This window comes from Typopeltis vanoorti, chromosome 24 (genome assembly GCF_054136105.1).
Source record: "Typopeltis vanoorti isolate ZY-2024b chromosome 24, IOZ_Tvanoo_1.0, whole genome shotgun sequence".
NCBI lineage: Eukaryota > Metazoa > Arthropoda > Arachnida > Uropygi > Thelyphonidae > Typopeltis > Typopeltis vanoorti.
The window spans coordinates 29700726-29772814 of record NC_143572.1 but is presented as its reverse complement, the minus strand read 5'-3'; the positions used below and the strand labels follow the sequence as shown (position 1 = coordinate 29772814).

The window sequence follows — 72089 nt, the reverse complement described above, 5'->3', positions numbered from 1 at the left end:
GAAAATTAAGGGATCTGCACTATGAATTGTTGGAGCATTGATACAATTCCCCAGATTTGGCTCCCTCTGACTTCGATCTCTTCCCAAAACTAAACCTCTTCCTCACTGGTCAGTGTTTTTCTTCGAATCATAAGGTGATTGCAGCTTTAGAAGGTATTTTGCAAATCTCACTGAGAACCACTACAGGGACAGGATAACGGCATTGGAGCATAGCTGGAATAAATGACTTAAGGAAGATTATGTTGAAAAATAAAAATAAGTTTGAAATTATAAATTCGTTTTTTCATTGTTAGACACCCTCGTATACTATATATATGTGTGTGTGTGTGTGTGTATATATATATATATAGTTCTTCTGGATCAACGTGGAAAAAAATTCAAACATTGACTCCTCCAATTTCTCACTTGTTCAGTAGCAATTTTCATTTCTGAAAATAGAAATCATACCTATCTTCGAATCTGGCACCCAGTGTTGATTAGAAATCAATATTGACTATATAATTATTTTGAAGTTCTAGCGGTTAGCCTAGTGGCTGTGCGCTTCCTCACCCATATGACTCGGGAAGGAGTGTCCTAGGTTCGATTCCCATCGATGACGTCAGGAGCTGAAGGATCTTCCTCAGCCATAGCCAAATTAGCCGCTCTTGGGTTTGGACAGTATGGTTTTTTTTTCTTCAGTTTATTTCGGGGGTTTTCATCCCGTAAAGCAGGCAAACCGACCTTGAGAACGCAAGACTACAGGACATAGGATGCACCGGGGCGTAGGGCTGACCATCTTATAATGTGAACGGCTTGAGGTCCGATGATTAATAAACCCTCGACACCGCACGGTAAAAGAGGTAAAAAAGGAAGATGAGATTATTTTGAAAGTCTTGGGAAACAGGCTGAAACTAACCCTTGCTGAAGTTACTTACCATCATAACACTCTACTCTATGCCAAGGCTCACAGTCCACCACAATCTATACTGAATTCAGAATCTTATCTTCATTTGTGATATCCAATAAAAAAAAAAACACTAATTAGCGTTAACTAAGAAAAAAACGTAACAGAGAACTGTAGAGTTTTGAAATCATACGGCTATAATCTTGCACACAGACAGACACTGGCAAGCGCTTTTCTGTGTGTAAGTAAATAACTATCTCAGACTCACATTACCTTACTCGCGATGATAAAAACAAGGCTACCTCTCTTTCAGGAATATAATACACGTTGGTCAGAGACTTCTTGTTGGGAGAATTGCACAAACCCAAGAAAATTTTGATTCGTGTGGTCAGTAAGCGATGAAAATCACTGTAACAGGATATGCCAAAAGTATCACAAAAATAAGAAAGGATATGGAAACTATTCATGAAACACACAACCGTGTAAAAGAGTCTAAGAAGCAGAATGACACTCGTCCCTAAAAAAATCAATAGTTTACAAAGAGGAATATCGAATTCTAGAATTGCCTCTCCAAAGAAATGCAACTTGTCAAGTCAGATAATATAAACCTGGAGATCTATCTATGCAACACCCTAATCAATAACGTGAAAAAACTGGACAAGACTACACGCATCCTCAACAAAGTCCTAGGGAAATAGAATAATAGGAGAATTTCTTGACTCAGAGGTTGAGCGATAATCATAAACCGCATAATATCAGGTATTTTGATTAAAATATTCCCCTTTACACTAATTGAAGCTTCATCCCATATACTAAATCAGCAATTATATGTCCATATTTCTGATTAAAACAAAACAAAAGGAAATCCAACTGAGAGCTCTGCAAAGCTGCAAGGATGGATAGGGCTTATTAAACTCCCTTTAAACCAAAATTGCATTCTTCAGAAATATCTACTTTCTCATGACGTCAGAAGATGATTTATAGCTATTTACGTATTGTAGGAAAGCTAAAAAACAGAAGAAAGTGGTTTGGGTCTCCAGAAACCTCAGAATGGTCAACCCGAAAAAAATTTTATAACCTTGTTATCGATGGCTGTCCTGTGATAGACTTACGGAGAACTGCATTATACATGCTAAAAGTATCAAACTCGTCCAGCTGTGCTCAGAGTGCGTGTGTTCTCAAAGACACATCATAGACCAGATAACTGGACAAAATTGTCTCTTCCCTACATGGAAGGGGAAGAAATCAGAACCATTGCAGATATTCTGATTATGAACATAAAATGAAAATCCTCGAACATGTTTCAATAAAAAAAAATTCCAAACCTAAATCACAGTGAAAACAATTGAAATTAACAGGCAAAAAAATCTTTTCTTGATCTTTTAACTGTGTAAGGTATTCAAAACATCCCCACACCATAAATTCACAAGGACCTTCACATAAATTTACAAATATGTTCTATTAAATATAGTCTGTTTTGTTATACTTAATCAGAATGACTACTTTGAAAAGTTGGAATTAAAAAACCTCCCCTATATTTTTATTTTACCGTCTAATAAATATTGGTTCGTTCAAATGTAACGGAGAAAAGGTGCGTCTTATATATGTCCAGGACGCTGTTCGTTAATTCTTAGGTTAAGGCTTAAGTGCTTAAAAAAGTTAAACGTTAAGGGTTAAGTTCTTTCCTGGCACATGCAGAAACTACAACAACAACAACAACAACAACAAAAAAAAAAAACATGCTCAGTTCTCTTCACCCACCAGAATATACTGATTACGAAAAATATACAAAACCGAATTAGAAAGATTTATGTAGATGCATGTAACCGTTACTTACGAGCGGATAAGCAAAATAGTTGGTCACGTTGATCACAACGGAGAAAAAGGATCTTTCAGAGTTCGATATTATTTAGGTGACTGCTTCCACAATAAGTCCTTTATGTGAGATATGCCGGGTGTTTAATCAGTGTAAAAATAATTCAAATTGCTTGTCTAAAAGGTGTAACTGCAGTTCTTAGATAGTCTGTCAGGAATGAGATCGCCATCGTCTGAAAAGGTTTCTCCGGACAAAAAGAACTTTCTTTGACAGCAATTGAAATATGAAATGCTCCTGAACTCAGTTTTTCTAGAATCCAGTCTAACAGAACGACGAAAGGACCTAACGCCGAACAGCGAGGATACTCCTCCCTAGCTGCCTCACGCTTAAAACAGTCTTATAAACTTTATTTTTCCTATCTCTTAACAACCAATTTCTACCCATCTGACTTGGTAAATATCAATCCCTATTTGTCGCCTGAGGAACAATCAAAAGTTTTGATGAAATCTATATAGATCAAACTATCGACTACCTTGATTTATTTCCTTGTCATAACACGCAAACTATTAATTGTCACAGTTGACCTCCACTTAAGGCAATCATTATGTACGATACTTAACCCTCTATTGCTCAAATTATTATTGTGATTTTAAAAAATTACATATCCATACAGATAGTTTAATACTGAAACTGAACACATATATGGTGAAATTTTACATTTCTAAATTTCAGTTTTTCCAAAATAGGTCTGTGACTTGGAAGTTACACTGGGCAGTTCTGACCCGAATACCACACTTACTGCACGCAGTTGTAATTTTTGAGTTTCTCTTATACAGAACATTATTATATAAGGTATTATGTGAGGAATACAGGAAAAATTGCAGTGAGATACTAATAAATGAAATGCTTAATTTTATTTAATTTTTTTTACAGAACTAATGCACCATACAAAAATTATGTTCACTCCTTACTTAATCAACCCTTTTCACATGTTCTGCAACACCTAGTTGGTGTGAAAGTCTACAAAACAATATGAATTAGGTGTGAAGCAAGAGGTGTACTTTGCATTTTGTGCACACAACTTTGGGTACACCATTGCATCCAGGTTTCTTGCAGCGCCCCCTTTTATCACTACACTGAGGCCACTGGCTCGGCTCATCTTTTCTAACGCAGTTTTCGAGGACTGGTGTCATAAGACCCTTTTTCTTCATCTGAATTTGCATCTCATGAGAAGATGAGCGTCTCTTCTTAAGAACCTCCTTATGTTCCATGCAACAGATGCCTTGAAGTCTCAGCTGGTCTTTCTTGGTTACTTTATAGTCTGTGCAGTCCCTTCTATATAGTAGCCAGGCATTAACTACTGTCATGTCTAGATGAAACACAATTCTCAGGAACAACTTCTTGGATCAGACCTTGATATTTTATAACACTATCAGTGAGTCCATCAGATCTACAACCCCACATACTCGTATTTATTGTAGTACAGCACAATATCATTAGACATCCCACATCTATTTTTCTTTTCTCTTACGGTCCTATCTCTCTACAGTAGTAGTTGGATGAGCACCAACGAAGGTACTAAGCAAATATACAAGCTTGTTGTCGTACCACTTCACTGCATTCATGGTGTCACCTTCTTTTTTGGTCGAAAATTCCTCTAAACTTCCCCGTCCTCTTTCCTTCAGTTCCTTGTCAGAAGGGAACTTACAACCTTGCAGTCTATTACATATCTCTGTTCCCAATGCCGGGATACCAAGCTTTGCCAACTCAACCATTAGCTGAACTCCTGTAAACCAGTTGTCAAAATGCAGTTTTTGGAATACGTTTCTTGGGACTATTGTAGACAGGAAAAGAACAACGTTGTCACTTACTCCCACATCTGGTAAGGAGGCATCTTGGACTGTCTTCTCGGAGTATAGTTTAAAGTTGAATGCGAACCCTGAATAGTCGCACAAAAGAAATCTCTTGTAAACCCATTTTTGTTGTTTGTTATTATTATTATTATTATTATTATTATTATTCGTGACACTTCCAAGGAGTCCGAAGACTCATCACGGGAGGACACCTATTGTACAACTCTCCGTCTCCACTACTACACAAAACCTCTACTACCAATCACCTACATCAACGCCATCTACTGCCCACAACCACCACCACCACAGCTAGTATTTTTTGTCTGTAAATTGCGTGTGTTCTGAAGGGCCGATTTGTCTGTATGTGGGATGAAAAACCCGAGTTTCAGGGAATAAACCTTGCTACCTCCGTATAAGATCGGCTAATTCACCTTTAATTGAAAAAGTCTATATAAAGATTCCTCCAGTCATGATGAGAATCGAACTTAGGCCTTTTCTAATCGAAGGGCGCAACGTACCGTTATTCTTCCAATTGCGCTATGGAGGTAATTTCTACACTTCCTTTTCACCCCTCAACGAATATAATTCGCTAATTTTTGACTTCCTTTTAGACGAAAGCAATGAACTTTCGTGAATCCTGACAACTTCAGACCAACTAACTAATTATGTAGTTTTTAGGCTGTGCTTGCCTTTGATTTGAATAATTTGTTCTTCCACTGACAATTTCTCATTCATTGGAATCTATTTGTAGTTTTCCACCAGTTGCTGTAGAAATAGTCTGATTTTGTATACTTATCAGCAGGATCCAAATTAGTGTTCTCACTGAAATGGAGCCCTAATTTTATTTGCTCCCATCGATTACGGCTCATAGTTTCTGCACAACAGGAAGTCGAGTTGCAGCTTTCCAAAACATTCTGGACGTTGGAATTCCATAAACCGACATATACATACAGCATCCAAAAAATTGTTCGATTTCATTCTTATTAGTGTTGATTGGTTTGGATGCATCTTTTTGTATTTTGTTTGGTATGCTGAGTTTTCTAAAATGTCATTGTCCAATAACTGCCTAAAATAACTAACGGGTTCATGGGGAGTTCCCGGTCCAGGAGGGATGCTTCCTTTCCATTATTGAATGGGCCGAGTAGAGCAGCAAGTAACTTTCTTCCAGTCACAACTGTCATCATTCATTTCACTGTCCATAGAGTCACCTTCATTTTCACTTGGTTGTTTAACAACATCATCTTCATCACTATCATCATTGCTCTCAGGGATAATAATAGGCATAATATTGTTAACAATATTAATACTTATTTCATCATCCTCACTATCTGAAGCCAATACAGAATACGCAGATTCATAACCAGAAATTGGTCTTATTTGAACATGTTCTGCTCGATTTTCTTTTTTCCATAAATATTCTTACATCCATGACTCTGTAACATAAAGTATGGTTGTGGTTCTGTTAGTGCCCGATGATACTTGAAAGTCACAAACCTAATTTTATTCATAAAAACAGTAATAATAACTTTCCTAAGACAATATTCATGTCATATTGAAGAATTATACTTGCCGTTTAGTGTATATATTTTTGTTTGTTATAAACATGAATAGCAAAGCTGTAAAATGGCATACAAACAAGGACTAAACAACTGAAGCAACATGTGGCAGCAGTCCTATACATACAGACCTCTAGTGGTATAAGGATGTACTTTCTAGTAATTGCCAACACATGCAACCAACCAGCCATACTGCAACTTACAAGTCACATTGGTCAGAGAGAAATATAATTTAAAATAGTAATAAAATAATGACAAAACTAGTTTGTGACTTCAGAGATTGAGATTTGATCACCGGTATATAATAATGTGTTTAGTCCATAATTCTTCTAATTGTATGTCTGTGTTATTTAAACACTGCCATTCGTTTAATAACTGATTAATATATATATATCATTAAATATATCAGATTCAAGTTATTCCCTGCCTTATTCAGCTATTTATTTTTACTGTTCACAAATATGTCATTGTTTTATACCATTATTTTCGTACATACTGCCAGTTTATTTTATTAATTATCGAGATAATTTAATTTTAAATTATATTTCAAAGAGTTAGTTACTTTTTTACTAAATCAGAGACTTTTTGAATGGGATATGCGTATTTGGATTCAATTCTCTGTGCTATTCAATTAGATGTATGAAAGTGAATACTGAATCCCAGAGCCGGGAGAAGGGTGAGGCAAACGTGGCACTTACCTCAGGTGAATAATGGGAGAGAGCGGCAAATTGGTGAAAAATGAAAATTAATAACTTACAAAATAAAAAATAATAATAACAATTAATAACTTGCAAAATAAAATAAAAAAAAGCCAAATATATCTTGCAATGTTCGTCAAATTCTTTAAGCAAACTAACGATTTGCGTCGGATGCTCTCTCTCGATGCACACGTTTCCTCGTGTGATATGGGCCTAGTAAGCGGTATGGTACGCGAGTTTGGGCATGTTCGTTGTGTACATTAATGTGCATTATTTGTGCAGTGTGCTAGTATGAGTATGACAGTGAGCAGAAGGTATTATTTTTAAATACGTTAAACTAAAGGTAAGTTTTCTATTTTATAAATTTGTAAAAATGTTTCATTGTATGTTACATTATATTATTTTCGATTTTTATTTGTAATGTAATCAAAAGTGATTACCTTACAAATATATAATTTTTCTTTTTCAGATGAACTAATGGCGTCAAGAAAACCCATCGGTGCTGAATATAGGAAAAGAAGAAAATTGAGAAATGAAACAAATCAACATAGTGTAATACAGTTGCAAAATTGGCTAGAAAAACCGAGTACTTCAAATACAGCAGTTCACTCGAGAAAATACCGGTCAAGGCTCAAGAAAAGACGATTGAATTTGAAGAAAACACTACCATTGAAGATCAAGAAATAAGAAGGGTAGTTGAAGAAGAAGAAATTGAAATACGAGAAAATTCGACAGAACAAGAAAAGATGTATTTAATTCTATTAATTTCAATCATCCTCCTTCAAGCTGCCAATTACGGATAAAATCAGATGTGTTCTAATTGAACATGGACCAGAACAAGGAGAAGACGCAGATTTTAGGGAATCTGCTTCAGAGGATGGCAGGAGATATTCAAAGGAATGGTTTTTTTAAAAAAATGTTCCAATGGAGAGCGAGTCCATCGTAACTGGCTGATTTTTTCAAAAATATCTATGTCGATATTTTGTTTTCCATGTATCCTTTTTGGTAAAGGAGATAAAACGGATTCTGCCATCAGCATTCAAAGCCGAGAATTTAAAGATTGGAAAAATCTAAATCAAATTTCCGATCATCAAAATTCTTTATTTCATCGCGACGCGGATCTCCATTGGAAATGCTTTGAAAAGAAACTTAAAACTGGTGGTTTTATAGACGATTTGTTGCAAAAAGCAATACAGACAGAAAAGGAAAGATGGCGAAATATTTTACCTGTTGTGTTGGATGTAATTTTATTTTGTGCAAAGAATAATTTACCTCTTAGAGGTACGCAAGAAATTATTGGTAATCCGAATGCCGGAATTTTTCTAAACTTGATTGAATTAATAAGCAGATACAATATGACCACGCAGAACATGTTGCTAATCATAAGAAGGGGTCTGTTTCATACTTATGTAATAAGATTCAAGACGAATTTCTTTTACTCTTAGGGACCCATGTTAGAACTGAAAATCTTTCTAGAATTAAAGAATCGAAATACTTCTCCTTGATGTTTGACGGTACACCTGATGTAGCATCACGAACAAATGTGCCAAATTATTCGATATGTAGTTATTAGGAACGATTCTATTACGATTGACGAAAGCTTTATAGATTTTATAGCGATAAAATAAAAAACTGGTAGCGGATTAGCCTATGAAATTGTCAATAAATTAGAAAAAGATGGAATCGATATTCTAAACGTTAGAGGGCAGGGATATGACAATGGGGCGAACATGGCTGATGTTCATAATAGAGTACAAGCCATAATTTCTCAAAAAAATGAACATGCTATGTGCATTCCTTGTGCGACTCACAGCCTTAATTTGGTTTACATAAATGCTGCTTCTTCAAATGCTAACATGATCACATTTTTCGGAATCGTTCAGAGACTTTATACGTTTTCTGTGAATTCGACGACTAGATGGGATAAACTAATGTCTGTATTAAAACCAACTTTAAAAGAGGTCATACAGACACACGATGGGCCTTAAGAGCAAATGTCATCAAGGAATTGCACCAACAAATACCCCAAGTGTATAAGATATTAATTGATTTGAAAAATGAGCAATCATTTCAATGCGCTGAAATTAAAAGCACATTGAAACAAATAAATTCGAAATTCTTATGTACGTTATCTACATGGAATTTAATATTGCAAGAAGTTGATAAAATAAACAAAGCTTTGCAATCAAAAATTATAACTACAATTAAAGCTTCACGTTTAATAGAAGGATTATCTAATTCCTTGCAGCAAACGAGAGACACCATATGGGAAAATATTTTTTCTAAGAATGAAAATTTGCTTCAGAAATGGATTTTGAAAACAAACGAAGCCAAATTATTAAATTTGATTATCAATCTCAGCAATCAGTTCCGTATAATGATAAATATTTATTTACAGTAGAAATGAAAGGAGTAATAGATATTTTAATAACACAACTTAGATGTGATAAACTATATGGGATTTCGACTGACTTCGAATTTTTAACAGGTAAAAAATTAAAGTCTATGGATACAGAAAATTAAAAAAAAAAGCAGCTTATGATTTATCCCTTAAATATCCAAACGATATAAATTCTGTAGAATTATTATCAGAAATAATCAGTTTCAAAAATCAGGCAATGACGTTAATTCCAGACCTTAAAGCAGCTACAAGTTTACATCTTTTAAAAACGATTCATGAATATAGTTTAATTCAGTCCTATCCAAATTTAGAAGTTTCATTGAGAATAGTCCTAACACTACCTGTTACTGTAGCTTCTGGTGAAAGAGGCTTCAGTGTCAAAACATATTTAAGATCGTCACTTGTTCAGGAAAAATGTAAAATTTTTTCAATTTCACAATTTTACAAAACAAATTAATTTTGATAAAATATTTAATGAATTGGCTTCACTAAAAGCAAGAAAATTAAAACTTTAAAAAAAGATTTTATATTGGGCATTTATTTATATAAGTATTATTAATATTATTTCGTCTCTATTATTAAATTAATTACTGAAAAATTTGTAATATTCTAATTCATCTCATGTGTAATACTTATTTTGTTTTTCTTTTGTTAAAGTTGGTGTGATTTTATTTTTAATATGTGTAATTTTATGTTCCTACTACTTTTGTGCTGTACTGTGTTCTGTGATTTTTTTATTTAATAATTAATAAATTTATTTTGTTTCCAAAATCATTTATTTATTTTTATTTAATATTTATTAGAAAAAAAGCAATATACATAGGGGCGAAAATTTATCCTCCTTCCTCAGGCGAAAATACCTCTAGGCCCAGCTGAATGCATATAAATGCTATCATTTTTAACTTCATTTTGCTCTTCTAATAAATGCTAGTATTTATTAGAAGAGCAAATAAATGTTAGTAGTAGTAGTAGTGGTGGCGGCACTCTGAAACAGATCAAGATCAAGATAAGATAAGGAATCGTGACGTGATTGGTTGTTCATTTGATGACGTCATTATGTGTGATGTCATGTGTTTGGAATCTTTGGAATTTCCATCAGGGATATGTGTCAGTGACGTCAGCTTGTGTTTTGGTTCGTGTATGGAATTGTGGGTGATGGTAGAGATAATGATTCGTGTCGTGATTGGTGGGGCACTTCTGACCAGATCAAGATCAAGATAAGATAAGGAATCGTATCATGGGTGTGTGTTGTTTTCAGATGTAGATTAGTGACATCATTTGTTAGTTGTAAATAAGTGACATTAGTGTTTTGAATGGAAAAGGAATATAATAGTGGATAAGGCTTGGTGTCGTGATTGATGAGACATTTTTAACCACATCAAGATCAAGATAAGACAAGGAATCATGACCTGAATGTTTGTTATTATCAGATGTAGATAAGTGATGTCATTTGTTAGTTGTAAATAAGTGACATAATTTGTTAGTTGTAAATAAGTCAAGTTATTGTTTTGAATGGAAAAGGGAGATATATTAGTGGATAAGGAATCGTGTCGTGATTGGTGGGACACTTCTGACCAGATCAAGATCAAGATAAGATAAGGAATCGTGACATGAATTTGTTGTTATCAGATGAATATAAGTGACATAATTTGTTAGTTGTAAATAAGTGATGTTATTGTTTTGAATGGAAAATGGAGATATATTAGTGGATAAGCATTCGTGTCGTGATGGGTGGGACACTATTAACCAAATAGGGGCAGGGTGAAAGGGGAAGCAATGTCAGTGTCCTGGATGTGTGTTGTTATGAGTTGTATATAAGCAAATGGTTTGCGTATGGTATTATGGGTGATGGATAGTGATAAGATAAAGTTTGAAAGTGTTACGAATTTCGCTGGAGGCCCTCATCTGTCAGGGACATCATGTGGTGTGTGTGGTTCGCTTAAAGCATTGTGTGTAAAGTTTACAGATAAGGAATCGTGACGTTTTGTGTTTGGAAATTTCTGGGGAACATATGTCTCTCTGTGATATCACATGGAGTTTTGGTTTGGCTATGGAATTGTGGATGATGTTTTTGAGATAAGATATCTTGGAATTTTCCCAGGGTGACACACACATTCATCATTGTCATCATGTTTTGTCTTTGGTTGTCAATAGATGTCTGTGCTAATTTTCCAATACATTTTACGGCATTTCTTTCCTGTTAAAGGGTGGGAATTCTTAGAGTAGATTTGTGATGGCAGTAGTGTTTAGGCTTTTCTAAATAATTTAATTATATGATGATGTCCCTCAAACACACACACACACACATTACACATGAAAATTCGCTAATGTATCCATGTTGATACTCCAATATGTACCCTATGCTTATTCTTATGCAAAAAAAACTGTTCAGTATTAGAATTACGCTCAGCAAAACATATGAGCAGTGATTATTGAAATTACATTTATCAATTGTTATGTTTAAGTTAAAAAAAATTAACTTACATTTCTTTCCAGAATGGGAACATCTTGGTACATTCTAGGTTTTCTGAATATTCCAAATTGTCGATTATTAACATATATTCACAGAACACAAACACAAGTCTGAAAATGCAGTTGACTTTTTCATTATAGGTTACTGGGGCTTACATATATTCGCAGCACAAAAACACACAAAACATAGGAGTTGAAAGATATTTCTGTAAATCCAGTTGACTACTTAATTTAGATTACTATCTGAATGGTTCTCTGTATTAATTCTTCCCACAGTTGCTCATTCTATGTTTTCCCAAGTTTTGTGGGAAAGTCTCTGCACCATTTTGTTTACATATATTCGGGGCTTACATATATTCGCAGCACAAAAACACACAAAACATAGGAGTTGAAAGATATTTCTGTAAATCCAGTTGACTACTTAATTTAGATTACTATCTGAATGGTTCTCTGTATTAATTCTTCCCACAGTTGCTCATTCTATGTTTTCCCAAGTTTTGTGGGAAAGTCTCTGCGCCATTTTGTTTTGGGTAAATGTTATTTCCGGTTTTGAATTCCAAATGCTGTTAGAGTATGGAATTCTGACAAGTGAAATGATTTTTTTTTTCAAATTGATTGGTTATTTACTCTATTTTACTTTTAAAATTCAGTTTAACTACATATTCTAACAGAATAACTGAGCAAAATAAATAAATAAAATGTATTTGAATTTATTTTTTAACACTGTAGATTTCTAATTAACTCTTATCTTAAAGATGTCTGTCTTATCGGTCGCCAAATTGTTGTAGGTGAGAAATCATGTATTCAGCTTGGACCTCTTGGTTCCCATGGGAAATTATTGCTGTAGTAAATTAATGCTTACATTAATTTTTTAAACCAATATGACTATTAATTTTACCTTCAATTCCTTGTGCTCATAACTTATTTCTATAACTGGAATTTATTTTATTTATTTTTTAAAATTAGTAATTTTAAGTAACGGATATGAGACAAACAAGGTTTTGAACTCTCCACAGCGTTTTTGTTTAGAAACTTCTTTTGCCAGCAGAACAAATAAATACTTATTTCTTATTAATTCAAATGAATATTAGCTCAGTAATATACACTTTGTTAATTTCTATGTTACCTTTTATTTGCCTGTAATATTCTTAACAAATTGTATTTACTGAACCTAACATACAGAAATTAAATAAAGTGAAAAAGGCAGTTTTTTTCTTATTCTTCTGATTTAACATTTGCACTGATGTTCATATTGTATGATTTGCCACTGGTGCTTACATGTAATTCATGTGATTTTTCTCCATGTGACATTTCAACACAAGTTGAACTATGGTTTTACAAAGTTCAACTATTTAAAACTCATATCCGTTAATCCCAATGACAATTGTCCTCTCAGCCCGACATTTATTTCATAATAGGGATATTTATATATATATATATATTAACACAATTATTATATTAGATATTCTTTCCAATAGAAATAAATAATTATTTATTCTTATTTCAAATGAAAATTAGCTCAGAAAGACAGAAAGAAATAAAGAAAAATTGTAAAGACAAAAAAATGTTTACCCTCAAATATTTATGATCACAGCAAACCAGAAATTCATCAGCTTTTTCAAAGTTTTGAAATTCAAGCACATATTATTTTCATCATTTGGTATCATTTAAATGAAGAATGGGTCTGGCTATTAAGTTCGTTAATGTTTTTTATTTGATTTTTCTCTTCCAATGGCGAGTAATTTTTGATATATGCATGCTGATTCACTTGTTATCTGCATGCTACGATAACTTTTTATTTTTTTTGTAACTTTTCAGGTGAAATATTCTCCACTAAAATTCTGTCTATGAACTTAATACCATTTCCTTTTGCTTCCAAGAGTTGACACAGTTTTACTGAGTGGATTTTTGAAAAAAAAAAAGCTTCCAGTTAGTTGATGGCATGAAATTTCACAAGGGGAAAAAATGTTATGGTCTTACTTAAATTTGTATAACACATCAACGACACCCAATTTGTTCATTTAAATTTACACATTTTATTTGAATGAAATAATATTTGCAAATTGTATTTACTGAATCTAACATACAGAAAATAAATAAAGTGAAAAATACAATCTATTTTTTGTTCCTTAATGTTCTTATTGTTAAATTTGCACTGTTGTTCAAAGGTTCTTCGCATGCTTGTGGAATTGCCATCATGTGGTTTTTGACAAGGTGACTATCATCTGAAAGTTAATTTTCAATTGGTGATCTGTGGGAATTTATTACTATAGTAAAATTAATGGTTTCATATTGATTTTTTTGAACCAATACATATATTTCTGAGCATTATTAAAAGCGCAGAATCTTTCGTTATGTTTCCAAAAGCATTTAAAAGTACATGTTATGTTTTCACGTTTTTGGGCATTTAATTTTATTTAAATCAAGAACAGGCCTCACTATTGACCTCGTTAATGTTTTGAATTTTTCTCTTCCTTTGGCGAGTAATATTCAATATTTGCATGCTGATTCTCTCATCTAATTTCTTAGTTTGTCCAGAGATAGTGAACTAATTTCCCACTTCAGCTGAAGGTTATATTTTCTTAACCAAGAATTCTGTTTTTAAACTCTTTCAGGTAATTCTTTCCAACTACAAGGTGATTTTGTCAATGCATATCTTACAATAATTCCATCAGAAATACAAATTTCTTTAGAAAATAAATTGGAAGACTTATACAAAAGAAATTGACAATCAATTATTCCAATGATAACTGAAAATTAGTATTTATCACCCACTGTCGATTTTCCATATTAGTTTTCTACATTCTTCTTCTTCTTAGATTACTTCATATGGCACCACAAATAAATAGTTATTTATTATTATTATTATTATTATTATTTCACTGGTTATTAGCTCTGATCTTATATTTTATGTTAACTTTCTGTTACAAAATTCTAAACAATTAGAACTTTTCACAAAGAAACTTTCAAAGAATTTTGTGCCTCACCCATTATTTTTACATTACCAAACACAAAACAGCAGCTGCAGTGGATGAACGATTACCTCAAGTCCAAAGTCACTCGACCCTATGGTTTTTTCTTACAGTACTGTTTACCCTTACTATGCCCTACCCTACCCGTTCCTCCAAAAATGAACCTTTTGCACCGATGACTCAACTACATGTTTTTGCATGCTGTTGGATAAACTGTTGGTGTGTTTGATCTTACTTTGTGTTGGGAAAGGTAAAATTTGTATGTTATCTGAAGAGTACAAAAATTTTTTCTATATCAAATTTTAGGAGTTGAAGTCATGTTTTTGGGTTAATTATCTGCTGTCTCTCTGTAAAACAACCAAATTCTAACAGTTCGGATTTTCGATTATGTGAACGAATTGTTTTCAGATAACTCAATGTCAATAAGTAGCATTAGACAATTTCTAAAATAATCAATTACATGGATATCAGTTTTCAACACTTTTTCCCAGTTCCTGGCATTAATTTCACAGTGGTGATTTTTTAAAAATAATTAAACAGAATGGCATTAAGGTATAAAGGTGTGGATTTAAATATCAATTTCTAATCAGAATAACTGAGTAAAAAATTCATTGTGGAAAAACAACAACGAAAGCACACATCTTTGTTCATTTAAGTTTACGAATGAATATTTTATTTTGCAGAAATACTATTTACAAGCATTGTGTGTGTGATGTTTAGAGATAAGGAATCGTGACGTTTTGTGTTTGGAAATTTCTGGGCAACATGTCTCTCTGTGATATCACAAGGGGTTTTGGTTTGCCTGTGGAATTGTGGGCGATGTTTTTGAGATAAGATATCTTGGAATTTTCCCAAGGACATAGGCTGCATATATGTTGTATTAGGAATTCAATAGACTTATTCCTCTGTATTTCATTATTTTGATTTATCCCCTTCTCTGAAAACAAGCAATATAATTGATTTCTTCTAGTAGTAGTATTAATAAATGTAATAGTTTCTTACGCAATTTTTAGCTCGATATAGTGATATATTTATTCCTTAATAATGTTATTAGTTCAGAATTATCAAAGTCTAGCCCTCTGGCACGTTTCTATAACTTGAGTCTCAGTTCAGGAAAGATACCACAGGAGTGGAAGAAATGTATGATGAGAGTTCCGTTGTACAAGGGTGGTGCAATACAAAACCATCACATCAGTACTTCTGCTGTGATGGTTAAGATTTTAAAGAAAATGATAAGAACTCGCATGCACTTTTAGCATAGACAGACAAGCTATATGATTCAAGAAACAGCATGGGTTTGCTAAATTAAGGTTATGTTTTAGCAATTTGCTCATATTTTATAACAATGTTACAGCCGAGTTAAATAAAGAGAGTAGATTGATTATGATAATATTGGATTTTGCCAAGGCATTTGATAAAATATCACATGAAATTCTGTTGCGTAAACTGGAGAATCTGACAGATTTAAGTTAACCAGTGAGTTTCCTTGGGCCATTTTTGTTCAATCTATGTATTAATGACATTATGAAGGGGCTATCAAACGATGTGAATTGTTTGCTGATCATTCGAAAATAAGCAATGGTGTCCAGAACTTACAGAATCATTTGAACAGTTTAATGTCAGTAAGTGTAAAGTTATACGCTTTGATATGTTGAGATTTTAAAAGGATTATTATATTAGTGGGCTATGCTACAAGAAACTGATGAAAATAGGGATCTGGGCACAATAGTGGATAGGAATTTGAAGTTAAAATGTAATGTAGCAAAAAATTGCAAATACAATTCAGAGGATAATTGCGATGTTGAAGGGAACCTGAACATGTAGGAAGTCATTTTCCCCCCTTTTCAAGTCCTTAATAAGACCCCACCTGGACTACTGTGTGTAGATTTGGTCTCGTGGGTTCCAAGAGGAAAACGATGCTGTGGAAAGGATGAGCAGAAGAGTTACAAAGATTATATCTGGATTATGGAGTTTAGATTATGACGACAGACTGCGAGTATGTGAAATACAGACTCTGGTTAACAGGAGAAAGAGAAGTGATATAATAGAGGTTTAAAAATATCTCAATGGGTGTTATAGGATATCTGATGAAATATTTCGTTATTCGTGGAAGTTAGATTTTTGACTCAATTAAGAAAAGGTAAGAGCTAGGTTTTTTCTCTCACAGAGCAGTGAGAGGCATTTTTGATTCCAGTTAGGTCTCAGATAATAATACTAATTTTTTAATCAATCAATCAATTTTATTGTTCAGGTTCATATTCATGCATACTATCTACAATGTATACATGTGCACGTATCTCTACACAAGTAGAGATACGTGCATATGGACACAGATTATATGAATACTACGTAATAATAATTATGATCATTATTCTGCGTATGGAGTAATTAGATACATATATGCACACTATTAAAATATATTTTCTCTCACTAAGATATTTAGTATATCTTTTTTTTATAAATGGATGTAATAATATTCTTTAACTAACTAAAATATATTTATAATATTAACATATGCATGAGCACCATTATGCATACTATTACATATATATGCATATATATTTACATTCCATATACCTGTATATTTTACATACATATTTTGCTCCCATCTTTCGAAGCCGATGTCTGGCTTATATGAAGGTGCTTTAGGTGCTTTTCGAGTATATAATTAGAATAGTGATCATTTTTATATGTAGATAATGTGCTTAAAACTATTATTAATTATTGTTAACATGTGTGGAGAGTACTGATAGATGTACAATTAAGGAATTATAATTATTCTATTACTGATATATTTATTGCAAACAAAGCTGAGACACATGTTTTAAATGCACGTCATTATTATAATAATAGTAGTAGTAAATACAATATTTTTGCAGCATATTTATTATTTTGTCCATACCTTTCGAAATCGATATTTGCTTATATATTTTATGTAGCATTCGAGTACTGATAGTGTTTGCAATTGACTACTTTAATATCAGGTATTGGCATTGCTGGGTGTTGAGTATAAAGGACCCCAAAGTCATTTTTAGGGCAGCATATGAAGTTAGGTTCTTTATATTGTACGGAAGCTTATTTAATGGTATTGATTTGATGGGTTCCTTTTCTATATGCATTATTGCTAGAGTTCTATAATTATTTTATATAAATAAATAACTCTTCTAATGTCTTTTGATTTTCAAGAGGGACTAGGTAGGATATTATAAGCCTTAATATTATAGACAAGCAGCTCGCAGCCAGCATCTATTCCTTCGTCCTTGGTAACCATAAAGTGAACTATGGTTCACTTTATGGTTATTTTAAACTTGGTGTAAATAGTACAGCATCTGTGGTATTCCTAGCCCTGAGCTCCATAAAATTATAATGAAAAACTCTTTTAGATAAAAAAAAAAATTATGAAGAAGAATTTAAAAAGCGAAGTAACAATAATTATATTTCGATTATTGCACGTAGCAAGGGATTATGTGTTCGAAGATGGAGTCAAAAAGCTTTAAATTAGATTTGGGAGCACCGGTCAGTCTTATAAAACGGAAGCGGATTAATATTATGCAAAAATGATTTCAAATATAAATGGTAATCGTATAATAACCGACTGTAGACATGATTCAAAACTTGGTCGTCATAAGGACACGTTTTTTTAATCTTAAATTAAACTTAAGCTCTACTTTGTTAAAGGAATGGTGTTAAATGTAATTAAAGCTTAGTGTTAAGCAATTTAAATCTTCCTATGATTACAAAATCCCCATCTGAAAAAAAAATGTTGCATTGCGCTTATTACTAATTATGTACAAGATTAATATGCTGTATTCTTATTGTTGTCATGAAGACAATGAAATATGGTCTTTTTTATCTTTTGATAATTATTTTTCTATTCAAGGATATGTATTATGTTTTTCCGCTTTATAGGATTCCCCTCTTCTGTGCTATATTGAGAGATTACTAGATATAAATATATCTTCTCTACTATTAAATTCCAGGAAATGTTACTTGGTTTCCTGTTCTTATCTTATTCTCTAGTAATAATAGGTTGGTCAACAAGTGGATGCGTTCCTAATATATCCGCACATTGTATTTTCTCGGGAAAACATTTACTACCTCACTGAATAAGTTTACATGCAAAAATTAAGTTCAAATCTCTCTCTCTTTCTTCGAAGGTTAAGTCAATCAGTGAATCACATTATAACTGGTTTTACATAAAATTGCGAAATAATCATCCATGAAAGAAAGCGTGGCAAGTTCTACTGTGAGGTTTTGAATCGGCTAAGGAAGAGCATTCAGTGAAAACGTCCAGACAAAAATGGAAAAACAAAGACTGGTTTCTCCAAATATCACTTGTTTTTCGACATTTCCTGGATCCCTCAAATACGACAGCCTTGCCCCATCCCACCCCCGCCTGACCTCATTCCCACTACGACTTTTTCTAGCTCCACAAAATGAAATTCCGCCTGAAAAGGCATTTTTTTGACACGATTGAGGAAATCGAAACACAGAATCGGAAGGTGATTAACACAGTCATAGGCTCGCTGTATACATGCCCAAGGGAAACTACTTAGAAGTCGAATTTGGGAGTTCGGAAAAATAATTTTTTTTTTTTTTTTGGTCTAATCCCCATAAATCATAACATACGAGGCGCTATCCGTTTGGGTAGCGCCTCGTATGTTATGATTTATGTGAGAAAGGCGCAATGTTCAAAGAATTGTTATCGATATAATTGATCAGTATTTTACTTGTTTCAAATAAGAATGGCAATGCAGAATTAGACTATGTGAGTGAAATGCTATGAAAGCGCATAAATATGGATAATAATAATAAAGGATTAAGATGCACGTAAACTCGAAGTTTTGCGAAAACATTTTTTTTTCATTAAGTGAGAAATTATTTCAAGGCCAGGAAGTGCTCCTGAATTTTAACAAAGGAACAGAAAGAAAAACACAAAGTATTTTTAAAGAGGAGTTATTATAGAATGCCACGTTGCAGCCCTATCTGTTCGGTCAGATGTTGAAAAATTGGACCATCCCAGGTCCACAGTCAGTGATACCGTACTGAAATGAAGACGACTACCTACGGGTAGCACTTGCAATGGTACCCGTAGTAGACGACTCATCACATTCATCGAATATGACCGCAGGGCGTACGAAGGATAATATGTAAAAACCGCCAATCATCCCCCGATACGTTGAATGCGGAGCTCCGGGCATCGATTCGAAGTCGAATCTGCATAAAAACATTTTCAACCGAGGTTCACAAGACGGCTTTCCGGAATACAATATGCATCTTCGTGTTCAGTGGTTCAAAGAGCGTGTAAATTCCAAGCTTCCACCCCGCTATACACGCTCTTTGAACCACTGAACACGAAGATGCATATTGTTTCGGGTAATGAGGGGCTTATGAAGCGTTATGGAGGGACGAATCACGCTGCATCCTCTACCGAGCAGATAGACGGTGTGTGTGTGTGTGTGTGGCGGATGCCCAGTGAACGTCTCTTACTAGGTGTGTAAACTCAATTATGACGGAGGTGGCCGTGTGATAGTATGGTCCCGTTTTATTTTCTGGTTTGGGCTCGAACTTCTTCCACGAAGATTGAACTCCGAGAGATATCTGAAAATTCTGGACGATTGAATGCTTCCTACTCTATGGCGTTTGTACGGATTTGGCCATTGTCCCTTTCAGCAATACATTACACTTGCCATACGTCTGTCATAACTGCATGTTTTGTGGACATGATCGTCACTACACTTGACTGGCCTCCACAAATCCCTGATCTCATCGGGACATAATTTCAATAACCGTACGATAGCGATCACTGTGGATTTTGGACCATTATTCCTGTAATCATGTAATGAGGTCCTGGATTGCCTCACAACAGTCCAGGAACTCATTACATGCCTATAGGAATAATGGTCCCAAATCCCCACTGATCGCTATTATACAATTATGGAAACTATGTCCTGTAGGATTGCGACAGTTATCGCAGCGAAATGAGGTTTTACATCTTATTAAGTTGGGCATCATGGTTGTTTGTTTCTCACACTATGGTGTCCGTTGACTTCTTTCCAAGCAGACTATGCATGTTTAATAGCCTGAGTAAGTCTATCTTGGAGCAAAAAATGATAGTGTGGATAGCAAACCTGATAAGGTATTTCTGAAATCGTTGCCCTGCGATGTATTTTCTGGTATTCTGAGAATGATATAATAAGAAGAAACTATTTTCCCTTAATAAAGAGCTGTCATTTGGTAGTGGTTCACTAGCAGGAACTGTGACAGGCGTGTACGTGATAAACCAGGCTGCAGACAATAGTGCAAAAGCCCTTGATGGTTACACTCATATTTAGTAGTAACGAGTAGCTGATAGTGGTTTGCGAGGGAACATCAGCACCAAACATCCCACCCACTGTCATACGCCCACAACTCAAACTTTTAGTTGATGCTGGGAAATAAAGATTGGTATACTGGTCACACTAGAAAAGTGAGGTGAGAAAGTATGTTAGTTCGTCAAGTAGGCCATGTGGTGTATAATCATCTTATTGCTGTGAGGTCAAACAGTAGTACCAAGCAATTGGTTAAGCAAGCTAGCGTAGAAACTGCTGTGCATGACAGTACTTAATGATCGCATTATAAATACATCACGCTGTTTTCCTTCATTACCAAGAATGAAGAGTATGAGTTCCCCCTCCAACCCTTGATTGGAGGGGGAACTCAATAGATAGAATTAAAGGATAACTATTAAAAGAGGAATAAGAGAAAGAAAAAATCTAATAAAACGATTCGGAACTGGTTTAAAATGACATCACCCTCCAAAAAAGGGAGATTTAAAGAATATCATAAATGACGTAACATGGAAAGATAATACTGTAAAAAATATTATAATTTCCTGAAATAATTGGTATTATGCATTACATACAAGGATTAAAAGGACAGAAATCATTTAATAATTTTTGAAAGTGAAAATAATATAAAGAAAAGAAAATAAACATCAATCAGTATTTCAATATTGGCAATATAAAGCTTAAGTGTACGAACAGAAATAAATGAGAAAAAAATAATAAGTAGCACACACAATGAACTAAATTCGACAAAGTAAATCAAGAAACTACGAGGAATGGTAGCATGGTGAAAGAAATCAGAGATCGATTCAAATTACTATGCCAGAAAACAGAAAAATTGGAACTGGAGGAAGGAAAAAATTAGAGAAAGTCGCAAGGAAAAAGTAGGAATTTAATTACTGCAGGATAGAATGAAAGAGAGAGATATATAGAGAGATAAAAGGAAATATTAAAATGGCAAAAGAAGCTCAAAAAAAACTGAAAAGCCGGCAAGGAAAAAGTAGACTGGAAAATGTATTCTGATAATATCTGAAGATGAAGACAACTTACAAGATGAGCTAAAGGTCGGGGAAGATAATCAAAAGGGCTGGAAAGAAGTTGGGCAATGTAGTATTAATATAAGATAAAAATCACGACATCCTGATACGTAAAAAAAAGAAGACATTTAAAAGCTAAAGAACTGTTTGAAAGTTGGAAATGAAAGGGAAAATTAAATATCTCATGTAATGTAAACGGACAAAATGTAATATATATATATGAATGAAACAAAATGAAATCATGCATAAAAAATGGAAAAAAAATCCTCCTTAGCTCAGTCTATGTAGAAGAAGCCCTTTGGTGGGAACGACCTAGGTTCGATTCCCGTCCATAACGTGAGAAACCTTTATCTGGTCTCTTTCGACTCAAGGTGAGTGAGTTAGCCAGTCTCATACGGGAATAGATTTTTTCACCCGGAAAGTCGGGTTTTTCGTTTCTCAGAACAGGCAAACTACCCCCGTGAATACACACGAATCTAGAATCATGAATACTTGCCCTTAAGGTATGCAACAGAGGGGGTGACGAGTCCGCTGCATTAATACGTCGCAAATCCCCTCATTGGAGGAACTCATTGATAGAATTAAAAGGGAACTATGAAAAATTGAAACAAGCACGCATATGAATCGATTCTTATTCATATGATAAGATTACAGTTGAATTGCAATGGAAAGATAAAACCAAGATTGCTGCAGATTGACTCTAATCTGTAGCAATTATTTATAAAAAGTGGAGTCACAACTGATGTAATGTGTATATTGAAGCACGTACAGAGGTATAAGAAAGAAAAGAATAATAAAATAACGAAGCATATAGAAAATAATGAAAGACAGAAAAAAGTTATATCGTGTATTTGCAAAAATGAAAGATGTAGCGTATAACAAGTTATTAGAAGATATATTCTGAACACAAAGAAAGAAAATATAATTGAAAGTATACTGATACAATCAAGAGACTGAATCAAGATAACGATAAAGTCAACATGTGATTTGAAATTAAGGTAGAATTTCATAGGGATTAACCTGTTCGTCCCTTTTTGTTTATAATAGTAGTTGTAACACAGACCGAGAGAAAACAACAAAACAGATACATTTGGTTTGTAAAATGCGAAATATACCTTATTCTAATACAGATAAGCAAACCTTTATTCAGTTTATATCCCTCCAATAAAAGAAAATTGCAAAATTGAAAATGAGTCTGCCATCAAACTACACCTACATCATCCTTAATTCATTCCTCTCCAAATTGATGCAGGAGGCCATGACAGTCAACTTCTCCTTACCTGAAGGACCACTACTCGAACGAAGTATAAAGATTGAATGGAGTATGAAAACCATTAGAATTCTAGTAAAATGTGCAGAAATTTCAAACTTATGACTTGCGGAAGAAAGTATTGCAACTATAAAAATGATGTAAGAGAAACAACGGAAACGAGTTGTGCAGAATAAAACACATTGTCTGGAGTATGTATCAAGATATTTCCTATGAATCTGAAAGGAAAAAATACATGTATTTGAATATGAACAATTCTGTTTATGGAACAAAAGAATGGACACTTTCTACCCAGAGAAACGATTTCATGCATAGATACATAGACGAGTTACAAAGAGCAAGCATTTATCTATATGTTCACTGGGCATCACAGATTCCGTATGGTCGCTCCGATGCTCGGTGATGTGCCACACAAGGCCTTGCAAAATATAGTCCTGTTGTATGCTTTCTTGGTGGTTTAAACTCTCTGAAGATCAGTCACTCCACCCACACACACACACCATCCATCCATCTCACTGATGGTTTATCCCTTCCTTTTTTTCCAGTAACTTTGCCTTCTATTTCTATTACTGTTCTGAGAAGTCCTCCTTCCATCCTTTCTGTGTCCAAAATAGTTTAACTTTCTTCTATCAATATCACATCTCAAAAGCAGAATATACTTTTCTTATCTGACTTCTTTAGGTTCCAAGTCTCACATCCATAGGTCATTGTTGAAAAAACAACTGCATCCAAAATCCTCAACTCTGTTCCCATCTAACAGATCCATACTTCCAGATTTTAGACATGGTCTGATGTTGTTTTAGCCATTCCTTTTTCTGACGGCTTCTGAACAGCAAATATTCACATTAGTAATGGATCCCAGGTACTCAAACTTCCTGACTTCAATTCTTTCTCCATTGAGGTACACTTGTTTTTCAAGACTCCCCTGTTTGTATTTTCTTTGAGAACCATAATCTTTGTCTTGCTAGGATTGAGTTGAAGTTCTCTGTTATTACTGATGTTATCTTTTTCAAGAATTTGTCCTAGATCAATCTACCTCCTATCCCAATTCCTGTCTTGAGCTTATCTAATGCTTAACGCATGATGTCGTATATATATATATATATATACACACACACACACACACACACACACATATTAAACAAGTGAGAAGAAAGTAAATATCCAGAGCAAGCATAGTATGCTTTAATTAGATGGACCTGCATGGAATAGAAAGATTCAACTGGATATTATTTTGTATGCCGTTTACAGGGAAAACGCCAAATGATGTGTGGGGAGAGAACTGTCTTCCTCTTCTACGATAAGAGTAAAGTGAGAGCTAAGAAAAAGGAAGCCAAAAATTAGAATTAAATGAAGGAAGAAATTAATATTTCTTCCAGTTAAATTACTTTAACTGGAAGAAATAAGATGTGTTTGTTAAGCTTGTCGTCAAGTTACATTTCAAATCTCCATAACTTAACAAACCCCAAGACCTGGGCGCATCTTATTTCTTGACCTCAGGAAGCAAAATTTGAAGTACTGGTGTGAATTCTCTAGTCTTATAATATATGTTTTCTTTTGTACAAAAAATCTTGCTTGGTATTATTACCATAACTATAATTTCTGGAAATTCTGCTCAGGTGACATTGTCTTGCACAGGTGAAAACTGGGACAGTGCATCCACTAATATATTACATGGTTCTGAGATTGTGTTTATTTTACTGAAGGTACTGACCACAACAATCCATGTTAAACTTCGATTTTTAATCAAAGTCATTCGAATGTTAATGAAATAGTAGTATGTGAAAAAAAAAGTTTGCCATTTAATTATGTCATTAGTCATAATTGATTTGTTCATAAAATTAATAAGCAGTTTATATTGTCCTTATAAAATCCTGGAATTAAATCATTAGAAAAAAGTATTATTCGTTCTTTCGTTTTTGTTTGTCTCTATGTCTTTTAAATCTCTTGTGAAACTAAAAGAATCCAAATAAAAATTTAGATTTTTCTCATGTGATAAAGATCCACTTTTCCTAATTTCATATTCATTATAGCCTATGATATGATTTCTGACCATCTCGAATACCATCCCACTACAGAACGTACTGCATCTGCATATTTCGTATTTCTTCAAGTTTCTCTCTGGTCTTCAAGTTTATGAAGACCAGATAAATGCAACCTTTGATTCAAAAACAGTTATAAAGATTACTCTTCTAATGGGGGAAACATCCACCAGTCTTTCCCAAATTAGGATGGTTTTCAATTGTTCAGGGAAGATAAGTGAAAATTCCTCCATCTCGGATAACACTTTGGAATAAGGCATTGGGGCGGCGTCGAAATGGAATTCGTGTGATCGGCCCATAGATTTAACCTTTTAACTTGAGTCGAGAACGCTTTCCTAAACACAAAATTGAATTCGTGGTTTTGGCCTCATCACTTTCTAGGTCACTATTAGCAATTACATTACAAACGAGCGAGAAAAAAAAGATTGATAAATAACTTTAATCATGAGCCAGCAAGCGACTCAGGTAGTAAAGCATAAGTAGGAGTTAATAATATAATTTCATTGAAATAACTATATTTTGTAATTATAGATCTAATGAATGTATACACGGAATAAGGGTCCTCACTTTTCGATTACGTAAATAACATGCACATGTTATACCTGTATGCCATCCGTATCATCACACCATAAAGCAATTCGCATCTAGCTAGTTTTTCTCTTTTTATATAATCCAAATTGTTCTGAGTTAGAATATATCATTAGAAGTAAATTATCATAACAAATAATCTCAAGGAGCCTCACTTTTACCATTATAACGCCAATGTTAACTTCCTAAATCTTTAGCTTTAACATGTATACATAGTGTATACATATCAATGAATAAATGCGTAATATATATATATATATATATATAAACAATACAGGGATAATAATAATAATTTATTAATAAATTTATTATTCAATTTATCAATAAAATTATCAATAAAATAAACCAGTTTATTGATAAATGTATAATGACTAAATATATTCGTTAATTGAATGAATATTTCGTACACAAATAATTTTTTGTCAACAGTCCAGCAATCCGGAGGTCATTTATGTGAATTATACGCAAATGGAAGATGATGCGTTTAGAAACCAAAGGATCTTTGACGCAGTCTCTTCGCTCATTTTCTCACTTTATTTTAAATTTTAAGAGTGAATTATGAAAATAAACTAGTAATTCTTTTTTTTTTTTACCTTTACTATTAGAGACAGTTGTTGCGTTACTTCTAGATGAACAGAAAAAATGCAGTGGTCAGATAAAATCTAATAAAATAAATGATTTTCTTAGCACTTTCGCTACTCGCAGAACAACTTATGTTGTGCTGTACTTGACATTGAGGCTGGACACGAGAATTTGTTTTCTGCTTCCTGCTTGCGTATCCATTATACATGTAATAGAGAGGCAAACGACCCTGTATGGTGAAAAATATCCTTTCTACACAGACACCATACTGCACGATCGCTTCCTAATATGTACCCTCAGGAGGAAGTGTGCAGGAAATAACGATAGTACTAAATAAAAAGATTACGTCATCACTATCAACTTATCGACTAATTTTCCTCCAAATCAATGGGTTATTTTTCAAGATTCTAATATTATATGATCTGTCCTCTACGCACTTTTATTGTATCAGTCCGCTTGATCTTAGTCTTCTTTTGAGTATTTATCTTGCCATCATACATTTGCTTTCCTAAACTTTCCTCTCCAATTCTGTTTAACTCACCATTCTATTTGAGATTAGATGTGCAGATATATTCCTGAATTCTAACAATGCTCAGTTCCTGCTGAACATTGTTAATCCTCCTTTGTTGACACTGAATATCCTCTTTTAATATGATTCTACGCTGATGCCATCTGTTCGTTTACCTAATCTTTCTCAGAACTCTCATACCTGTCGTCTTCAGTCCTTGATCATATTTTTATTTCTAAAGCAGCTCTCAGATCCATAAGTTAAAAATTAGTTCGAACACTGACTTGTATAGCTAGTTTCATGTTGTAACTAATTTTTCTCTTATTCTATATAAATTTATCAGTCGATTGCATACCATATGACTTGATTATGTTGTCTATTTTCATATTTAATTTGCCATTTTTACTAAAATTGTGCCTAAATAGCTGAAACATTTTACATGATCTATAGGTTCTCCATTCAGGATGCAGTTGTTTTTCAATGTCGTGCTGTTGATTTTCATAGCAATTTATTAGCTGTTATTCAGTTTAGGAAATGCTGCACGAGTACTGATTGTATAGCATTATCTGCAAAGAGTTAAGATTAATATCTTCAATTTTCTTATCAGGTTTAATGAGACTTTTCTTCATAAATGAATTCATATAGATGATGAACTGCAGCGGAAATAATGTGCACTATTGTGTCACAACCGATTTAACATCAAAACATTTCCCTGTACCTTCGTCAATTCTTACTACTGATTTACAACTCCCATACGGAATATATATATATACAGGGTGTCCCACAAGTTCCCAGATATTTCAATGATTAATGAAAATTAGGAAAATTGGTATATTAGAGTGCGATTTGCGCGAAAGTGAATCGCAAGGAGTTTCTTTTTTTTTTTTTTTTTTGCGAGGAGAAAAAATTTACTTCAAACTTTCAGCGATAGAGGGCGCTATACCACATGTATTATTGTAAATACGTGCAAATGACAGTTCTATAAAATGCAGGGTGCACTGTTGACAGTTCGGAGCAGTCTTCCTAGACATCTCAAAGGCCTTCGACAAGATCTGGCTGCTTTACAAACTTATCATCTCAAACATTCCACTAAACATGATACGCCTCATCAAGGCATACCTCACAAGCAGGAAGATGCAAGTTTAAATAAGTGTTACAGTCTCAATCCAACGACAAATCCTGGCTGGAGTTCCCCAAGGATCACTACTGGCCCCTATTCTATTCAACATCTAGATGGCAGACATCCCTCAAAATCCTCTCACATCCACCATTGCTCTATGCAGACGACACATCAGCAGTATTAGCCAGATCCCACCAACCACATCTCGTAACCATAAAACTACAAGACACCATCCAAAATTTAGAAAAATGTTTGCAGACTGGCGACTACAAGTAAACCCCCAGAAACGCTCAAGTATACTCTTCACAAGAAGACGAGCATCCCCCAAAGGAGACGTCTCCCTGTTCAACACAAATATTCCCTGGAAAACGGAAACTAAATATCTTGGAATACTCCTCGACAAAAGATTATCTTTCAACAGCTACATCAAATGCACATGCACCAAAACATCGAAAGTAATCGCCCAGCTGTACTACTACTTGATTAATAGACATAGCAAACTAAACACAAGAAACAAAATTCTACTCTACAAGACAGTGATCTGCCCCACAATTACATACGCCTCACCAGCCTGGAGCCATTCCTCCATGACAAATATCCATAAGTTACAGAGACTACAAAACAAGTGCATACGGATGATCCTGGACGCCCCGTGGTTCGTCAGGAATGCCCAGATCCATAGGGACATAAATATCCCCCACATCTCCTCACCACTACGCTCCCTATGAGAAAAATACTTCACGATGGTGTCTACGCATCCAAACCAATTAATACAGCAAGCCGGGAACTACGACGGTAATGACCACTGGAAATACAAAAGACCAAAATCCGTCCTAACACCCATCGACGACACATAACCACCTCTGCCCATTCAGGGCGAGCTAAAATAGCTCACAAACCTCTCCCATCACTGCTTCCAAAACAGACAACAGGAAATATAAAAAGCGTCAAGCTTCACCCTCTGAGTCATAAATGTCCTGCAACAGTTCGTAATGAATGCGTGCAAATTCCCAGTTATTAGAAGTGAACAGAATTGTTTTTGTGAAAAGAAAAAAATGTTGCTGTGATGCTTACATTGGTGGATAGTGAAGTTGTCTTGCGTAAGTGGAAAGTTTCGAACGCAGAAAAGAATGAAGAAAGATCGTGGTCCTATCACTCCTGCCAGAATAGTCTCTAATACGACTTTTTGAGAAAAACTGGAAATTTGTCACATCGTTCTCGAACATGTAGACAGGTAATGTCGCCCTTCGTGATCCCGGCAGATATGGCATTTGTGATCTTCATGATTTCTCTCTCTGTGTTAATTAAATGTGAAGTAAATTCTTGGCGTGTTGTTTTCATTCCGGACGACTCCATTTATTTCTAAGAGAGAATAGAATGTGTTCTGTCATCTAAAATGTAATCATGATTATTAAACTGATCTAAATATGGTAATCATGCTTCGCCTTCATTATATATGTTTAACAATTTTATTTATCATTTTTTTTAACAATTTTAACATTTTTTTCCTTTAATTTTTCCATGCGCATGAATATCACAACACACACTACTTGACTTGTGGTTATCAATGTAACGTTCATTATTCGGTGCAAAATTATATTATAAATATTGAAAAAAAAAAGTATTAAAAGGGCTGACTATTTCACAGGAATACATAATACAGAGCTATGTTACCACTTCATTTATCATTTAGTATGAATATTTACTATCAAAACAGCTCTTCATTAATGAACAATGCGATATATTTAGTAATAAACAATGTAGTCCTCTACTTAATCATAATTTTAGTAAAGTACTATAATTACTGTAATTATAGTAACATAATAACCAGAATACAAATGCGTTTTCACCACAATTTCATATTTTACAAACTTGTCCGAATCCCATTTCACTTTTCACTTTCGGGATGACTTGCAATTTTCTGAAACTTTAATGCTGTTTCCTGTGCATTTCTTTTTCGGATGTGTTCTTGGGCGAATTTATTCCATTGGAGACAAATTCTCCATTGGCAATCTTCCCGCATATGTTTGCTCTTGAATCTTCTTTTAGATTTCCTATGCAAGCAAAGGAAAATGACTTAGACTTTTCAGCTAAAACATTCTTCCTCCTGATATAAGCTTGGATATAAAAGTTCATAAACAGTGTTAAGAATAATACACAAGGAAGAGCGTATATCAAACTGTATAGTTTTGGATATCCACAGTCTTCTTGGTATAGCACTATTTGAAGGTAGTAACTCGCAATCATACACAGCTGGATCTGAATTGAAAAGAAAATGAAATATTAAACCTTTCATGTAATTTCAGTTTTATGATATGCATTAATAATGTTACACGTTATGGTGATTGAAGTAGGGCACATAAGCATTTGCAAGATCCAAATTGTCTAATAATTCAGATTAATTGTAGAAGACTATTCACAGAAAGTTTCATGCTATCTGTTTCTATCGAAGTGCAGACTATGCTTAAGCGATCGCCAATCATAGAAATCAACAGAGGTGCTGCAAATTCAGCGTTCGTACTTTTAAGCCCAACATGTTGGGCCTAAAAGTACGAAACGTATAAACATGTTGGGCTCATACCTTGGAATATATGAAGGCGTATAATTTAACTCCATGTAGACTACAGATACTGCAACCAAAACCGCTGTATAACCCGGATGTTTGGTTGCAGTTTTCTGAAAAGATGAACGACGACCAATATGCAGGATCCCTGGATAAGGAAGTGGTTATTACATCGTGGTAGTTATCAGAAACAAATCCTCATCTACTTCACTATGAAAAGGCATTATATCAGAGTTTTTGCATTTATACATTTGAGACAAACAGTGCTACGATGCAGGAAAATCTTAAACGGTCTGCACAGACCTGAACTTAACTGACACCTGTCTGTTGCGAATCACACTAGTGTGTTCATCAATAGCACAAGGATTAATGGCTGTGTTAAAGGGAAAAAAAATTAAACACCTAACTCGTATCATCATAAACCAATGAAGAACATGTCTAGTAGGGGATCAAATATTAAATTTAGACGAAAGACAGTTTCGGGAAAGACAACTGAAGCGTGGAAATTTAAGATTTTTTGAAATATTGTACTGTCCTAACATTTATTTTATCACAATATACTTAAAATCTCTCTCTATATATATTCATGTCCTTCATTCTATGTTGGTTGTGTATTCCAGTTATGGGTTTACGGGCATTAAATGCAGCAGGCTTGTCTTTCCTGTGTTGTATCTTTAAGGACGCTAATACATTATAGAGATGTCTAGTCACAAGGTCGGTTGCATTACTTGGGGGGGGGATACCTTGCGGAATCTCAGAATATGAGCGAGTTATTAATTTTCAGGTAAAATGTCCTGTAATGATATTAGTAATCTTTCTACAGTAACGTATTAGTAACGGCTAACAACTTTACTGTTAGAATCAGCTGCATTTTTTTTAACCTAATGTGACGTACATCAAAAATGAAGGTATTTTGGTTCTGCTTATTTTGAAATAATAAAAAGATTATCAGGTACGGTTTATGAAAACGATAAACTTACTTACCATTTGTAACTTCGTTAGATGTCGTTTCCACCACAGGTACTTCTGCATGAAAGGGCCCAGCGCAGCAAGACCATAGTACGTGTACATTATTACATGGACGAAGCTGTTTAATGTCATGCCTATGGCAGTACTGCCCCCTAGAACAAAAAGAAACAACCAAACAACTCACATTAAATTAGAATTCAATCAAAATCACTAATTAGAGAAATTATTAATAATCTCACTGTTGTATACCATATTTTACACTTTTATTTAATAACTCCAAGTGACTTTCTACATCCATGAAAGATTTTCTTTGATCGGCTAGAGTCCTTCCATTAGAGATTATCATCTCCCTAACTGTTAAGAGGCTGATCTGTAAAGTTCTCGGCCTAACAATGAAATTTATTTTTCAACATAATCTCCCTCAAGACTAATACATTTATTCCAGCGAAAATCTAGCGCCATTATCCCGTCCCTGTAGTGGTTCTCAATATGATCTGCAAAATACCCCTCTACAGCTGCAATCACCTCTTGATTCGAAGAAAAACACTGACCAGCGAGGAAGAGGTAGAAGTCAGAGGGGGCCAAATCTGGGGAACAGGGTGGATGTTCCAACAATTAATAGTGCAGATCCCTTAATTTTCCCATTTCCAAATCACCTTTGTGGGCAAGTGCATTGTCCTGATGAAAGATGATTTTTTTCTTCTGCAACCGCGGTCTTTCCTCTCATGATGAATTGTTTCGTCTAGTCTGGTTAAAAGATCGAAATAATATTCCCCGGTTATTGTTTTACCCTTATCGAGATAATTAATAAACAAAATGCCTTTAGCATCCCAAAACACCGATGTCATGACCTTTCTTGCTGATGGAACCGACTTTGTCTTCTTTGGCGCTGAACAACCGGCTTCTGTTGGTTGATTTGACTGCTATTTGGATCCTGGTGTGTAATGGTGAATCCAAGTCTAATCGATAGTAATAAATCGACGCACAAGATTAGTTTTATTCTTGTTAAAACGTTCCAAGCACTGTTCAGAGATTTTCATGCAAGTGCGTTTTTGATCTGCTGTGAGCAAGCCCGGCACCCATCTTTCCCAAAGCTTTTTCATTTGCAATTCTTCATGCAAAATATATCCTATACATTCTTTTGAAATGCCTATAGTCTCAGCAATTTTACGCACTTTGATTAGCCAGTCATCCAATACCATATCGTGCACTTGATCAATGATTTCTGGTGTTGTTACACTTTTTGGACGTCCTTCACATGGATCATCTTCAAGGCTGGTACGGCCACGTTTAAACTCGGCACCCCATTTCTTAATTGTCGAAACCGGAGGGGAAGAGTGTCCATAAAATTTTATGAACTTCGAATTTCTTTTGACGTTAAACCTTCTTTTACAAAGAATTTCATAACCGCACGATACTCAATTTTATCCATTTCAAGGGATACAGACAACGCTTTGGCTTCAGACAGCTGTATGAAATAAACTACTTCATAGAATGACTTGCTATGAAACCTCCTTTGAAATAGCTAAAATATAATGTATATTCACTAATCTATGTATTATAGTGTTGGTGATAAAGGTTTAAGTAACGAAAGTGTTTCTTGTTGTTTTTAGTAACGAGAATATAATAAACACTTGAATGAAACAGTTCATTAAAGTCAGTTAAAAATTTCGCATGTTCGTAAAATAAAATAATCGTATGAAACTTGCACATAAAATAAAAAAAGTTAAATCCCAATGTACGAAGAATGCTACCACATTATATAAGTGATTTTATTTATTAAATCAGCATTAGTTAAAAGAAATGTTTGTGCAATACCCCATATAACAAAGACCATCCTTATACGCAGTGTTGTGTGTTTTCATGCTTCCAAGTGCAAATTCACATTTCTGCATTTTTGAAGGATCTCCTTATGAGACTGATAAGTCGAAGATCCTTTAGGACTTTTTAACTTTCCGTTAAATGCCCTAAAGGATCTTTGTGACTTAAAAGGGATTAGGAATTCGATACTAGGTCTTTCCAACCACTGAGAATCATTGGTACTAAGCGATAAAGACTTCCTTTACCAATAAATATAGTACTATTCATGAGTCTGTTGGCTGCAGGTAAATCGCTCAGATACATCTCAAAGATGAGGAAATTTAATTCGCGCAAAATCGTTTGTTATTATAGTGATGCCCAACTGTATAAACGCATTCCCTTCCCTTACAGAAACATGCTGTAATTAACAATTTAATTCCTTTTGAATGACTCACTTTTGTGACTATTGCGTCATAAAAATTGGTTCTTTTGAAGAAAAATGTATTTCATGTATACGAGTTTAGATACTTTATAAATAGTATAAAACTTTTATCTAATGTTGCGAAATTGTATGTGCTATTTGAGCATTTATATAAAGTAAAAGCGAACACAATTAGTCTGTTGAATCTCCAGGAAAAACATATCGAATCTGTTTTGAAAAAAATGCATAGTCGATGATTACGTGATGTCTTTTCGTGTGCTTAATGGAATGCACTCAGCTATTTAATTGCTTAAAAAGTATTCTCGAAACAAATAAGTCAAATAGTTATACGAAATCTGTATACGCTCATAGTTAGTAATTCCTAAATTATTCCTACTATAGAAAAATTATCAAGGAAAATTACATCTGCAGCAGATTGATTTCTAGAAGATTATTGTAATTATACGAACTTCAATGGCTTAACAATTAAGCTCACCGCCCCCTTCTCTCTTTTCCCCGAATGATAGGTTTGTGCTTTTTATTGTCGTAAGTGTTACGCACTATATTTCTGTGCTTTCATCACCATCGAAAGCGAAACATTTTCGCTTTCGATGGTGATAGTCTCACCAACCCACCATCGAAAGCGAAAATTCTAAAGAATTTTGTAAAGAAATTAAAAAATCACCTAAAGTCTTACTCAAATATATATAGCCGGATTTAAACTGAACAACCAGTAAGATAAAGACAAGGTAAGTTATTCGCTCAGACAACGAGGTTGGCATAAATTGAAATATGTCACACAAAAGATATAAATAAGTTGGTTCTCTCAACCGAGAGAATTATACGAACAAGCTAAAAGGTAGTCCAAGATAACACTTTCCTGTTTTACAAATCAACTAGAAAAAGAGCTATCTGATAAACGCGTTTTACTTTTATTTATTAAATATTATAGGGTTTCCGAAGAAAATGCGAAACTCGATGGAATGGGAGAAAATACTACATAACTAATTATACCCACAGAAGCAAGTAAAAATCTCCTCAAATCCTTGGAGATACATCCAGAAGGATATGCTATTTACCATTCCATATAACTACAAGTTTGTGTGACTTCAGGGTATTAATCGAAGGTAGCTAAGGAAACTGAGATCTGTCGGATTGATGTTGCCTATTAACTTCATCTTAAATGATAAAATTTATACTGTAAAGCTTGGATATCTGAAAAGATTTATAAGAATATTTGACAGCATTAATTCGGAGGCAACTAATGCTGATGATTTCCATGTATATAAATCAGTATATCACTGATATACTTATGAACAATCAGAAAAATAATTCATTTTTATTTTAAAGCATAGAAAAAAAAATAAAATGGAGTAATATATATTGCTATATCTATTTATATCCTGGATTGTTCATGTAATGAAAGTGTTTTCTAGCCATTCCAAATGACTTATTGTTCATAAAAATTCTGAACTGTATTTTCCACAGCAAAACATTAAGATAATGCTTTTTATAGATGTCAAGTGTAGTATGGGTTTATAATGATTCGTTTTTGTAAAAATATGTTAAGCAAAATCCTTCAATGCATGCAGAGAGATTTTAGTAGGTTCGCATCAGCGAGTCAAATAAATGCCTACGCACTTTCCTGTAATTTCTTTGTGACATTTGTATTGATGTGTAACTGGGAAGGTAAATTGGTTGAAAGAAGGAAATTTTGACCATAAAATAAACAGCAAGAGCAACATTCATTTTTATCAAATCATATTCATCGAAAAATAATCACATTGTGTACCAATACCGGAAGCACTTCTCCATCAAATAAATGCCTACGCACTTTTCTGTAATTTCTTTGTGACATTTGTATTGATGTGTAACTGAGAAGGTAAATTGGTTGAAAGAAGGAAATTTTGACCATAAAATAAACAGCAAGAGCAATGTTCATTTTTATCAAATTATATTCATCGAAAAATAATCACATTGTGTACCAATACCGGAAGCACTTCTCCATTATAATCGTGCAGCTACTGTAAGTGTTGTTGAATGAAAAATATACACGATATATTTGTTTCTTTTTAATCCTAAACCCTTGTATACAGACTTACACAGTTTAATTGTTTCATATCTATCAAATAATGGGATTTTAATATTAATCAAAATAATCAAGGGAGTAATTACATCCTTTGACTAATATTTCTCGTAGTACCAAAACAAAATCATTATTTAATAAAAAGGGTTAATTTAAAATCAAATTCTAAGGAAATACATGCTAAAATCGCACTTACCAGGAGCATATCTCACGAGTATCCAAGTCATGATATAGGTTGCAACATGGTGTACAACGTGCAGAACACTCACATGACTAAATTTCTTTCGTAAGATGAAAAACACCTAAAATAATTTTAAGAATTTCAAGGCATCAGCTTAAATGTATAGAAAAAAAAAGTTGTGGTTATCTGAAGCTAAATAATACACTAAGTGGCCACATTTTAGAGATATCCCAACGCTAAATGCGATTCCCCAATAAGAATGCATCGAGATATTACTTTCATGAGGGTGCTATGTGTATAACGGACAGGGGTTGCTACCTCAGCGACTTCTAGTGGTAAATGATAGTGGGAATTATAAAAGCTTACAGACTGTCTCGGAAATGGTTGCCGTGCTTCGATGGCGAAGTGCAATATATTTCTGCCATATCAGAATGGTAGTTTTACTCCACCAAAAACAGCAAATCAAGTAGGGAATGTAGCTGTCCCGAATGATGTATAGCGGTAGATACACACTCATGAATGGTCGTGCTGTTCATTAAACACACAGGCAATATTACGAACAACGTATGTGTAGAAACGTCACCACTGGACACTAGAAAAATGAAGAGAAAGTTACAAGGAGCGAATAATCTCTTTTGTATGGAATGTGAAAAACAGCAGAAACCTATGACCCCATCATTGTCACTCCTTACAACGCAAATTAGCAGCCTGGCTGATGACCTGAGATATGTGTTATCACAGGCAGTCACACTACTGGAAGTGATAAATAGCCAGTATGAATGAGTGGTCGGCAGCGATATTTCTGCATTCATTTGGTAGCAAGGCAAGAGATCATAAGCCTTGTCCATTGGTTCGTTTAATTTCAATCCCATTAAGTATCCTTAGAATGTAATACGGCGACATGGTTTGAGGGGAAGACACCACACCGCCAGGAAGTCTAACAGAGCTGTAGGAGTAATTATATTCGCGAGAGGTAGAGAAAGGGCGTTGTCGGAACTCAGAGTTGATGTCCAATATAGGATATCTCTAATCAACTGGCCACTCAGTGTATAACTCATAAAAAATTAATGTGACATTGAAGTATTGGTTTAGATGAGAGTATCAGAGATGTCTCATCTTTAGTTAGTTGGTTATTGCATCATAAAATAGCTATAGCTTGAATCCACTTAGCACAAAAGCTATCCCATCATATCATTTATTAGAATACTATTGATTCTAACTGAAGACTGCTCCTGATTATAGAGTGTCATTCCATCTTTCAAGCGATTAAACAAAAAGATAAACAGATAATTTTTCCTTAGAAATATCAGAAATGTGTTCTTTCTTTATTACGAAGTATCCAAGAACTCATTGGAGGTGTCACGAAATAATAAAAATAATTTATAACGTAGTATTTTTCGATCTTGAAATAAATGCGGATTATTTATTTGTCAACTATGAATATAATATTCCTTTATCTTAAAAAAATATCTGAAATAAAATGATTAAATATCTTATTTTTTACAGTGGAGTATCGAAACCTTCCTTAAATTTACTCGTATTATAATCCAGTGCCGTGTAACTCAGCATGCAGATCCAATTACTGATAATTAATGCTTGTCCAACAAAAAGTAAAAAAAGTTTAGTACTAACACGTAATACTAAACTCAAGTTCTATGTATGTTCTATAAAAATAAGTGTCAGAAAGTTCAATAAGTTGCAGCCCCATTTTCTAGTTGAAGACTAACATAGAATTAACCAGTCTTTTATAATTGAGAGATACTGCTGTAGTCAAAAATATACCTCCCCCCCTCCTCACTTGACTGAATCAGTTTATATTTAGTCTTGTTCTTAATTTTTTTTTTTTTATTTCACTAGCGATAGACAAATTGTTAAATATCAGTTTTACTAGGGGTCATTCCAAGTTAAATGCTGTACTTTTAATATCGGATCTATTCTGAAATCTTTTATTTACATTCGCATATCACTTTTTGTACTTCGTTATAGTTTTATCAGTACCCATATTATCAAGCATGCTCCGGTTCCAGGATATTAACTTCCTTGTCTCATTTCTAGAGAAAATCCAGAATTACATGAATTAACTACGTCATTCATGCTTTGCATTCATGTCGCATCTACAAAGTTCTAGTAGGTTATTCTGTATTGCCTCGGCAAAGCTGTCTTTACCTAGTGACACGGTTTTATTTCAGCGAAGTAAAACTACTTCAAGGTTACGCATACGATACCCATCAAGGAATTTCTCAGCCTTAAGCTTTATTCAAGGTTCACAGAACGTTTCCACTTTCAGGTTTCTCAACATTCGTGTTTCCTATGAACTTCCGGTAACAAAGCTGTCGAAAGGAACAGTAAAGGTTGAATGGAGTAAAATATGTAAGCATTTAGCTCTGAGAGGATTTTCATTGATAACCACTACACGTTTAATGGAGGACTGTAGTGGCTTCACTGTATATTATTCGATCTCTAGAAAAATGGTTCAAATTTATCTAATGTAAGCACAGTACTACAGCTAATAGGGGGATCCCCCACGAGATTAAAAAATTATTCTCAATATGTAAATATATTCATACTCCCCGAAAGTCAACCCGACATTCTAAACATTCTTCGCAATGGATATCTAAATGGGAAAATTACATTTAACGCCTAAACGTTTGGAAAACTTAGAAAAATAAGGTTATCTAAATAGATAAATGTTTTGCAATCAATTAATTTATGACAGTAACACTAAACAACCCTATCTTTAAAGAGCAGTTACAAGGTCTTTAAGAAAATGATAAAAGATTTTTGATGTTATTTGCGCAATTTAGCGCCAAGCATTGCATAAACCTATTTTTCTATCTGAGCCTCAATTTCAGTTCCATTGAATATATTTCGAGAATACATTCGAAGCGGTGTTGAATATTTTTGATATGAGAAGTTTCGCACTCCCCACTGATGTTCAATCTTTGCAGTTAGCGCAAGTAAAATAATAATGGAATCTTTGAATTGTTTTAAATTGCTTTTTGGTTATGACAAATGTTCTACTATTCCGATCTTAACACTACCCCTTTCCATGATTATGGGAAGATAAATTTTACTCAATGCTGAAGGTAGGAAAGTGGCAGAAACAGAAGGAATAGTTGAGTTACAAAGTGACTTTACAAGGCATCATCCAGATGGTGACTTCGCACTTACTGAGGTAACAGACTGATGTAAGTAGTGAGGGAGATGAAGTGGAAGTACTCAGTATATTGAAAAACATCAATGTAGATCAATGTAAAACAGCGGTGGGCCTGGACGGTATGTCAACAGAATGCACAAGTGAACTGACAGTGCTTCTAATGAAGTTGTTTAATCGAAGTCTCAGCTCTGGCAAGGTTCCAAGGGAGTGGAAAGAGAGTAAGATGGTTGCATTACATAAAGGTGACTCCAAGACAGAAGTAGCAAATTACAGACTAATTATTATCTCTGGAGTGGTTGTTAAAGTATTGGAAAACTTGGTTAAACGTAACACTCAGGATTGAGTGGATAATAATATGATATTCTATAAGGGACAGTTTGGCTTTGTGAAACGTAGGCCCTACCTCTGTAATTTACTCGCATTTTATTATAAGGTGACAGCAGAATTGGATAAAGTAAATAGCTACACCATGATTCAGCTGGACGTTGCAAAGATATTTGACAGAATACGGCATAGAAAATTATTGCATAAGTTGGAACAAACAGGAATGGATATGAGGCTGGTAGCATTGATGGGGGGTCTGATAGACAGACATCAGAGGGTGGTGTATGGATTGGAATCTAGGGCGAATGAAATAACTAATGGAGTTCTCTAAGTCTCTGCACTAGGACCACTACTCTTTAATTTGTACATTAATGATACAGCAGAAGATTAAGTCACCATGGGTGTAGTAGACCCCAAACCTCCCTCAATGGGAGAAGCCTTCACCCTGCAGTGGGTAGAAAAATAGGCCGTTCATCATCGTAATTCAATTGTTCGCTGATGATGCAAAACTATGGAGGACAATAGTTGATAAAGGTGATGTAGATATCTTACAGGATGATTTAAATAAATTGGCAGTGTGGGGCACAGGACAATGGCTGTCAGGTCAATGTTGTAAAACGTAATGTAATGCACTTTAGAATGAAACGATTACACATTTCATATCATATTGATGGTACAGTTTGCAAATTGATGAGGCTAGAAATCTGGGGGATTATGGCAGATACAGATTTGAAATTCACAGCAGATACTGCAATATTTGGCAAAATAGCCGGGAGGATTACTTGGATGTTTAAGAATACATTGACAAGTAAAGATAGGGAACTTATTATTCCTCTTTATAAGGCTCTGATTCGGTCAGATGTTGAAGTACTGTGCACACATTTGGTCACCTGCCTTTCTTGGGGATCGGGGTGTGGAGGGTAGCGAAGAGGATTCAGAGACGAATAACGAAGCTCATGACAAGTCTGCGGAATGTTCTCTATGAGGATGTGTGGATTGCAGAGTTTAGCTGAGAGGCGGAGGAGAGAGGGAATATGATAGAGACTTAAGTTACTAGAGGGATTCTATAAGTTTGACACAGAAGAAAATTTTTCATACATGAAGAGTAGGGGAAGGGGAAATAAGTAATCAGACTTGTGATTACTTATTTCGTGAGCGTCCCAACAGTGAATAGCTTTAAGGAAATATATGAAAGGTATTATGTTAATAGATAGAGGGTTTTCCCGCTGAGTCTTTTTACTCCATGGAGTGTCCATATAAATATTAATAATAACATATTGAATCGGTGGCACTGCCATTCAATCTTTCATAAACAATAGGAATTCGTCAAGGAAATATAACCGAATATATGTGATTCAATAAAAATTTCATTAATTTCTTTATTAATATGCGAATCTCGCCCACAAGTAGTAGCGAACTTATCGCAATGTGTTGGCGAGACTTTGAATTGAGAAGCCCTATTAAGGAGGATGATTTGTGCCAAACAACGCAAGCCATTCCTCACTTAAATACATTAACAATCATTCATGCTTCAAGTGGAATTCGAACCACTCGGCCAAAACGGTCCTAAAATTTACGACAATTTAGTATTCGGTTATCCCAACAGTAAGCAAAAGAAGAGAAGGACCAGAAGTTTTTAAATCAAATTATTACTTTATTGGCGTACTTAAAGTTCAAACCATTTCTGAATTAAACTGGTAGTTATTTACCATTTTATTGATAATTTAAAAACTATAAAATCCTGTTTAAGAATAATAAAAATTTGTAAAATATGCCATTACTTCAGCACAATTAGAGGAGTCAACAGAAAAAGGAAATAACGACTCTCATAATAATTAACTATAAGTGAAAATTAGCATTTATTACACTCATTACTTCGAAGTAATATCTTCTTCATAGCTTCATTGATTTGGAAGGCAAATACGTCAACCCAGAGTCAGGTTGACTCTCGGTTGACATATACCTCAACTGCAGTGCATTTGACTATATAAATAACCATTAATATATCCACTAATGATGTTCTTTTATCAAATAACCCGCGATACTTAATTATAAAGGTAAGTGCGTAAATGGATTGCTTCTAAAAGTAAATTATAAATCATGTATTCACTTTTAATAATTTAAGCTTCCGGTCAAATACACTATTTCCGTGTCGGAGTTTGTGATTACACCTACCTAAAATAATCTTACACTCTAATAATGATGGCCTCACAAGTAATTTAAAGCTCATCAGTGGTTGTAAGAATATTTTTACTGCATAGTAGTTATGTAAACAAGTGCTACACACAAGCTATGATTATTGCACCTTTAATGTTAAAGGTGGAACGTTCCTGTCCTCCAAAGGCAATAGTTTGTATTGCCTTTAAAGAATACGGTCATCTCACGTTATGTCATAATAAAATAAACATTTTTATATTATACTCTATTACCGAAAGGTTTTTCAGTTAGATACAAAGTAAATTATACTTGCTAACAAATTATATTCTTGTTAAATTCTTTACCCAAGAGTAAGCTAACAAAGTTTGCACGTGAAGTATTCACAATGAGGCTACTTGTATATACAGACTGACATCGCATCAAATCAAATCCTTCAGTATTCCAAAATGTACAGTATATTCCTTTCGGACATGCATATTGCTATGCATTTTGGGAAGGGTCCTTTATCCAGACACAAAATTTAAAAGAATATCGACATAAGAAAACTTTCTTACTAGTTCTAAAAAAAAAAAAAAACAAGAACAGCACTTGTAGATGACAGGTAGAAGCAGAATATCAATGTGTAGATGACACGTACTAGAGCACAGGATTAACGGAAAACATCAGATGAATACTAGCATCAAGTACCTGACTAAACAGCACTTGTAGATGACAGGTGTTAAGGCGGAATATCAACGTGTAGATGACGCGTGTTAGACAGGATTAACGTAAAACATCAGATGAATATTCATCTGATGTTTTCCAAGTACCTGACTAAACAGGCGATTAATGTGTACGTTTCTTTATTGAACATTATCTTTTAGCTTTTTATAGCATATTTTTGCTTAATGTTCAACTCAGGAGAGTTGTTTAATCTACTTCATCTAAACACCTCTTAATACGTTTAGCTTACTTTCTAACTTTTATCAACTGAATAATGCGTTTTTAGCTTGCTCTAACTAACATTTCTTAATCATTTTAGCTTTCTGCAAATGAACATCACGTAATACATTTTATCTTATTTTTTACTTTTAGTTCAGCTTAGCCTCATAACTCTTAACACTTTTAGCTTATTTACTTTTAGAATTTAACATCTCTTAATGAATTTTAACTGAAGATTTTTAGTTAAGTATTTTATCAAGTAGGTTAACTGGTAGTCAGAATATCAAACGTATAATCAGACTGCCATCCTTGGTAATTTTTTATTCGTATCCTTGCAAGATAACAACTTGAAATCGTTCGCTAAATCCCTTATTGTTATATCCGGTGTAGCTACATGCATTGTTTCCATTGTGTAAATCGTCATTTGCTTTAATCCTGAGTGCTAAGATTAAATGTTCTTCATGAGCAGATCAGTAAAAAGCTCTCCAGAATGGCCTCATTTAAATAAATAAAGTAATAAGAAATATAAAACACTGAACATGCTAAGAGACATTGATAAGAGTACTGATTAATCTAAACTTGTTTGGCATTAATAGATAACCTTTATTTATCAGTTATGATAATCCATTTATATGTGATGTGAATCGCTGAAAATCGAAACTTTCGTTAGCACGTGCAAATTAGTCAACTATTTCTGAGCTGAAGGTAAAGTTTCAACTTATTACGTGTCATTTGGCATTTACATAACGTTTTGCATAGAAGTAAAGCGAATGGAGCTCAGAGAGCCAAGAGATCTTACTAATTATTTAAATATTCTAGCATTGGCATTTCAATTGAGTGAGCCTTCAGCTTAAAATTAAAACCTTGCTGTATTTTATATTATATATCATTACGTTATACGAGAGGTCTCAAAACCTACAACACAATAGCTCCGTGGGTATAAGCAACTATCTAAGGTGAAAAAAAGAATGAGGCTCAGGAGGCTACGAGTATGCATTTAATATGCTTGTGCTAGAAAGGGCCAACTCACCCTTTCTAGCACGTCTTATACGCATCAGCCTTGTAAGCCGGCATATACAATAATGTGAGAAATTATGAGAATGTATTTATAGCACTGATATTTTTCAAATGTACTTCTTGTCGCTTTAATTAATAACAAGAAACGCTATTAGTCTTCCTTAACACTTATATTTGGACTGGTCCCGATATTCTGCCTGTGAAAAACCCTCTTTTAACCTACACCCCACTGCACCTGATCTAAAATGCATTATGTTGACCAAAAAACTCAGCTCTAAAACGATATTTCCGCTCCATCCCTATTTAAATATATACAAAATTAATAGGACTTTAATTGGAAACCGGTTTTATCGACATGAAAGAAATGTTATAAATTGAAAATATTAATCAAACATTGTCAGATATGTTTTTTTTCAGTAACGTTTTTCATACCAGGAAAACGATTTATATAATTATATACATTAACTACTGCTTCTACTGTGATACTTATTTTTCACCGTTGTTGTACCCCCCCCCCCAATTCATTTTATTATCTATCATTATCTCTAGTTAATTTAATGATGAAACAAATCTGTAGAATGAAACTCAGAAAGGACTTTGTACTTACTGTGTCCAGCAATTCTATCTTCTTTGCTGTCAGTGTTAGCATAGCGAGCATTGAACCCTATAAAATAATCAAGTAATTAGTATTAAATGAAGTTAAAAATTGGCCAGATTCATTCTATAAAGCACTGGTTTTATATTTGTTTCTGAATTATTGTATATTCGTACATTATTGGTATATTTTAAAACTTCCCTTTGTGTGTGCAAATCATAACTGTAGCGACATTACTTTGATCAGTGACGAATTTATCCACTTTGTGGATTATATTCCATGTCTTAATAGCAGCTTTCTAAATTAATAAATTGTTGTTTTAAAGCTCAAGAAATTCTGCTATGTAGAGTAATAACTGGTTTCCTTTCATAGAAGCAAAGTGATGTTCGTTGAATTGGATAACGGAAGACATCTGTTAATAAAGGAAATTTTATGTAATACAGTTGGACAAATTGTAATTGTCTTAGTCGTCAATTTCGTGCAATATTACAATTATATTTTATGTACTCCTGATGTTAGATGTTGCGAAACATACCTTTAATTTTATAAGATTTTTTAGTTTAAAAAAATCTGAAAATTAAACTTTTTTTTTTCCCATAAACGAGGTAGTAGAATTTCCGGAATACAGTAACATATTATATAAAACCTTTCGGAGTGAATTTCAAACGAAACTACTGCAATAAGTGCAAAACGCTGTTCTAAGGTAGAGTCGAATCTGCTAGGATGGTCATTAATTCCAAATTTAATTCTGCCATTAGTGAGAGGCGAGATGTTGTAATGTGACATGTGTTTTATGGCTTTTGCGACTTCGACCAAATATACAATTAAGAAACTTAAAAGTACAATGCCTGTATTTTTCCCCCATCAATTTTCGGATGAAAATTGTGTGTGTGTGGGGGGGGGGGGGTGAATAGCCGCATCATCCTTCGAATGTTTCGTTCTTTCGTAAAACAGGATATAATGTGGGTATCTCAAACTTTCGATTTTATTTTTGTCTTAGATCAAAATGTTGTAATGTCTGATGATGATGACACTCAACAGTAATGCGCTGTCCATCGGGAACAAAACAAATGAACGCACGCGCGGTGTATCAGAAATATTTTCCATTCGCCCTATTTATACTTTAAATAAATTATATACAAAATTCTCTATCAAAAGTAGAAATATTGTTAATAATAATAATTGCAAGTGACAAAGTTGGCAAATTACAATTCTTCTGTTAATATCCTTAATAATAGTGTGAACATTGGCACAACTCTGCCAAAGCTACATTTAAAACACCGAAAGTACACCAAATAGCATGCAATATTTCATGCCAGTCGCACTCACAGAAGGTTGCTAACATATATAATATTAACCGTTATATTATATAATATTAAGATATATAATACTAATACCATTGTTTTCTTAAAAAGTAAGGTATTGCGACCTGTTCTTTGGTAAAACGTTTAGAGAAAGGCAATTCTGGTGTGCTTGTAAGAATCATCGTTTAAAAATATTGCAAATTTTTAAAGTACAATTATATTATTTGGACAAATAATTTTAATGGCATTATTTTGATAGTTATATAATCTTTGAAGAAATAAAGTTTTTATTGTATTACTGAGTTATCTTTCTTTAAATTATTTTTAATATTGAATTAATTAATGTTTAATACTGAATTATTTTTGAAATTTTAGTTCTTTTTTTCTTATATATAAAACCTATAAATAATGATTACCTGAATTTGAATACACAGGGTAATTCAGGTAATTACCTGAATACCAAATTCAGGTAATTTGGTATTCAAATTACCTGAATTTGAATACCATAATTCTTAGGGCAGTTTTGATCTTTAAAATTATCACAGTTACAGAGTTACAATAAATATCATTTGAAAATATAACTATTAGAATTGTTCATTACATTTTTCTTATTTTTTTTTTAGACTGGTGTGATTGAAGATGGCAAATATTGAAGAAAAAGTCAATTGCGTCCTGTGGTTTGCTGAACAAGTCCATATCAGCAGTAAGAAGAAAATTCTCTGCCGGTTATAGCATTAAGACTCCCTACAGAAATTTAATAACTGGATGAAAAAATTCAAAGAGACTGGATCAATCCTTGACAAACCCAGTTCAGGGAGGGATTCATCAAGGGAACTGAATGTGGTCGAAATCGAAAGGGCATTTTAAAAGAATCCCGTGAAATCAATGCTGCTACTGAGTTAAATGTACCAAAAACCACAGTGCACAGAATTCTAACCAGACAACTTACTGAACATGCTTAAAAAATTTCGACTGTTCAAATGCTACAAGAAGAGGATTGTCATGCCAGGTTGGATTTCTCTCAATTGACGAAGACACAAATGGAAAATGACAATTGTTATTGGGATGTCGACTTGTTCAGAAGAAGCAACATCCGCATAAGTGGGAAAGTTAACTGTCACAACTGCTGCATTTGGGGTACAGAGAAGCCTCCGGAAATGCGACAACACGAAAGACACTCACCAAAGTCGTTGTGGTGACCGGTTAGGAGATATTGCATTATCGGGCCATTATTTTTCGATAAGCCCACTGTCAGAGGTGAATCTTATTTAAAAATGCTTCAGAATTTTTTATTCCTGAATTAAAGAGATTAAGTCTTATGAATAAAACCATTTTCCAACAGGATGGGACACCCTGTCACTATGCGACACAGGTACGAAAGTTTCTGGCTGTCACTTTCGCAGACAGGTGGATCGGTTGAGGAGGTGCTCTTGTGTGGCCACCTAGGTCACCTGACCTCGTTAGAATTTTTCTTATGGAGTCACATCAAAACAGTCGTGCATGCTTCAAACACTGCTTCTTTCGATGACTTTAACCCGGCGTTAGTAAGGTGGTAAAATGTAACAACAGTGGTAAGGTGGGGTCCAACACTAAAACTTGCTTGCGCGCAACAGCCTGCCGTCTATGGCGTCGAGTAGTGGGTTACGGGAGCGGAAGCTATACTGAGGCATGACTCACTGCCACTCGTTGTTAAAAAGTTAGTCAATTTAAAATATTTGGGATCTGTGACACCCCACCTTACTAACGCCGGGTGAAGACTAAAATTACAAACGCAATCAATGCAGTCATTGCTCAGCAACTATTAAACGTTTTCCGTAACTTCGAAAATCGCCTAATTACATGAATCGCACAAGATGGAGGTCATGTTGAGCACTAATAAGAAGCAAATCATTGTAAATAAAACATAATATCATACTCTTTAAGCGATTGTATACTATAAATCCGCAACGTTTATAATGTTGGACCTATTAAAGTTTACAAATGCGCTAAGAATTATGGGACACCGTGTTTATGGACATATAAATCACCAATATTTTGTTTCCGGTAGGTTATAACAGAAAACGTCTTCATTCTTAGTAGCACTGAAAATATTTTAGAAGCAACTAAAACTTAGAAAATTAGTATTGGTTGAAATTATGTTAGAGAGAGCTAAGGCAATGAGGGAAGATCTGCTGTCTCGTATCAGAGGACATCGCTGTTACCTATCGATTGGAAACAGCAACAGTGTCAAGAATACGATTAACTTTCTAAAAGTAATAACTTTGTAAATTACAGAATACTTCACAGCAGATTTGATATAAATTATCAATAAATAAATAATTTTCCAGCGAAATTTTAATGTAAATCTTTTCTCCACACGAAACCTCGTATATCTCGTACAGTTATTAGAGTCTAATTTCAATTTCTACATTTAAAAATTGGGATTAAACATTCTTGCAATCAATGGCCGAAACTGATCTAAATAAAACAATACGTTCAATGACCCTTCCCATAAAGCATAACATTGTACAAGCCTGTAAGGAAGTGTGCTTTGCATTATGATATACTGAGGCCAAGGATGTGATAATAATAATTTTTTAAGAAATAAATATAAATCGATAGAATACATATAAAAGTGAACATTTTTGCGATTTCTGAAAACTTGAACAATTCTTATTAGTAAAAGTAAATATTAGTGATGAAATATAAGTTTAATTGGTGCATGGTTTATAATGTTAGCGTGCACCCACAAAAAAACTGAGGATGGCGTATGTGACGAAGCAAAAATAAAACTAATGAACTCAATAAAAGCTTATGTATTGAAACAAAACTTTGTACCTATGAACACGGAAAGAGGTTAATGCCAATTTAATGTGTCATGGGAAATTACGAAATATGTTATCAGTAGTAAGGTTAATTTATAGTGTTAATCGCAATGAACGCAAAGAACACTTGTAAGAATGCTAATCCAAGGAAGGATATTTTATTGCTCTTTGAAAAGTAATTGCTTCGGTGATTAATAGAAGGGCGTGAGAAACACGTAGATATGTCAGCGAAAATTGTTGAGATTACGAGGACCATAATCAGAAAAAAAGATCAAAGTTGTACATTCGAATTTAAAGCAAGCACTCCTTGGTTAGGTTTAGTGATTTTGAGAAAATGAACTGCTATCAAACGAGCTATCGCCATGGGAGAGAATTATCAGTAGATGAAAGTGTCCAAGGCTATTCACCTCCTTAAGTGTTCAACGTCAACAAAAGTGCCTGGAAAATAATGCCCAAAAGAATGTACATCATAAAGGATGAATAGAAGATGCGAAGACCCGGTGCTTCGAGATTGTGTTATACTGACACTGGATCGCATGCCTTGCGAAATTTCAAAATACAACCACTGTATGACATCATTCTAAGACCCGTGGAGCATTGAAGCATGTGATTAATTTTCGGCAAAGACCGATTTTTAATCTAAATGCGTGGTTGACCCTTAACATTTCTCAAATTTTTTTGAGAAATTTTAAGTTTGCGAATTATTTTACTACAGAAGTGGAACGCTACCTTAATAATAAGAACTTGAGAAAGAAGGCTGCCGGATTTCTAGATCAAGGTCTGCAACAACTCGTAACAACACCTCTTGCATAAAAAATTTGCATAAAGTTGTGGAGCGCCAGTACAAAATGATTTAGTTAGTGGATCAGCATAACATTTTGAACTTCAAGAAGCTCTTGATGCAATTATATTTTGTATTAACTGGCGAAAAAAATTCCGACATAAAACAATTTCTGGATCACATCCTCTCCCGGAAAGCACGAGAAAATAAAGATCCAGGAACTGTTTTAAGCAGGGAGGAAAATATTTGGGCTGCACTTTGTGATTCAGTCACAAAACATGTAGTTGTTTAAAGAACATGCTATAAAAGTAGATCAGCGTAATATAAACAGTGTTACTTCGCAATTCGTGGCTAAACCGCTTTCATTAACTTGCTGCTTCTCTTTCATACGCAATCATCTTATTTCATGCATACTATAAACAATTACTTCAATGTGATGTTATTCTAATATGATGTCTATACGTTATTTGCTTTCTTCTGGCTCTGTTACAATATTTTCATTATCAACTTAACTGGGGATGTGTGTGTGGGGGGGGGGTATTGAAATAAAAAGAACGGCAATAAATTCTTACCTTTTCTTGGCCTAGACTGTAGAATAACTGTGAGTTAGCACACCAAAAAACCGCCCTATCCGTCCAGACTGCCTGGATTAACTAAAACAAAAGAAAGATATATATATTACATTATGGAAAATACTAAGAATAGTGATCAGAACTTTCCCCACCTTTACTATGAGTTGCACCACCTTTAGACTTGAACTACGTTCAGGCGCAAACTTAACTGTTTGCTTACTTGGGATTAGGAGTAAAATAACTAAGTTTATAAAATTACTTAGTAACCCTTATATATATATATATATATATATATATATATATATATATATATATATATATATATATATATATATATATAAGGGTTACTAAAGAATACGTGCATATTATTATATAAAACTATCTCATTTTAATACACCGTTTGTAGCGTAATGTTTTTCCATAATATTATTAGGTTTCGCTTTTAGCAACGATGAGCTCCCCCCCTGCCAAACGTTCGGTGTTACAATACAAATTACATCAAAATATTTTGATGAACTCTAGAAAAGTAGCAGTGATATCTGTGGACAGCGAACGAGCTTCAAGAGCTGAGTGGCTATGTTCATGAGGATATGGCAACTGTTCCAAGGAGTCAGTTTCTTCAGTGAGTTTTATAAATAAGACAACTGCTTATCAAGACAAGTAATTATTTAAAGGGGCACATAACTGAAAGTTGCGAGGTATCCGAACATTCAGGATAATTCAGCGCTTTCTACTTTATGGCGTGTCTACAGAATTGATCATCGTCTTTTTCAGAAAGAGAATGCATTGGGTAATAAGGCTGTTGTTCTTGTAACTCGATGGTTTGTGGAAGTGGACGCCACCATACTCGACTGTTCTCCACAGAGTCCTAGGTTCAACCTATTGAACATCTTTCAGATGAAGTTGAGCGTGTCAGTTCAAGGAACGTCCGTCCCACTCCAGGACCTCAATATATGTGTGCAGGAAGAATAGCCCAAAATTTCCGTCGATTGCTATCGTACACTTGTGGAACGTACGTCCCTTAGGATTGCTGCAGTCATCGCAAAGAAAGAAGGTCCTACATCTTATTTAGTTGGGCTTCATGGCTGGTTGTTCCTCACACTAAGGTGTCCGTTGACTTCTTTCCAACCTCGTATTTGCATTTGTTGTCAGTAATAAATTTTCACTTCCCTCCACTATTTTAATCATTAAAAATCATCTTTTAAATTACTGATTCATCCAAAAAACTGACTGTTTTACTTGCTTTCACGTCGTCAGTACACAGAGATTTTCTCTTAATGTTTGAACTTAAGTGATTCTTGACCAAATTAAACCACAATGACGAAATATAGTGCCTTGATTTAAAGCCCTCTCCTGTCTAATATTTAAAAGTCAAAACGCTATTTATCTCTTCACTAAATTCCTATTCATCTGATTTTCGAGTAATCATCAATACCCAATTAGCGCTGTTTAATTAATGGGGGTTCTTGTGTCAAAGAACCTTTACTATCAACATCCAATAAATGTAAAAGTTGAGCCGCTTCCTCAGCCTATTTCGACCGCGACTCCTTCATGAAAAAGTAAGTTGGTATGTAATAACGACTCTGCCCTATATATGAATAAATCAAACCACAAAATGAAATCTTCTTTACTTTTCTCAATATTCGATTCATATCAAGAATATCCACTATCTGATTCTGTATTATCTTTTCCATTAAATTTTCTTTAATGCTAATAAGACAAACCTGTTCTATAATTCTCCTCATACGATACAAATTAATGATAGTAATCATTGGCATAATCCTTGCAAATTTCAAATGACACATTACTATACTTTATCTATTCGTTGAATATCTTTGTAGTGGGTTGATAAACGCTAACATGTGGTTCCCGCTAATGCCTATGTATCAGGTCTAGTGCCAATCTTATGAATTGCAAAATCATTTAAGACTTAACTGTCTTCCGCCTTCATGAATTTAAAGGGTAAATCTTGCGTCTCAAGCACTAACTCTTAGTGACATAAAATCTAACATAGAATTAAAAAAATAAAAAGAATTAAGGGGATATTAAATCCCACATTGTTTTAAAACCGAATAAGAAACTCAAAGATCGGAATGAAAGAGTTTCATGCGGTTTCTTATTCGGTTTTGAAACAATGTGGGATTTAATATCCCCTTAATTTAAATAATGTTTACATCGCCGAAATGAAGCCTATTGGCTCTTTATTTTAAATAATTATAAGAACTCTCTCTGTTTTTTTGTTTTTTTCTAAGAGAGTGGTCACTTATCCTAGTAAAATCCTTTCTTTAATAAATAGTTTCAAGACTAATAAACACGGTATGCTCATGTTCACCACAAGAATGCAATTGCGAAACGCCCCTTTTCGTGAACGTCAGGCATTTCCTGACGTATTTGTAAAAAGAAAAGAATGAGTGAACAAGTTCTGCTTTTCAAAAATATAATTATCGTTCGTACAATGTATAAAGGGGAGCGAATGAAATATTGGAAGCTTAATAATAATGTTTAAAATCCCTAATGAAGTCATTCAAGGACAATAAACATCCGCCCATATACAATCATCTAACAATGAACTTGGCAGTAAAGAAACTGCACTGGATCTCGAGCATACTCGAATGTTGGCAAGCTGAGATACGTGGCTAAACAATGGTCGTCTTCTAGGATAAAAGATTTTAATCTTTACCGACAACAATAAAAATAGCTGCATTTTTTTTTTTTTTGAAATAATAGCTGAGGAGTGGGGAGAAGATAATCCAGTCTAAAGTTTCTTTTGTCTGTATAGAGTAGAACACTTTTCTCGTAACCTGTTTTGAAGTACCTACTTACTTCGAAAAAGTAAAAAAAAAAAAAAAAAAGAATTATAAACAAATCTATAAAGGCGCATGTCATTCTTATTGCCATCATTTTCGACATATTTGATATTATTCCAGATGCATAAAAATAATATCGTTCATTAGTAAGAAAATGGTATTTTTTATTATTTATGTTATTTTTATTTCGATTATTATTTTCAATGTTTTATATAGAAAATCAAGTAGCTGTTGCTTTACTTTACAGATGGCTTTGTAACCGGTTTCCTTAATTTGAATATTTCAAGGAATTTTACTTCGTAGAAATACTATTAAGGAATTAATCTCTTTGAATGCATATAAAGTACAACTCGTGGTTGTTTACGAAAGGGAAGTCTTTATATGACAATAATTTTTATTTTAATCCCTAATTTATCCTAGTGCCAACATTCGAGTATGCTCGAAATCCAGTGCAGTTTCATTAGTGCCAAGTTCATTGTTAGATGATTGTCCATGGGCGGATGTTTGTTGTCCTTTGAACAACAAACAAATTAAGTATGCAAAGCAGAACTTGTTTACTCGTTTTTTTATTTTATTTAATTTATTTATTATTATTTTTTTTTTACAAGTATGTCAGGAAATGCCTGTTGATGTTCACGAAAAGGGATGTTTCCCAATTGCATTTTTGTAGCTTTAATTCAACTTAATAAAAAATTAAAATTGCAATGGAAAGATTTTTTTTGATTGATTAGTCTTGAAACTATTTATTTAAGAAAGGAGATTACTAGGAGAAGTGACCACCTTCTTATTAAAAAAACCTGAGAGAGAGAGAGAGTTCTTATAATTGTTTATATATTGTGTATTTCTTCTTCGAATGAAATCATCCTATTTAAATTCAAAATGCTAAATTCTATCAATTTTTGCATTTATTTGCGCAAATCTCAAATTTATTACCTTAAGCCTGGCAAGAGTATTTTGCCTAAATATATAATTTCAGCACGTTCTGTTTGTTTGCAAAGGGCCCGATTTAAAAACAAAATGCAGCTAACCTGCACATTTTCCTAAGGATCGATTTAATTAAGTAGCTGAATTAAAATTGTAGCTAATAAAAAAACAGATCTAGAACAGTGCAACGTAATTGGTGAAGTTATTAATGGGTGGGGAAAAAACTTGAGTTTAATTTTGAATGATCTACATGTGGTGAAGAAAAACATTTTTTAAAATGTGTTTTTTTTTTTTTTATTGAATTCTATGTGGTATTTTAGACTAAGAGTTCGTGCTTGAGAGCAAAATTTTCTCTTTCAATTCATGAAGACAGAAGACAGTTAATCTAATGTAATGGCAAGGGTTATGCCAGTGATCATTAACATTATAGAAATATATAATAAGTTTGTCTTATTAACATTACAGAAAAGTTAATGGAAAAGTTACCTTTTCCATTAACTTTTCTGGATTCTGTATCAGATCGAGGATATTCTTGATGGGGATCGAATATTGTGAAAAACTCGCATCGTACTGATCTGAGACCTGGTTTAACCATGCAGATATAGTAATATGATCAGTGTAATTTTAAACAATATTCTATGAAATTATCAAAATGAATCGTTTAACGTTGATCATCTGATTACTACTGTAGGCGTTGTCTCCTCTCCAGTACAACCAACAATTGTTCAATCATTAAGTTAATTACCGTGATTCTTTTTTTATGATGTGATGTAGTGATAATATAATGAAAACCCGCTACAATATGATTGTAATTGGTTATTTTTAAAACACTGAAGAATGATTTTAAATCAATAAACTCAGCAAAATGATAAAATAAATTTAAACTGAAATGTACGATGTAAATAGATGTTTATGAAATTGCGCTACAAATAAATAATTTTGGCTCACTTACCTCAACAAATAAATACAAATTTATTGCAGCCATTAAAATGTTGTATAAAACGAGAATTGTTTTCAAGTTGAACGGTTGAGTGTTCTTCATCATTGCTGGTCCCCAAACTTTGGAAAAGGCAACATATGAAAAGGCAATGACGATGGGATATTGGATCTGCATGAAGGTCCTTTCTTTTAAAGTTTCTTCTGTTATGAGTAAAAAGTAATGAAAATATAACCTTTATTTTTATAATGTATAAATTCGAGATATATCTCTCTTCACAACAACAGAAGACTAATTTTTCTCTTTTCTTCGTACTTTCTCTCATCAATATCTTTAAATATTTTAACAATCTTCATGCTAATAAGTATATTGAATATTATACTTAAATTTATAAATTTAAATATATATATAAATACACACACACACACACACACACACACACACACACACACACACACACACACACACACACACACACTCTTTATTCAAGGCAGCTAAACTGTATGTAAAATAGTTAAATACAAGTCACGGGAAGATTTGATTTAAAAAAAAACGATACAAATATCATGAAGTTGACAGAATGTCCTTTAACCATAAATGATAGAAAGATAAGAAATAGCTGTCCAGTAACCAGAGATGATGAAGCGATATAGAAACTAAAGATGATAAAATTAGATGATAAAAAAATGATAAAAATAAAACCAAAAAGGTATTCTGGACTACAGGAGTAATTATTTGAAAATTAAATGTACCAAACAGCGACAGTGTACTTCGTGAAAATATATACGATTGAGGTCGGGTTTACATATGAATACTTGAAGTGAATGATATTCAACCAGAAGGAGGTATAAAGTAACGCATTATGGATATTACATAATTCAAAGGGCCCGATGTTGTCATCAGATCCTCTGAGTTATGCACCAATTGGAATTTTCGGTGATTGAAGTCGAGTTATCATTGTACTAACTTTACTTATCTTCTTCGTACAGCATTGCATGTAAGACCGAGATCTGTTTCCTCAAGTTGTCCCTATCCCCATCACCAATTATGCTTCTCTCCACCTCTCCCAAACAGCCATTTTTTCCCCTTTTCTTCATCCTCTGCAAAGATAGTCTAGTTCTTTCCCTTTATCTTTTCGGGATCCATGTGAAAGCTACTCTGGGAATCGCATGTGCAACTTTCGAGTCGGTGACGCAGCAACTTTCGTGACGTGGCAACCTTTGAAATAAGAGAGTGTGAGTGGAACGTGTCAGAAATTGCGTCGCGGAGCAAACAGCTGTGATAAAGGTTTACTGTAAATTGGAAAAACTACTATAGAAGTGTAGCAAAACCTAAAAACAAGGTTTACGCAGATGACTCTCTGAGCCGTACACAGGTGTTCCACTGCTTTTCAATGTTTAAAGAAGGGCAGAAGTCATTAGAGAGAGAACCACGCTGTGGATGGCCAGTTTCTGCACGGATAAGTGAAAATGTGTTGAAAGCTAGGGAAACTGTTGCCTATGATATGCGAATAACCATTGGGCTAATCGCTGTTTGAAAAGAACTGTTCCACACCAACAATCGGTTTCTGTTACCCGACAACATGCCTGCGCACTGCCTGTTTAAGACGTTTCTTGCTTCGAAGTCGATCTGTGTGATCAAATCCCCTCCCTCCCCCTATTCGCCAGATTTGGCTTCCACATGCGTTTTCCTCTTCCAACGATGACGTATGTGTTGAAAGGAAATGCGCTTCAGCGACATTGTTGGCATCCAACGCGGTGTGACACAGACACTGAAGAAGATTCCCATTCAGTTTGCCACCGTGTCTTCGAACACCTGTACGACAGATGTGGCAATCGCTTCGTGAATGTATCATCAACTGACTAATTAGGAGAAATGAAAGACGGCACTGCGTACTTTTATCGGTAGGATAATTGGCTAATCTGTTCCCATAACTGAAATAATTAAGGGCACACCGAACAGTCCCATAACCGTGCCCATCAATTTCACGTGTGCCATGAAATTTATCCTTTTTTTTTACGGGAAAGGAGGAAGGAAAACCTTGTGTCACTAGCATGAGAACTGTTAACTCCCATTCAGCTGAACAAAATCTTATAATGTTCCTAGCATTCGATGCATTATTTGAACCCATGTCGTTCTTTTTTAACTTAGAGAAGTTAGTTTGCGAAACAATAGGTTTAAGTGAATCAATATGTAAAAAGAAATAAATTAGACGGAAGATGGGAAGAATATCCAAATGCCTACCGCCATTCTTTGATTCAACATGAATTAAAATAAGTTTTTTGTTGTCAAAAGCTCACTTAGAAAGTAAGCTTACATGTCACATGACACGGAATTTTCTTAGTATCATAAAATTATTACATCTGACATCGTTTTACTTCCTTATATCAGCTGTAAGAGACCAAGTATACTCAAATGAACAAGATTCTTTACATAAAATTTTATTCATGAAAACGCGTTCACAGTAAGAGCGATGACTTCGGCATTCTATCGTTATGCATCTAATTTCATGCAGCCATGATGGTATGCTTTATACCTCCCGCCGTTCAAGAATGCGAATGGCAACAAGTGAGGCTTGGTAAGCCAACTCTTCTCTGACATTGATCCCCTTCTCGAAAATCAGGAAAAAAAAAAAAAAACTATCTATGCCAGGTGCTTTTAGATCAATAGGACATCATACGCACCCCAGACCAGTTCCATTCTAAAATTCAAAAACATTCCTTTGTATATGGAATTGCCAGTGAAAGCATAAGTTCAAAAAGTTAACCAAATGGCTGGGGTTGTATTCAAGTAAGTGAATAAATAAACTTGTTGCTACTAGGTTTTTTTTCTTCAATCCCGTTTCGTAAATATAGTAGATTATATAGTGTACCGCACACTAAATATTTCAGAACTTATTTCATATTTCGGCTTGGAATATACCTCTACAGTTAAAAATATCAAGATATAAATTATGTGTTTTATTTAGTGCCATTATGTATATGGATCATATACCATAAAATATACTAACACACTGAATTTCAAGCAAAGAATAAATACGGTTTCACATTAAAATATTACTGCTAATAAGAAACATAAAATAAAGCTCAAACATATAACAATATATACAAAATGGATGTATTTACCTGGTCTGCCAAATATTCGCTCCTCAACATCTGTAAAGTTACCATAAAACGCCATCATCGCCATCACCTGCAAAAAAACATGCACATATATATACAAAGCAAATTTCAACACTCATCTACATTAGTTTTACATACATTCAAATAAATACTTCGTTAGGAGACACTCATTAAAAATAGTTTTCAAAAATCACTTATTAATAAATACATCTTTTGCGAGAAAAATCTTTACATTTTCTTAAAACTTGTACTATTAATAACATTTGTCGATTAAGTTTATACTAGTTATTGTTTAAAAAAAAATAAATGAATGTACTGTGTGTATATCCTGACGATAATCGAAATTGTCTACAGTTTCTTACAAACAGTAAAATTCACTCACCATTAATAAAAGGATACTGCACAAATAATTTATCCTATTAAAAATTGAAAATACCAATATTCGTGCACAGAAGATAACAATGATTTTAAGTTTAAATTATTATCACAGAAAATACTCAATATAAAATCGTGAAAGTAATGAAACAATCTTACTTCAACTATTTAACTATCCGTAGCTTTTGACGAACTCGAATTACAGCGTTCTCTGTTATTAGCTCTCTCTTCTGAGCGCAGCAGTATATATGATGATTGTTATCTCTTTCATATGAGGAAAAATTTGAACGGTCCTATCATGAGTGCGCATATCCGCGCGAGATACTGCCTGGAACTCTGTGTTATTATAGATGTAGGTTACAAAGATGTCACTATAAAGAAGAGAATAATGGAAAACCTCCCTCCTCCTTTCTTCCCCTTCAAAAATGAAGCCGATGGAGGTTTCGAAACGTATTGCTACTTTAAATCATATCCATGTTTATATATATTTTTTAACTTGACGTTTTCTTTTGTATTTTTAAGGAAAGGACTATTCGTTTTTTTTTCAGGTTTAGTAATTAAAATAAATATGGAATTGAATATTAAAAAACATTAATATATAATTTCACAAAGTCTCAAAACAGACATCAAACAGTAGATGAAAAATTGTTCTTTCACTTATAATTTCGTCCAGTAATGTTTTCCTAAGGAGTTTAAGCTTAAAGATACGATTTGTATGACTAACATTCTTGATTACTTCGTTTGGGCTGTTTTTATCTATTTTTTTTATTATTATTTCTTAAATTTGCTTTTACAAAACTGTCGTCAACATTCATGGGCTGCATAATATATTTCCAGGGAAAATATATGAATTCCCGCAGCTACGCAAGAAGTTTCCTGCAATAAATAACTGACTTGTGAATATTACATTAGTTGCAGTTTACATTGCAGCATATGGAAAGCTTAATGAATGAGAAAACACAACTGATTCATTGATTGACTTAGACAGGTGGCATATTGAGGAAAGGTCAAAAGATTATGCAAAAGATAACAGTAGAAAATTATGTAAGAATAGCCAAGGACAATTTCCCAAATGTTTTTAATTTGACGATTTTTTTATTCTGAATGATTTTAAATGTCTGCATACTCCGTGTACTTGAATCACGACAGGTTCCAGAGAATAAACACTTTACAGGCATGATTCTCCTCAACATCTCGATGAAGTAAATGATTTATAATCCTGTTTCCGAGTTAGTGGATCTTCAACTCAGATTGGTTTAATTTCCTACTTACTTGCCTCATTGTTTTTCGCCCATACATTGTACATAATATTATACAGAATTCAATATATCAGTTAGGATTAGGAACACGAGGATGGTGTCAATCCTCGTGTTCCTAATCCTAATGTATGCTACGATCTATCGATCGCACTAACCATCTGGTGATGTTGGTGGATTTATTTGGCAAACCAACCTACGATGGATTTGCCGAACTGGTTGGCCAAGTAGTTAAAAGAAAGTTCCATGTTTGGTCTCCACAGCACGGCCTTCTTTTTCCCTCGTGTGAGAGCTTCGATATTAATAATAATAACGCTACTTTGGGAATTAGTTCATAAAATGAATAAAACAAACAGACCATGGAAAACAAATGATGTCAGGATTTATTCATGGAAGAATCCATTAACAGACTTGAAGAGGAGGGGATGGAAGTACTTATTAGGTTTCAGTATTTTTTTTAATATTATTCATTGACAAAAATCCAGCTTTTGCAATCATTTAATACTCTCTTAATAATTTAATCGTGTATGTAAGTATGTATTAAGTTACACAAGAAATCTTTTCCGTTATTAAATTAAAGAATTAATTACGCTTTATATCAATAATAAATAATTGTGCTAAATACAACCATATCCCAAATAAATTAAATATTAAATAAATAACTGTACTTCATGTCAAATTTATTATTTTTCTACACTAAATCTGAAATAACATATATCATGATATTATAAATTTTATTTTATTCTTCTACCCATTAAATATTAAACATGCCAGCTTGGTTGGTCTACTTGGTTAACTTATCCACCCTCCAACTTCGAAAAAGTTTCATGTTTAGTGTGGGTTCCAAACAATGTAAAAATGGATAAATAAAAATATTAAATTAAAAGAAATGTTAGTCCTGATGTACTATACGTTTCTTGTGTGGGAGACACATTAAAAATAACTAATGTACTTAACCAAATACATGTAATCTAAAAATACATTTAAATATCAACAAAGTATCAACTAAATCGATGGACAAATATCAAGTATGCTAGCCAAATAATTGACAATTGACAATTGACATTTATGTCTTTAGGGGTGAAGCAAGATGCTTTTCATATTCCCCGCTATCTGTCGTGGTTACAGTGAGTGTAAAATTTACGAGCAGTTTGCTCGCCCTGAATGGGCATGGAGATTATGTATCGCTATAGGAGGCTAATATAGTTTTTGGTCTTCTATATTTAAATATGTCCGTTGGCTCGTATGCTGCAGCTTGTTGAACCAAATCGTTGGGATGTGTGGACGTCTTTAGAAAAAATTTGGCAGCTAAGGATTGTAGATAAGAGAGAATATAGGGAATATTTGTGTCTCTGTGGAGTTGGCTGTTTCTAACATACCACGGGGCATTCAAAATCATTCTCAAGCACTTGTTCTGCACTCGCTGTATCTTAATAATGTTAGTATTAGAGGTGTGGCTCCAGGCTGAAGAGGCATAGGTGATTATAGGACGAATCGACATCTGGTATAGCTGCAATTTGATTCTGTTGCTGAGTTTGCTATTTCTATTAATTAGCGGGTAGATCTGAGCTATGGCTTTAGATGCTTTTGCCCATGCAGACTTGATATGTTGGTTGAAAGATAGCTTTTTGTCGAGAATCACACCCAGGTAATTTGTTTCTTTCTGCCAGGGAATTTTAGTATTGAATAGTAACACATCTCCAGCAGGAGACAGTGGCCTTTTTGAGAAGAGAACCGCTGAGCTTTTCAGGGGATTGACTTCCAATCTCCACTTGGAGAACCAACCCTCCAGCTTTAGAAGATTTTCTTGAAGCTTTCTAGTAACGAAGTTGGGTCTGAGAGATCTGGTTAGTATTGCCGTATCGTCCGCATACAGTGCTAAAATGGAAGTCAACGGATTGTGTGGGATGTCTGACATGTATACAGAAAACAGCAATGGAGCCAGTAGAGATCCCTGCGGCACTCCAGCAAAGATATGGCGCTGGGACGATGTAGAACCGTTAATTTTAACTTGCATTGATCTATTCTGAAGATATGAACGGATTAGATGAACCATTTTTAGTGAGATACCGGCTGAGATAAGTTTGTGCAGGAGTCCAAAATGCCAGATTTTGTCAAATGCTTTAGATAGGTCTAGGAATACCGCACCTGTGCACTGGCGCCAGTTGTAGCTGGTGGTGATATATTCCACAATTCTGTGGATTTGCTGGGTAGTACTATGGTGTTGTCGAAATCCAAACTGTTCTTTAGGGAGGATGTCTAGGTCATTTACTGAGGTTTGGAGTCGTGAGAGGATGACCTTCTCTGCGACCTTACCCAGATTGGAGATGAGACTGATTGGACGATAATTCTGCGGTAAGTGTGGGTCTTTGCCTGGCTTATGTATAGGAATCACATCAGCCATTTTCCAGGTGGAAGGAAAATAGTGAAGTCTTAAGATTGCATTTATTATATTGGTCAGATGCACTATAGCTTTTCGAGGCAGCAGATTGATCACCCTGTTTGAGATGCTGTCTGATCCAGGAGCTTTATTGTTCTTAAGTTTTTTAATAATATCATATAATTCAACAGGTGATGCGGGTGCAATATGATCGGCACTGGTGTCCGGGAGGTTTAGTGCATGCCTAACCTGTCTGTGGATTTTGTACAGATGATTGAAATCAATGTTGTTATAAGAAGGTTTGCACTGATCCTCAAGATTTTTAAGTATGGCTTCTGCCTTATCTGCATCTGTGTGGACTAGGCCCTGGTTTGAGATTATAGGGGGGAGGGATCTGGTTTTATTTTTGATATTTCTCAGTAGGCCCCAGATAGAGTGATCAATAGGTGAGATAGAGGCTAACTTTTTATCCCAGATTTCGTTTCTATGTGTTTTAAGTGCATCTCTTACTGCTCCATTCAATCTGTTAAGCACTGTCTTATCCTGAGGTGCGCGAGTGTTATGAAATCTCTTCCTAGCTCTGCTCTTCTCTCTGATCAGGTCCATAATGTCCTCAGGCAAACGATCAGGCTTGGGAACAGGTTTCTGGTAGGATGCAACCATTATAGCGGACTTAATCTGTTGGGTGAAGCTAGTCACTGCAGATTCAATATCTTCTGGTGTGCATATGGGAGGGACGGGTCCTATTTGATCCCGAAGTGCTTTAGACAATCTCTCCCACGATATGCCTGAATGAGAAGGAGGAGGCAGGCATTCTTGCTCACCCAATTGCAGTAGAATTGGGTTGTGATCCGACGACAGCTCGTTTAGTGATGTAAGGCTGTACTGTAGTTTATTGTCTTGCAGGATGGCTATATCCAGGATATCAGCAGTGCCAGATGTACTGAGATGAGTTGGTTCGGTAGGTCCAGCCACAACAGCATGGTTTAATCCTGTGTAGCTAGAGAGGATGCGACCATTTTTGTTGGTAGATTTACTGTTCCAAGCAGGATGCTTTGCATTGAGGTCTCCAGCAATGATGACCGGTCCTTTTGCTCCAAGGATGGCATCCAGATCTGAGGTCAATAATGTCTTTAATGGAGGGTTGTATGCAGAAAAAATTTTGAGGTTTCCAATTGAGTTTGTGAGAACATTGATTCCTGTGATTTCGAGGTTGGTGGTAGTAGGGTTGGTTATTGAGTGATGATTGATATAGTTTTTGATAAGGGTGGTTGTACCTCCACCTCTATACCCAAGCCTGTCGTTTCTGTAAATCTGATACCCTCTGATTTTTAGGGTGTCAGCAGGCCTCAGGTGAGTTTCATTAATTAGCAGTATATCTGGATTGTATCTATTATTAAATTCCTGGATTTCTAACAGTTTGTTTTTTATACCGTTGGCATTCCAACCGATAATCCTAAGAGAATTTGGGACGATTTTTTTCCTATGCATCAGAGGGTGCAGATAATATGGATTGGGTTTGCTGTAGGAATCTTTTTGTGACACTTAAGGATGGATTTGAGTTGCTGAAATCCTGCAGCATGTTTGCAAGAGAAGAGGTGATAACAGCTGATAGATTTGAGTGTGGATTATTCCGGTTCTGGGTTTGTACTATCTGATTGGAGCGGGCCACATCAGCATATGTTCTTACTTGATGTTGAAGATTCGTTTTCTTAAGGGGCTCAGTTAACGATGGGCGAGCACCTGTTGTCATGTATTCACTCTTGGAGAACTGAGTAGCCTGAGCTTCAGGAACTCTCGCACTAGATGACGAGGTAGATTGATGACTTGTATCATTCCATCTGTTTTTGGGGTGAGTATACACCCTCTATAATTAGCAGGGTGAGGACCCCCACAATTAGCGCACTTAGCCGGGGTGGATTTTGGCTTGGCGCAGGTGTTTGTGGGGTGATTCTCGCCACATTTTAGGCATTTGAACTGAGCTTTGCATAGCTTCTGGGCATGGCCAAATTTTTGGCATCGGTGGCACTGCCCAGAAGACGATTTCTTTCTCAATGGTTCTGGGGTGATTTTGAGTCCACAGATTGATTTTAAATTATAAATGTCATGAATTTCTACTAAAACTAAAGGCATGGGTGTCTTATTTGATCTAAACATTCTAGTAACCTTTATGGGGGGTAGTTCCTGTAGGTTAAGGTCAGCAACTATTTCATCAGTGTCAATATCCTCGGAGACTCCACGTAAGACTACTTTCAGATTTTTTTCGGAGGCAAGTGAAAATGTGTGATATTGGGTTCCTCTAGTGTCCAGTTCCTTTGTAAGATTTCTATAGTCAGCCACCGTGGTGGGCTGGATACGTATTCCCTCGTCTGAATTTTTAGCAGACGTGTAAAGAATCTGTGAATTAGCCATGATGGTTCTGAGTGATGACCATCTCTGCTTTTCCCTTAGGATAATCGGTGGCACCTTTTCATTGGGGGAAGCAGAGGGATCTGAAATGGAAACATCCTCGTCCATATCAACAACATTTGTTGACTCAGCAGCAAGAATTTTTCTCTTCTTACGTACGTGGGTTTCTTCTTGACCAGAAGGATTAGAGGTAGAGACAACTAGATTGAGTTTTTCCTCCATTTGAGGGGAGTCTTCATTTTCCTCAGCATCGACTTCAGGTGAGGAATACAAATTTAAGTAGCCGGGCCAATCCCGTTCAAACTTTTTGAGGAGCTTTTTAATAAAACTGAGTGCTAGCTTTTTATCGAGTGACTCGATAATAGTGTCGGGGTCAGTCATACTAGTGGGCCATGTCAGCTTGAACTTCTTTTGGAGTTTATCAATGAGTTCAAGAGCTGGCTCTTTATCGAGCAAGTCAGTGAATACGTCTAGGTCAGGTACGCTCATATCGATTTAACTTCGTATGTGCGTTAATAAAATATCCCGCAGGTCTGAAGACCTGCCAGCAGAAATTTTTGTAAAATATCCCGCAGCCGCAAAGGACTGCCTGCAATATCAAGCATAGGCGTGTCAACCAGCAATAAGATGTTAAAGTACAACAACAATGGCGATACGAATGGTAGTAGGCCTAGCATATCGCCTTTGTGAAGTCAGTTGACTTACCTGTACCTGAATAAACCAGTATGGGAAATAAAATACCTGTTTATGGCAGCAGCAAATAATTGATATTACTAAAGAATAAACATAAATCTCTAAAAACATATCAGTCAAATTCACAATTCACCATCAAAAATACACGACACGAAACACTAACACGCGAGCCGCCATCTTGTCCCAAGCACCCTAATCGCCAAATAATTGCATTTCCTAAATTCAATTTATTATTATTTTATACAAAACTTGAAATGGTGTATCATTACATTATAAATAAATTCTGAATAAGAGGAAAGATTTTATTTCGATAGCCGTATTATTGTTTAAAAATAATTTCTAAGATTGCTTTAGGCATATATAAAAGGATAGAAACGTAATTTTATAGTTTTCTTATATCGTACAAATAATGTTGTTTTAGATACGACTGGATTTTTAACATTACTGTATTCGATTACTAAGCTATTTAAAATAGAGTTTTACGAAGAATTCATGGCGTCAATTGGAGACGGTTGATTTGTCAATTAAAGGACATTGTATAGCATTATTTCTTTCACCACAACCTGTTCGCTACGGTTTAGGATGGTCTCGGTAGCTTAAATACACAAAACCACAAAATTTCTGAATTTTCCTTCCCGTAAATGTAATCTTGTTTAGATGGAAGTTGACCAGTAGGTGGCACCTCCTGCTGTCCGTTCACTGAGTGACTTACTGTTGTCTGAATCGCAGAGTAATGTTTCAGGTGAAAATGTTTCACCTGAAACATAAACATACACAGTTTCAGGTGAAACTGTCCCTGACCAGTTTCACCTGAAACTGGTCAGGGACAGTTCCAAATAAACTAATAATTTATCTCGCATTTCGTGGAATAGAGCTGGGTGTAGAATTCTATATTTGATTATCTGTTTTGTGATAAAGTGTTATTCTTGTTTCTTTGTTATAACGGTTATCCAAAGAACAACCATAATACTCGCTAATAAAAAAATGACCAAAATTAAGTAAGGAGTAACTCACAAAAATAGAAACTGTTGATATCTGATAACAGAAGCTTAGAAAAATAGAAAGGGTTCTATTTCACTAAATACATTTCAAAATATATCATGTACAAATAATTCGTAAGTCCGGATTTTACTGTCGTTCTCATTTCAAACGAAAACACTGAAATATATAGCCCTCTAGGCGACGTGGGTAGATAGCACTTCACGTAGGTAGCACTTCCTATTAAGAGGTATGTAATAAACTTTTTTGTAAGCATCAGAATTTGTTGCATTTAACTTTCTAATTCTTGTTGGTTCGTGCCCACTAGTGAGTCGCAAACAACCAATGGTTTACAATTGATTTCGAATGTTTAATTGTGGAATTTTTTTTTAACACCACCTACTTTTGGTTGTAGTCCCAGTTTTCATAGCATACGCTACGTGAACTGAATATTAGTATGAGTTAAAAGGCCGTTCCTATTAAATATGCATGGGAATTGTGTACACAAGATATTTCTACTAATTAAAATTTGACAAAAAAGCAATTTTATATCCTTTTAAGTTATATCAATTATTGGATTTGTAGCTGGCGCTATTTTATTTAAATACTACATTTTAAAAGGGAGAGGAGATAAGACGACGGTAATTCCAGTGCAGAATATTTGTCCTTTGTCCTTTAATTGAACGTTTGTTCTAGGTTTAACAATATTCTGTTTATTTTGAAACTTGGATTTACTTCTGTGTTGCACCTGCTCTACCTGAGTAGTATTGCAGATTCTATCAGCAACGGTAACTTTTGAAGGGGATTTATTTAAATTAAAACTTCTCAAAAATATTTGAACTTACTGAAGTCATGACCTGTATCTATTACCATACGTTTTGAGGAATGTTTTTTTTTCGCGGATTCAATCTATCACCTGCTTATAACCGGTGCCTTCCCAGTGCAGTTATTCACGTTATATTATTCCAAAATAGCTCTCATTCATGATAATGTTCAGTCCTTTAATTTATATTATATGGTCATATCAAAATTAAATTTGAAAACAATATTCTTTTGCATTCGTTGAATTAAATCAAAAGGTTAATATTAAAAGATTAAAATTAATTATTTTAACGAAACAACGCTATTTACGATACAATAATCTCTTAGCGTACTGAATGAATTGTTTTGAAATTATTCATGATTAATAAATAAATGAATATATTTAGAAAAGGTTGCAGAGATGTCTGTAGATCAGTAAAAGCATTTAATGTGAAATAATATTTAAAAAGCAACTATTACTCAATAAAATAAATTAAGTCATTTGCTTCTTCGTGTATCACCCGATCAGTTTATATAACTAGTTAAGGAAGTAATTGCTATAGCTGGGGGAAAAAATAATAATATACGAGCAGCAAAGGAGGTTCGTACGAGACTTACCTTGTAGCGATATTGTCAAGTTCCTTTATGGAGTACACAGCGAAAGGATGTTCGACTACTTTCTCTGCTTCAAGGTAATAACACTTCTACGCAACCGTAATGCTTCCCCGTTCTTACTGTTTGACGATATTCCAGCTCCTGCAAGTATCGAAATGTTGGTCAGCACAGTTATCGACAACTAAGTAGCTGTTCTTGAACTAGGTAGATAATGATCGCAACGGAAGAAACGAAAAAAATAAAAAATAAAATATAAATTGTTTATACCAGTGCCGGAGTTTTTGACATACATGTACGGATTTAATTTAGATGTTACGCACATATCTGCTTCAAGATTAAAGGCGTGCTAAGCATATTAACACATAATTGCAGAAAAAGTACTATGCTTTTATTGACATTCGTTATGTTGAAGTCATTTTATTATACATGCAACAGTGGAAATAGAAGGGTGTTTTCGTTGGATTTCAATACGACATAGGAAACATGTTCAGTGTGAAATGAAAAAACTGACATTGAAAAAAAAAAATTTAAAAAAAATATATAGAGATATATTTATTTATTTATATAATATTTATAATATTCATCAAAGCTTGATTTGCTTCCTCAGTCTTAAGTAAAAGGCTGGTTATATTCCACTAATTCGAGCCCTACCCAAGGGCCTATGAGTTGTGGAAATACTTTCTGAAAATGAAAGCTGTGCCGAACGAAGCGGCCTTTTGCAGCTGCCCAATCTTTGATCCATCTAACTCGAGTGCTCCTAGATGTTTTTTCAATGTTTCAGGGATGGCGCCTAAAGCACCTATTATTATTATTATTATTATGGGAACAACTTTCGTTTTCTTTTGCCAGATTCGTTCAACTTCGACTTGCAAATCGCGATACTTTGTAATTTTTTCATTATTTATAATATATTATTTATTTAATTATTATATAATATATATAATATATAATATTATGGACCAACTGAGGAGTACACTGAGTTCAGTCGAATGGAATCGATTGCTGGATGGAAAGAATATAGACAGTGCATGGGAACATTTAAACAATACTTAAATGATGCGATATCAGAATGTGTCCCGAGAATTCGAAGAATAAATAGAGTAGGAGTCAAGTGGATGTGTAATCTTATTAAGCAAGAGATTGCATAAGGATGATGTCCGCTATGAACGTTACAAGCAGCAGACTAGAATAGTCACAACTGCTATACGGAAAGCAAAGTCTGATTATGAAAAGAACCTGGCTCTGCTTACTAAAGACAATCCACAAAACTTCTATCGATATGCTGCAAGTAAAAGAAAGTTTTAGTCATTTAATAAAGTTTAAATGACTAAACACCATCGAGAATAATAAACAGTAGGGTTTAATAGGAACACTACTAATTTCGTTGATAAAACAACTTCTTCAGCTGTCCAAGTGCAGACTTATATATACAAGAAACGGCAGAAACATTACTTAATAACGACAACAGATCTATTATAAACTGTAGCACAGTTTAAACTGGAGTACGTGCTATAGTTCCAGTTGTATGTAACTGCGTGTATGAGATATCGCGAGAACGCCAGTATACTAGACAGCAGAAATGTGTGCATCAGATGAATTGTAGCTGAGGCTATTATTCAGGTGGATTGAATCGAGTGAAATTTCTTTAGATTCGAGAATGCGTCTCTCGAGTTCATAATAACATTTATGCATGTTTGAAGTTTGAGACCAGTCTATAAGATGTTGGCGGCCTTCGTCGGAGTTTATTGAGAATAGGACTTGACTGGAGAGAGCGCTAGCACGGGTTCTATTGTAGGAAATATCGCTTTTGTATTCTACAACACGGAAAAGGATAGATTTATCAGTCTGTCCGTAGTAAGGCTTTCCACAATAACAAATAATCTTGTAAACTCCTGGGTATTGAAGAAAGCGATGTTTTACTTTACGTTGACTGAGGATGGAACGGAGTTTAGGAAATGTTGTGAAACATGTTTTGATGTTGAACTTCTTAAGAATTTTTTCCAGGTAATGTTTCTGCCGTTTTTTGTATATAATTCTTTGCACTTGTACACCTCAAGAAGTTGTTTTATCAACGAAACTAGTAGTGTTCTTTCTATTAAACACCATTCATTATTATTCTCAGTGTTGACTCATATATATATATATGGTGCAGGAGCATAGTTGAGTCAAAGTTCAGGAAGAACAATATGGCTTTCGTCCTGGTAGAAGCACAACTGACCAAATCTTCACTTTAAGGCAAGTCTTTGAGAAATCGTGGGAATATTCCAAGAATGTCTACACATGTGTTGGTGGATTTGGAGAAGGCATATGACCGGGTTCCTTGGGATAAGTTTGGCAAGTAGTACAGGAGTATGGAGTGGATGGCGAACTATTAGCTGCCATCAAGTCCCTGTATGAATGCCCAGAGTTTTGTGTCAGGGTAAACAGCACAAAGTCTGAACATTTCGCAGTCTCCGTTGGCCTCCGCCAAGGGTGTGTTCTGTCACCCCTCCTTTTCATAATATTTATGGACTGGATTGATAGGCACAGCCGAGGCAGTGAGTGTGTCAGAATTGGAAGATGATGTAGCATTGGACGTCTGCTTTTTGCAGATGACCTAGTTCTGCTTAGCTCTTCCACAGATGACCTCCAGCGGACCCTGGATAGGTTTGTAGCTGTTTGTGCAGAGGCCGGAATGAAGATTAGTGTGGCCAAAACTAAAACATTTGTGGTCTCAAGACAACCATCCCAGTGCACTCTACATGTAAGTGGAGTCCCAATGAGGCAGGTGGAGAAGTTTAAATACCTTGGGTCCATATTCACGAATGATGGAAAATGGGACGTAGAGCTAGATACTCGTATTGGCTTAGCAAGCTCAATATTGTGGGAGCTTGGCAGTTCGGTAGTATTGAAGCGGGAGTTAAGCCAGAAGGCAAAGCTTGCTGTCTTCAATACAGGCTGTGTCCCCATCCTCACCTATGGTCATGAGAGTTGGGTAATGGCCGAAAGAATGCGGACACGAATCCAAGCGGCTGAAATGAGGTTCCTTAGAGGGGTTGCGGGGATAACAAGACTCGACAGAGTCAGAAGCTCTGCAATTCGGGAAACCCCCAATACTCAACCGCTGCTTCTCCGTGTTGAGAGATCACAGTTACGCTGGTACGGGCACCTGGTCAGAATGCCACAAGAGAGGCTCCCTCAACAGGCCCGCTTTGCCAAACCAGAGGGTGGGAGGCCACGTGGAAGGCCAAGGACTCGCTGGATAGATTATATCCAAAACCTTGGGTGGACACGTTTGGTAATCCCACCAGAACACCTGAGCTTGGTGGCAGAGGATCGTGACCATTGGAAGTTCCTCTTGCAGCTCTTGCCCCCACAACCCAATTAGGAAAGGTGAGCCTTGAAGATGTAGTATGTATGTATATACGAGGGTGATCAGAAAGGTTCTCGGCCTGCATCATAGATGGCAATACTATCGGCATTTTTTTTCTATGTTGGTAGAAATGTCATAAGCATCCATGTGAAATTGCAAGTCATTCGATCAAGTGATTTGTTTTATACAGCTGTCTGAAGCAATAGTGTTGTCTGCATCCCTTGAAACAGATAAAATTGAGTATCATGCAGTTATAAAATTCTTTATAAAAGAAGGTTTAACGCCAAACGAAATTCATTTAAAGTTCATAACATGTTTACTGGCACTCTTCTCCTTCGTTTTAGACAATTAAGAAATGGGCTTCTGAGTTTAAACGTACCAGCCTTGAAGATGATCCACATGAAGGACGTCCAAAAAGTGTAACAACACCAGAAATCATTGATCAAGTGCACAATATGGTACTGGAACGTGCAGGATATATTTTGCATGAAGAATTGCAAATCAAAAAACTTTGCGCAAGATGGGTGCCGCGCTTGCTCACAGCAGATCAAAAACGCACTCGCATGAAAATCTCTGAACAGCGCGTGGAGCGTTTTAACAAGAATAAAACTAATCTTGTGCGTCGATTTATTACTATCGATTAGACTTGGATTCACCATTACACACCAGAATCCAAATAGCAGTCAAATCAACCAACAGAAGCCGGTTGTTCAGCGCCAAAGAAGACAAAGTCGGTTCCATCAGCAGGAAAGGTCATGGCATCGGTGTTTTGGGATGCTAAAGGCAATTTGTTTATTAATTATCTTGAAAAGGGTAAAACAATAACCGAGAAATATTATTCTGATCTTTTAACCAGACTAGACAAACAAATTCGTGCGAAAAATCTCGGTTTGCAGAAGAACAAAATCATCTTTCATCAATAGCACCTGCCCACAAAGGTTTTTTGGCAATAGGAAAATTAAGGGATCTGCGCTATGAATTGTGGAAACATCCACCCTCTATCTCAGAATTGGCTCCTTCTGACTTCTATCTCTTTCTAAAAATAAAACTTTTCCTCGCTGGTCAGCGTTATTCTTCCAATCAAGAGGTGATTTCAGCTGAAGAGAGGTATTTTGCAGATCTTACTGAGAACCACCACAAGTACGGGATAATGGCGCTAGAGCATCGCTAGAATAAATGTATTAGTCTTAAGGGAGATTGTGTTGAAAAATAAAAGTAATTTTGAAATTATAATTTCGTTTTTTCGTTCTTATGCCGATAACATTTCAGCTACACTCGTATATATATATATATATATATATATATATATATATATATATATATATATATATATATATATATATATATACAGGGTGTTCGGGATAAATTTGACAGTTTCGTAAGGAAAAAGAAAATCTTCTTTGTATCTATTAAATTTAATGAATTGACAAAAAAACATTACAGGCAGAGTTAATTACAATACTATCAACAAGATTTACTCAAAATAACCACCATTAGCATCGATCACAGCTTCAATTCTGCTTCGGAACCTCGAACAAGCTGATGCTACAGTCTCCCTGGGAAGGGCCGCAAAAACTGTTTTAATTTTATCCATTAACTGGGCTTTTGTATTACTGGAAGTGCGATTGGTGTCTTTTTCGACTGCGCCCCATACAAAATAATCC

The 72089-nt window shown here is 34.7% G+C and overlaps 1 protein-coding gene across 1 annotated transcript; it reads right to left on the bottom strand.

The window, feature by feature from the left end:
* Positions 1-31635: 31635 nt before the first annotated feature.
* LOC150093060 (very long chain fatty acid elongase 4-like) lies at positions 31636-57624 on the bottom strand. Its single transcript, XM_090414135.1, has 6 exons — positions 57570-57624; positions 54460-54647; positions 49777-49857; positions 44328-44384; positions 36160-36265; positions 31636-31808 (listed from the first exon to the last, which is right to left on the bottom strand). Exons 1-6 carry the CDS (start codon positions 57622-57624, stop codon positions 31636-31638), a joined length of 660 nt encoding a protein of 219 aa, XP_090270261.1.
* Positions 57625-72089: the final 14465 nt, after the last annotated feature.

Bases quoted from the DNA above. Each gene is read 5' to 3' on its own strand.
- LOC150093060 (XM_090414135.1), bottom strand. From the start codon at position 57,624: ATGGCGTTTTATGGTAACTTTACAGATGTTGAGGAGCGAATATTTGGC. The intron at 54,648-57,569 runs GTAAATACATCC...TACTCATAACAG, and splicing joins GCGAATATTTGGCAGACCAG to AAGAAACTTTAAAAGAAAGG. The intron at 44,385-49,776 runs GTAAGAATTTAT...ATTATTTTATAG, and splicing joins ACAGTCTAGGCCAAGAAAAG to GGTTCAATGCTCGCTATGCT.